Source organism: Eubalaena glacialis, chromosome 1 (genome assembly GCF_028564815.1).
Source record: "Eubalaena glacialis isolate mEubGla1 chromosome 1, mEubGla1.1.hap2.+ XY, whole genome shotgun sequence".
Taxonomy (NCBI): domain Eukaryota; kingdom Metazoa; phylum Chordata; class Mammalia; order Artiodactyla; family Balaenidae; genus Eubalaena; species Eubalaena glacialis.
Window position 1 is genome coordinate 8,439,099 of NC_083716.1, and position 72,089 is coordinate 8,511,187.

General features: G+C 47.6%; 1 protein-coding gene across 1 annotated transcript; it reads right to left on the reverse strand.

The window, feature by feature from the left end:
- Positions 1 to 8,685: 8,685 nt before the first annotated feature.
- Positions 8,686 to 28,666, reverse strand: GPR26 (G protein-coupled receptor 26). The gene is made up of 3 exons (XM_061192423.1): positions 27,999 to 28,666; positions 18,696 to 18,809; positions 8,686 to 8,917 (listed from the first exon to the last, which is right to left on the reverse strand). Exons 1-3 carry the CDS (start codon positions 28,664 to 28,666, stop codon positions 8,686 to 8,688), a joined length of 1,014 nt encoding a protein of 337 aa, XP_061048406.1.
- Positions 28,667 to 72,089: the final 43,423 nt, after the last annotated feature.

Genomic DNA, 72,089 nt, shown 5'->3' on the forward strand with positions numbered 1-72,089 from the left:
CTTGGATTCATCAGTCCTGAGTCCCACTGCAATAGTAAACAGCTGTTGGCAAGTGTATCACATGAAAGGTAACAGTGTCACATGGGCAGGGCTTCTGGTAATGTGTGTGTGTGTGTGTGTGTTTTAATAGAGCTGTACTTCTGTTTAATAAATTAGGAGAAAATAAAGTAAAACCTACGATGTAAACAAGCACTAGAGGATGGTAACATTTTGCTTCATTTGTTTTATGCTTCGTATGCAGCTGTTGGTGAACATTCGCCCATAAGGGCACACAGAGGGAAGCAGAGTCACGGGGGCACACGGTGACAGGTGCATTTGCTCCAACATAAAGTCACAGATGTCCCACCCATTTTCCTGTAGGTCTGACTTTAGGAACAGAACATTGTACGGGAGCCAGGCATTTGCAGATCCCTCTGTCCCCTGGGAATGAAATATCTTTAGTTTTTCTAAATCCCAGCTTCCAAAAGTATTTTTGAAGTATCCAAATATAAAGTACATTTCCATGTGGAATGCTGAACTAGCTGGCACATGCCTTAGGTTTCCTTAGTGCAGACTCCTTTCTATTCTCTGGATGTCCAAGCTATGGACAGTGTAAGTCCCCGCAGCCCACTTTGCACAAACCCCCCAAATAATGAAATCTGTGAAAACTGAAAGAATGCAAAGAATTAAACTTGGGTGCGCTCATTACTTGGAGCTTCTGGGGTTCAAAGGGTAGCATCTAACTGGTCTCACTTCAGGGAGGTGGTGGTTCTTCCATTGGACACAGGGCTGGATGAAGCTCTGTGTGGGAGATGGCCGTGCTCCATTAGGGAGGATGGATAAGGGTGGCTGAAATTGTCTGCTGGCATCCGCTCAACACAACACCATAGCAGAGGGACAGATTTATGTCTTCCGAGGAGCTGCCTCACTACAATGGACAATGCACATCCAGTTGGCAAAGGTTTGAATTCCTTCTCCCGAGCTAGCCTAAGAAAATAGAGACTAGCCTATCCCTGTGTTTATAAAAATGTCCCATATGGTAAGGAGGGTAAGGCAAGGCACCTCTTTTATTTGTCACTGGACTTTCAAGGTTCCCCCTGGGGAAATCCTGATGGGGTTGGTGAGACACCGTACTCCTTAAATGTCCCTCAAATGTTCCAGAAGAGATTATGTTTACAAACTTGCTATAAAACAGGATTGTTGAGGTTTGGAATGATTTCAACTTGTGAGGGGACTTGGCATTCAAATACAACATGGGGTTTGGTTACTCATAATTCAAGCAAAGATCTGGTATTAAATGGCTTGAATGCCGGGCCATGGTGGACAGAGCCCTTGGGGGCTGGGTGTCTGGTATTTTAGCCAGGCAGGAGCTGTCTCTCTGATCTGGTCATTGGGAAATTGACCGGCTCAGGTCAACCAATCAGTTGTGTGCCATGGCGATGGTGTCTGATGCTCCCCAAACACGTTTCCTATGAGTAGTCTGGGGTATTGCCGAGGCTCTGATGACTCTAATCTGACTCTCAAAATTCAAAGTGGGATTCCTGTCTCCAAATACAGATTTCAGACTCTTCAAAACGTGAACCTTAGGTTCTATTTAACACGTGCAACCACTCTTCCACGCCAGGGAGTAATTAAGATACTGACTATAGAATCACCAGGGCTGCAAGAGAAGGGCCACAGGAAACACCGAGTCAGTGTTCCTAAGAGCACACGCATTCCACAAGGGGCGCACACAGTCTTTGGAGTCAACAACCTAAACTATTTAATAGTCCTTAGATGTGGGTATACGTGAGACACTATCGCACTGCTAAGACAGAGTAGATGCATAAGGTTGGACCCTCAAGGCTCAGCGCATATTCACATGACGCACTGCGTGAGCAAGCCGTACCAGCCCCGGAGATGGGTGTGAAGCGGGGGTGGCTGAATTGTTACTTGGGACAAGGGTAACATTTGCAAACACATGGTTGTTTCTGCTGTGTGTTCTTCCAGTTGTCTCCGGGGTATGGGCCATGCCCACGAGGACCCTGTGTTACTATGGAATGTGTACACTCCCTACTGAAGACATACCTTTATTCCCACTCAGGTGTATTATCAGGGGACATGCCCTGGCCAAATGAGGTTGGTTTCTTAAGAGTGAATCATGCCCCCTTCCCGCTCACTGTATCATGTAGATGCCCCACAAATTAAATGCAGTGCTTTTAGTGCCTCTCTCCCACCCTCCCTCCCTTCCTCTCTTCCTCCCACCCTCCCTCCCTTCCTTCCTCCCTTCCTTCCGTTTTCTTTCTTTTCTTTCTTCCCTCTCTTTGTCAATAGCTAAATATATGTGGATTTCCTCCCATGTTTTCTCTTTCTAAAAGAGCTCTAATTTTGAATCTCCCAAGTTCAAGACCTCGTTGCTCTCCCCAGGACCACAGATCACGTCCACTCTGTCTCAGGACTCATGTCACCTCCTAGGTGCCCAACCTATCCTATTCCCGGACACACGCTAAGCTCCCGCCCCATTAGACTCCTCACTGGGCACCTTGTTCACACCTCCTTCATGTCTCGTCATAGGTGCTTCCCTACTGCAGGTTCAAGCCCAATGCTACCACCTCTAGGAAACCTTCCAGAACGCTCCTCCCCCACCCGCCAAGTGCATCAGCCCTCCTCCTGCACCCCCAACACTGCACACTGCTCCAGGGCAGCCCCGCCCTCCGCATTGTAGAGTAATCTCTGGTCTTCCCCGGAGTCTGACACAGCCCAGGGCGCCGGGCACACAGAAGGCGCTCTGTAAATGTCAGAGGAGTGACAGGTGGGTATTGTGACAGCGCTGGGCTGGAGCCTGCAGCCTGCCATGCCCCGCTGTCCAGCCTCTCCAGGACCCCGCTTCCCCGGATCTCCGCAGACCCTGCTTCCTCACAGTGGTGTCTGGGTCAGGCTGAGGGAAGCCTCGTGTCCTAGCCACTTTCCTCTCCCGATGCAGACTGCCTGGGAAGATGGGCAGTTCCACACCTGGGGCCTCCTCTCTCCTAGACAGCCAGCTCCCAGCAATGTCCATCTCCTGCTCCTTCCACCCGTATTGTGGAAGAAGGCGTGCGGAGGCCTTTGACTTTGTGGCCGCATCTGAACTGGCATTCCTTTGACCAGGCCAGGGCTTTGGCCACCAGCAGAGCCAAGGCAGCTGGCCAGGGGTCAGGCTAGCTCACTGAGGGCTAAAAGGCCACTTGGTCTTGAAAGAAAGTGGGAGCCTGCTGAGAAGGTGGGGGGACTTACAAACCACATTGCTCTCAGCCAGGCTTCTCCTCTGAACCCGCGACGAGCAAACCGTGGTGGCTACCTCTACCCACCCTCTCCCCGCTAGCCACCAGGTCAGCACAGGCTTTTCCATGCTAACCTCTTGGCGTCTGTGTGAAGGGGAAAGGTCAGCTTCAGTGCCAGGCACTGCTGTGTTGTACTAATGCTCGTGAAGGCTACTGGCCCATAGTTTCGGGAAAATTCTTTGGACGATGAGTCCGCAAACACCTACAACGTTTAGTCAGTTAGATTCTCTGTAGGTGAAAAGGACTTGTGGACCTAAATTCTGGGACAGCGGTTGCTGCCGAGCATCTTCCCCTCGAATACCCCGAGAAGCACATGCAGAGAAAGAGAAGACCAGGGGTGGCCGTGATGGGAGGGTCCCGAGGCCCAGCTGGCCGGTGTGGGTGTCCGCTCAGGAGCTGAGAGCACGGGGTTCTCTGCTGATGATGGAAAGTCAGCTGCTCCTCCTTGAACTGCCCGAAGTCGGGTGAAGCTGGGGACTTCCCATCAGTACCAGCCCACCCTTCTGGAGACCTATTGTGTGCTGCCCCTCAAATTTCTCTACATGCTGCCCGAGGACCTACAGATTTCGCCCGATCTGTAAAAAGGAGAGAGTAATAGTACTGACATCTTAGGATTATTATGAGGATTCGTGGAAATGCTACCCCCAAACTCTCAGTGTGGTGTCTGCTGTCTAGTCTTCACTCAGGACACACCGGCTCTTAGGTTGTCATTATTACGAGCTGCTCGTGGGGGACCCAGCAGGGTCAGCCATGCTGGATGAAGCGGGGAACCAACAAAAGACCCACACCCAAGGGTGGGCATCCAGCACTGTCTCTCTCTGGCCCTGCCTCGGCTGGCTCGGCCCCCCGGGTCTGAAGCTGGTCGGAAGGGGGCAGGGGTGAGGGCTCTGGTTAGTAGCAAAGGGGCTAGAAGCCATCAACTCTCCCAGCCAGGCTGCCCGGACAGAGTCTGTGTCGGGACCCAAGCAAGCATCCCTCCGGGGCCCTCTGAGCGCCAGGCTCCCTTTTCTCTAACACAGTGTCTGAGTCAGTGAGTGCTGCCACCCTGCCAACACCCAACACATCTCGTGCCTACCAGCCGGGAGCCCCACGGAGAGGAAGGAGGCTGTTTTGCAAAGGCCTTCAGAGGTAGGCTGGGCAGCTTCTCCTGTTCCACCAGAGTCTCGTGAAAAAAGGTTTTAAAAATTTCATGGCGTGATCAATTTTGTCCCTCTGAGAACAAAATGACTCAGCCCTTGAGTAAGCTGGAGATTGAACTATTTGGCATGTTAGGGAACCACAGAAGACAACTGAAACCTAGATATTTAGAAAGACCCAGTTTTCCATAGAGTTTATCCAGGTGTCTAAGATCATTTTTCCTCAGGGAGGACTTTGAAGTCCACCTGCAACAGTCACCTGGGCCCGGATGTTTGAAAATGCAGAATCCTAGGCCTTACCAGACCTCCTTAAACGGATCTCCGGGGAAGGGGCTCAGGAACCTGAATTTTAAACAACGTCTCTTGGTGATTCTTGTGGATAGTAAAGTTCAGGAGCCAATGGCTTCATTGCAGATGCTGTTGACCTTCCAGAAAGGTAGTGGGAGCCTCAAATATATCCAGGACTTCGCTCTCCCCTGTGGTGCCAGTGCTCCAAAGGATATAAGCAGATGTGAGGAATTTCTGGCACCTGATAAAATATCCTCATTGAAATCATAGGCAAATTGGTTGATGCTGAATTTGGGTAAATTCTAAAAATGCACAGCCTGCGGTCCCCCCGAGGGTCACACTGCAGCCCTGCAAAGGCATCATCTACCTGCACCAAAGTATGTAAAAGGACAGCAGCCAGGACCTGGACTTGGCCTGTTCTTTCCATCTTCTCTCAGAAAGAAGGGCATCATGAAAAAGACAACTAGCTTCACAAACATGAGAGAGGTTTATTGCTCATGGTGGCAGAAGTCCGAGCTGAGTCCTAGAAGGAATGTACAGTTGGTGTGAGATGAGTCAAGGCAACTTCCCCTCCCCCACCAGCCGACTTCGTGGTAGAAATAGGCAGGCTCTTAGGGAAGCATCTTTGGGAGGTCAGCGGACCATGAGACACACAAACCCCAAATGCCACAACACTTCTCCCTCAGTGGCTCCCAGGGCCCTGAAACCCCCTCTAAGAAGCAGCATAAAGAAAAGCTAGGGGCTTCCCTGGTGGCGCAGTGGTTGAGAATCTGCCTGCCAACGCAGGGGACACGGGTTCGAGCCCTGGTCTGGGAAGATCCCATGTGCCGCGGAGCAACTAGGCCCGTGAGCCACAATTGCTGAGCCTGCGCGTCTGGAGCCTGTGCTCCGCAACAAGAGAGGCCGCGATAGTGAGAGGCCCACGCACCACGATGAAGAGTGGCCCCCACTTGCCGCAACTAGAGAAAGCCCTCGCACAGAGACTAAGACCCAACACAGCCATAAGTAAATAAATAAATAAATAAAATTTAAAAAATCTCAAGCTAAAAATTTGTAAAAAAAAAAAGAAAAGCTAGAGTTGCAGAGTGACCGAAAAAGCCATCACAGATGGGGTTTAAACCTACAAGTTCAGATCAGGTAGGGCTAGAAACCGAGCCCCGGATGTGGGTTTAGGAATTTGAGAGCCTCTCCATTGAGGCTTTATTCTCCATCTTCTTAAATTGCTCTCACACCGAGCCCAACTGTCTACCCAAGTTCGGGCCTTCAATATCAAGCCTTATTCTAGACTGACGTCCAGGAAGTTATCCCAGGCCCTTGACGTAGATGCTGATCTGGACATTTCTAAGTGTTCTACCTGAGAAATCCACATTACCATGTTACGTTGGATAAATTACCAAATGAGGTAGATAATTCTCTTGGGAATAAAGAAGCTGGGGAGAATTTTATGGACTGTATATAAACATTTAGCTAAAGGTAATTCTAGCAGAGTTGGTTGACGCTGATCGCCAACGCAGCGATTTTCTTCTCACTTCTCCTAGGGTTTTGATGCCTGTGTTCAAATAATAATGAAAATACCCAGCCGACTGGCATATCTGGGGGGTTGTCACCATGATGCCAATACAGTGGTTTTATTGGTTTTTTGGCAGTCCTAAGGTTCAGTGTAATTTATGAAATGCATCTTTTCAAGACATGTGGCATTGTAGGTGACAGATCTTATTTTTTCACTAAAGAAGAGGTGAAAGGGATAGAGTTGCTTCCGGGAGTATAACTTGTTGCCTCCACAAAACGAGCAGGAAGAGGAGATGACAGTTATTCCTCCAACCTGACATTGATGAAAACGTATTTGTTTGCTTGAACTTGACTGTCTATTGACCTCATCCACTGGACCACTGCGCCTCTGCTGCCCAAGGAGTATTTGTGGGAAGGGGAGATGGTCAGACTCAATTGTGCATATTTTCCTGGCTCTGTGCTTGTCCTCGACCTCATTGGTTCTTTTGATGTTGGGACAATGAAGGGTGAACAGCTGCCTGACGCTAGGAAAGAGCCACAAAAAAGAAAGTCTGTTGTGATTCAAACTTGGGTGGCCAAATGCGCTCTGAATCAGAGCAGTTTTGTTTCAGTAACACACAAAGTCCTGTCTGGGCAGTGATGTGCTGGTAGATGTTTAGCAATGAGCTCTCAGTGGAGAAGAAGGCCCGATTTGTAGCCTTTACTGGCTTTCTTGGTATAAATATGCCCATCACAGCTGATTTCAAGCTACTGAGCTTATGTCCCAGAACACAGAATTGGGAAGGGGTGTGTGCCATTGGCTCCTCCAAGCAGATGTGAGCACGCCTCCAGCTGCAGCGGGAAGGTGGCAAGGCTTCAAAGGCTATGTCTGTCTCCATGGAAACTTAGACACTAGACAAGAGTAGGCCAGGCTCAGTGATTTGTTTTCTAAATGAGGAGCTAAAGTTAATAAGACGCCATCTTTTCAAACATGCACACACTTCTCCGTTTTTCAATACTGGGGCCACTGGCAGTGAAAAGCTTCAGGCTCTTCCTGGTTGGTCCCTATTGAAATGGGTCCTCCCTTCTATGTTTCCAAAGTTAAGCTTTGCAGAGCAGGAAGGAGAGAATGAGCCCTCTAAGTCTTGTGCGCCCATCCCTTCCACCCTGGAGGAATCACGTAGAGTGGAGGATGGAGAAATAACTGCTCTCAGCATCCACACAATATTTGAAATGGTAAAAAAAAAAAAAAAAATGATGGATGGGCAGAAAGCATTTAATTTAATTCAAGGTCCACTCACCTTGGTTTTTATTCAATCAAGATGGGGGCTGCTAGTGAATTGGCATATGTTTTAGAGTTACGGTTTTCAATAAAAATTTCCCTCTCCCATCATGGGCACAGGGCACTTTCTGGATCACCTTGGGAAGCCTCTACTGTCTGTTGATGACTTACAGAAACTAGGATATTGAACCCTTAGGATAATGGAACCCAGTGCCTTAAAATCAAGGCTAAAACCCTGCTCAGGTCAGTTCATGTCCAATCACCTAAGAGAACACGCTGGACAAGATGTGTGAGACAAGGTGAAACGCTTCCTGCAAATTCAGGTCACAGACCGGCGTGGGGGACCTGCCAGCCATTGTCCTCCTGCCTCTCCTTTGCTCCAACAGTTATGACATGTGAATCAGAAGAAGGCGACTTCGGGTCAAACTTCAAAGAACATTATTACATGTAGTAATAACTGCTTATTTAAACCAGCTTCATGCTAAGATTGTCCACACACACAAATGTTAGCTGTGGGGCGGAGGGGGAGGGAAGAGAGGGATAAAAGTTGAATCCAATATAGCCACTTCTAAGACAACTGGTCAGCAACGGTTGGGCAACACTAGTCGGCAAACGTTTTCCCCTTGGACGTGGGGGCCCCAGGGTCCCAGCTGAGCGCAATTCACTTAGTTCCAGCTGAATAATATTTGGGCTAAAGCAGCCACCACTACATGTGGAGAAGGGTGACCACGCCAGATGTGGGGCTAAATGGCCACTGCCAGCCCCACTCTCAGCGCGACTGATGCCCCATGGAGGTCATCACTTTTCTTCAGCATGGAGCCCAGCGTCCAGGGGTTAGTGAGCAGTGGACGCCATGCTTCCCCACCTGCCACCAGCACTGTGTGTCCTTGACCATGACCGGACGGGGTGTGACTCCCGGAGAGTCTCTGGTGAGTCTAGGAGCTCAAAGGAGCTTCTCAAAAAGAAAAGCCAGAGCACAGCATGTCCCTCGGTCATCCTTTGGTGATACACAGGGACGGTTCAACATCTGCCCTCGAGGAACCAGGAAGCAGGCTTCAGAGTCCCCCCCCCCCCCCCCGAAGCCAGGGAACCGGAATCCCTGGGCTTGGCAGATGGTGGCGGCTGGTGGAGTCCGCCCAGGCGCCCCAAGCCCTCCCGCCCCTTCTTCTCACCAGCCATCTCATTCCAAGCCCTCCAGCAGGAGCAGCGTCCTTCACTCAGAGACCGGCAGAATGTTCTGGCTGTGGGAGTCGCCGGTGAGGCCGGAGGAGCGGAGGGGACGCCTGTGAAGGACCCTGCTCAGGATGTCCTTGCAGCTCTCGCGGTACTGGTGTCGCAGCAAGGAGTACACGAACGGGTCAGATGCGGCCTTGCTGTAGGCCAAGCACTTGGACAGCACGCCCCAGTGGGAGCTGATGGGCACCGCGGAGGACAGCTCCAGCAGCCTGCGGACAGAGACGGGACGGCGTTCGTTACGAGGGCGCAGCTGCGCGCGTCCCAGGCTCCCGCCTGAGCCCCTGACCCCAGCTTCCCGGCCACGCTTCAGTTTCTCTGAGCCTTCCTCCTCCCGCGACAATGACAACAGTAATTTACAGCCATAACTATGGTGGCCATTCTCCAGGCACTTCTTTTGGTCCAGGTACTGGGCTAAGGACGCACTTTACACGTGATTTCGTGGAACCCTGGGAGACGAGACATCTCCATTTTACATGTGAGGAAATAGACGTCCAAGGAGGTTAAGTACTGATAGTTTGCCAGTCACCTGTAAAGGCAGGGATTTGAACCCAGGCACCCAAGCTGATCTAAGAATTGCACTAATAGCTAATTGCGCCCTGGCCATTTGCTCCGGCTGTGCTGCTGACCTGCTGTGTGACCCTGGGCACGTTGTTTCCCTTCTTGGGGCCTGGGAGTTTTCTATGAAAAAGGGGGAGTTGAATAAGATCAACTCTATGATCACTGTAACTAGAACAGACTGATTCTTGGCTTCAAATCCTAGCTCTGCCTTCCAAGGGAGCTTGCCTGGGAGGAAGGGTTGAGATTAATTTTGCAAATATTCAGCAAAGCTCAAAGTATGGCTTGCATCAGGAAAGAATCTGCTGGTGGGAAAAGCTTCTTCCCAGGGTTGGGGTTCTGGTGGCCCCTGGCTATAGCAGCAGTCAGGGTTCCCTAAAGTGACCCTCATTCTTTGGGAGAAGGTGAGGGAAGAGGCAGCTCCTGTGTCACAGGGGCACAGTCCTGAGAGTCCTCCGGGTATCCATCGAACAGCTCCATTCAATGGTGCTAAGGCCAGGCTGTGAGGTAGTAAAAGCCCTCCTCTGTGTAAACGGAATTCTCCCAAATCAAGCCATTTATTCTTTTCCCCCAAGTGTATCCAGCACCCCTGGCCATATTTGGACATTACCCAGCATGAATATAAGGTAGAAAAGGCCACAGAGCTGAGAGAGAACTTAGAGATTATAAATTACCCTCTCCCCACCCACTGTCAAATGAGGAAATCGAGGCCCGGACAGGGGAGGGGGTTGCCCAACATCACACAGCAAGTCAGTGGTAGAGGAAAATCCAGCATCTGTGCTCAGACTGGGATCTGGCACCTGTATTCTACCTGGCGGGGGGAGGGCATGGAGGTCGGCAAGATGGAAGGCAGCGGTGGCTCTCAGCTTGGAGGGCTGCCCAGGTGAGAACCCAGGTACAGAGAGGACTGAGCTGGGGCTGTGACTCTGGGCTGCCAACTTCAGTGATTTTCCTGAAGGCTTCTTTGGGCTGAGGCTGTGAGGATGAGCCCAGGAAAGGAAGGAGGAGGAAGCTGGTGGGGTGAGATCCCCCACTGCGATGACCCCCTTTTCGAATAGATCCTTAATGAATCCATTCCGAGGCCCTTCTATTAGGCATCCCATTTCCAGCACCGCTATCCACCCTTGCCCTCCGACTCCAAGGGAGTATGCCGCCATGGTTTTGCTCCTCTCCTTGGGAGCCCGAATGGGGAAATGGAGCTGTTGGCATTTGAGAAATCTGTACTTTTAAGAAATCTATTTTGGGAAGTGATGAATTTAAGGGAACAAAAACCTCCGAGTTTAGAATTCACACCTAATAATAACAATGAAACAGCTGAATACCAACACATTGTTGCTATGGGATGCCAAATTACTTTTCCAGAATGTCTAGTCTTCTATACATTGCTAAATTCAGTCTGAGCATTTTGGTTCTCCCAGGAGGATTTATTAAGAGTCAAATATCATCAAACCATCCAGCAAGATCAAAATGATTATTTGCAGGTTCTGTAGATTTCACAGAGTAAAACTATTTGGGACAATTTAAAATTTCACCATTTAGATAATTAAGAGGTAAAATCTGTTGCATTTGCTTCTCAGAAATTTTATGTAAAATCTGAACTTGCCTGGCTCAGTAATAATAATTCCCAGTTAAGTATCTCCTTTGGGCCAAATACGTGATGTGCACAATCTCTAACCTTGCAATTATTCTCTGCAGAATGGGCATCGCTAGTCCCATTTTACAGACGAAGAAATCAAGGCTCAGAGAGATTGAGCAGCAAGCCGGCATCTCCTCCACGGGGAAACCCAGTTCCATCTAACTGCAGCCCATGTCTTGTCTAGGTGCCATGATGGGATTCAAATCTCCACATTGCAGATGGGACGGGATGCGTTCTGGGGTCCTCTCCAGCCCCGAGAATCCCTTTTCCATGAAGTGGTTATGGGCTATCCAGCACTTCTGTCACTTGCCCCGTCCACAGTGTACACGACTTCTGCTTTGAAAAGCCCTCATCTGGCCTCCATCAAGGCCTCCAGGCAAAGAGATGCTTTGGATCAGTCTGGGCCTGGGCACTGCTCCCGTGTGGCCCCCGGGCCAGGCTGAAGCTAGCATGCTCCCTTCCGTGACCGGATGTGGCTGGCTGACCCGCCTTTTTATTTTCCTGGGCACGTGGACCCCTCTGCCATGTGCCTGCTGTGGCCGGCATTGTTCTGTTCCAGCTCTGACAGTTCCAAGTCCCCACTTGTTTAAGGGGACTGGGCAGGGGCAGGGACTTCCGTATTGCTACAACTGCTTCTTTCTAATGCTAGATCTGGGCAGGGGATGATCACGTGGTCCCCTCCAGATGACCTTTTAGAAAGGGAACACTCCAGCCCATCTTCTCATGCCAGGTCCAGCTCTGCTCACCTCCTCCAAACACCCTCCCCTCCAAGAAAGGGCCATTATTTTTCTGATCAGTCACAGTTTCCACAGGAGCAGGGTCACTGCGTGCTACTAGGTGCCTTCCACGCCCTGCCTCTTCTCTCTCTGCTACGAATCATGGTGGATTATTGAACTCCCCTCTCCTACCCCTGCCTCCAGCTCTGCCCCATTCAATGGTGCAGTGGTGAGGGGTTATTGGGCTCAGGTGTTAATTAAGTGGGACTTTGTTTCCTTTCGCTATAGCTCCCTGTTGTAGGTTGAACTACGTCTCCCCAAATTCATGTGTTGAGGTCCTAACCCCCAGCACCTCCGAATGTGATCTTATTTGGAAATAGGGTAGTTGCAGATGTAATTAGTTAAGGTGAGGTCCTCATGGAGAAGGGTGGGCCCCTAATCCAATGTGACCGTGCCCTTATAAAAGGGGGGAGTTTGGACACAGATGCACGCCAAGAGAATGCCACAAAAGGATGAAGGCAGAGATGGGGTGATGCTTCTAGAAGCCAAGGAACACTAAAGATTGCAAGTTCACCATCAGAAACTCAGGGGGAGGCCTGGAACAGACTCTCCCTCACAGCCTCAGAAGGAACCACCCTGCCAACACCTTGATCTTGGACTTCCAGCCTCCAGAACTGAGGCCATACATTTCTATTGTTTAAGCCACTTAGCGGAAGCTAGTTATGGTGGCAGTGCTGGGAAACAGATCCACATCCGCTAAGGAACCCCGTGGGGAGGCAGGGGGGTGTTAGGCAGGATTTGGTTGTTTGCAGGTCCCTGGTCATAACACCAACATGGCACCAAGCCCCACGGAGTTCCTGGAGCCCGTGAGCACTACGGGTCGACCCTGGGGTCTGCAGAGGTAGCAGCCCCTGGAGCAGGGCACTGCCCCCTCCCCGCCCTCTGGGAAGCAGAGTTTTTCCCACAGCCAGCGCTCCCTGCCCCCTGCCCTCACCTTCCATTAAGCACCAAGGTGACTTTCCATGCACCGCCCGACGTATGTGCCGGAAAAACCTCGGCCATCAGGCTCCGTTCAGGGGGAAACGCTTATGCTTCCGTGCTCACAATGCACATGTGCCTGCCCCAGACAGCCTGGCACGGCTCCCCCGAGGATCCCCTGGGCTGAGAGGTCAGGCGGAGGGTTGATGGGGGGAGGACAAGGGGAGGGGAAGCCAGGGCAGGAGTCTGCTTTCTCAAGCATCTCAGGTGACCCTGAGGCAGGTGGTTCACCTGGGGACGTCTGGTCAGAGCCTGGCTGGGGTGGGAGGTGTGAAATGCTGCCGGCTGTGGCCTGGGACCATATCGGAAGCCGAGCACAGAGATGGGTATTTTTCTGACTCAGGGTGGCACAGAACAGATACCCATCCTCTCCCCCCACCCCAAGTCCTATGTGTCTGGCCCACCTCTGCACCCCGTAGCTCTGTATTTGTTCGGGGGGACTCCTCCAGGGAGCCACGTCCTTTCTCTTAGCACAGGGTCACGGGAAGTCTCTGTGCTGGCTGTCACAGCAGAGGGCTGACAGGCCAGGAAGCCGGCCCCCTGGCCCCTCACCCACAGGGACCTCTCACCCGCCCCTGCCAGCCTGGCCCTCCTGGTCCCGGGAGGAAGATGGAGTACACTTGCCAGAACTCTCGGGCATTCTCTGAACCCCCAGAGAAACCAATGTCTCAATTCTGCTCGACAGTGGACTCTCCAAAGAAACTAAATTCTGGGGATGAGAACAAGACCCGTAATACCAGTAGCCCCTGACCCAGCTCCTCCTCTGTGTCCCCAGAGGCTCAGTGCTTTGGCAGCTGCTTGACAAACATTATCTCAAGCACCTCCCACCCGCCCCCTTCGACAGTGTTGCTTGTTCTTCACACTACAGAGGAGGAACCCAGGCAAAGTGACGGGCCAAGGCCACATGGCCTGGCCGTGGAAGAGCCAGGATTTGAACCCTGGACTGTGGGCACCAGAGACCACAGGCCTTCCTGGTGCCAGGCTGCCCCTCCCAGCTCCTTGACTCGGTGCCAGGGGGCAGTCAAGGCCTTTACTGTCAACCCTTGAATCTAAAGTGGTAAATCCACACCCCCTCTTTACACCCCCTGTGTGTCCATCATCTCTCCCCGCTGCCACACACACACACACACACACACACACACACACACACACGCTGTGCACCAAATGCAACGTGGGCCATAGAATATCTTTTGGGAAGCAAGCCCAATGTCCTCCCAAGAAGACTTCTGGAGAATCCAGTCTGCATATTTGAAGACCTGTAAGTAATAAGCTGGAGCTTTAAATGTTCATGAGACATTAGCAGGGAAAAGGCATTTTATTAATAGAATATTAACTCCGGACAGCCACCTGCATATTAAACCCATCTGACATAATTCCGTGACTCTGAAAAGCCACAATAATGGTGCTGTCTGATCCACAAATGCCTCAAAGCCCCACTCCGATGATCTGGGACAACCATAATTATTTGTAAGCCTGTACTGCTGCAGAGATAATAGCCTCACACATGCTTCTAGACGTGTACGTTTTAATTCAGAAAAATGTAATTAGAGCTTTTGGATGCGAATCTCTTGCAAATCCTCAGACCATACTCAAACACTCTGGAAAGATGCAGATGTGACCCACTAGGGCTTTGAGGACCTGGGAACCGGTGTGAGTGTGTGAATAGAAGGTAGTGACTCCTATTAAGAGTGAGGGTGGAGGTTTCCAAAGTGTCCCTCTGTCATCTGACAGGCCACAAAGTGCAGGTGCAAGGGGCTCTTTGGCTGGTTGGTGCAGCTGGGGGAACTGTCTTTCTGAGAGGTGCTGGCTTCATGGTCAGCGTTAGGCCACCGAGTCTGACGATGGCTCCAGCTGCCAGCATTGATGGCCTCTGAGTCCCGCTCCAGGTCCACACAAGTTGCTGTCAGCCAGGTGGGAGGTCAGAGGTGACTCCATGTGAACCCACCGCTGCTTCTGGTGAAAGAATTCACTCACCTACCTGCCTTTACCCACAGCAGTCTGGATACCATGTCTGGGTTCATGCTAAGATGCCTGGGCATGGGAAGTTGGATCAAAAGCCTGCGGATAAGCATTTCTACATTTTCAGTGCCCGGTCCCCAGGCTTTGGAGATGTAACATGCCCACAGGGCTAAATTATTGCCAATAGGCCTGGCACTGACCTTTAACCCTTGGTTCTGCCAGTCACTACTCCTATGGCCTTGGGCCACTCATCTCACCTCGCTGACCCTCAGTAAGATGAGGGCTCTAGCACTCACCTTGCAGGACAGCTGTACTAGGTGCAATCAGGTATGTACTGGTACCTCCTGGGTGCATTACAAGGTCGAATAAGTGATAGGTATGGTTATAAAGACTCCACGTTCTCCAGTAAGGGAAGCCTGAGAATCTACTGGAAGACTTGAATGGTTCTTGACCCAAGAATGATGCTTCCCAGTCTGAGAAGGTTATCAGGCAGATGTGAATAGACTGGGAATAAAGAGAAGGGACCTCCTCCCTGCCAGCCGGACCTTCCTGATCAACTTAGAGGGAGGGCGGGTGTCACAGCACAAGCCCCTTCTCTCTTGACGTTCCGATTCTGCCAGCTCCCAGCATTCCCCACGGTTGGTCTGACATGAACCCACGTGCTTGTGCACGTCTCCACCTATAAGGCTCCAACGGGGGGAGTAGCAAGGCGGGCTGCTTGGATAGAGGTTGTCACTGTGGAGCCTCGGGAAATAGCGGTTTCTGCCCTGACAGCTCAGTGAAGGGTTTAAGTGACACTTGAACACCTTGACCTTATCATCGCAGAAGCTGCAGCTTCCTGGTTCTGAGGGGGTCATGGCACACAGTGCCCTCCTATATCCTCTGGGGGGGGAACCCCCATGCCCTCAGAGAAGCAGAACAGTGCAGGGCAAGGGGCCCCATGCGTGGGCTTTGGCTCCAGGCAGACCCGGGCTGGAACCCTGGCTGAGTCACTCACTGGATTGGTTTCAGAATCCCTATCAACACTGCACTGGCTTGCCCCATGCAGTGGATCCCAGGTGGCCTGCAATCAACTCGCCCTCCCTGGATGAGACACTGCTAAGGAAACTTCCACTTCCATAACCCACAGCTCTAGGTTCTCCATAAGGAATCAATTCCTGCAAGAAGTTAAATTCTCAACTGCATTTCCAGAGCAGAGTCTGACTTCAGCTTCTTCTGAGACTGGGGTGGTTGTGTCTACACTCGGAAACCAGCTTGAGAAGAACAGCAGGAGAACCAATTGCCGCCCAAAGTGTGCATGGTCCCGATTCCAGTGCCGGTGATAGTAGGAGATACCAGGGTGAATGCCCTGCATGGGTTATTTTATGGATTGCTTACTAGATGTTGATTTCTCCCCACAATCAATGTGTGGTTCTCAGCCCGGACTCAGCGTAAGATGTGAGAGTTTGGGTCAGGCTCCTTGGAGGTGGGTGTCAGAGCAAATCCTGCCTCACCCCCACCCCAGCCCACCCTGTTTGGCAGTTTCGCTGCCCTGGTGGTGGAAGTGTAGCTCTGGTGTGATCCTGGCCGTGCCCAGCACACACCTGGAGCCCAGAGGGCTCCCCTGCATGCGAAGAGCAAGTTCATAGGTGTCCATCTCCCTGGGGTGTGCCTGGGGGCCCAGCTACCACAGAGACTAGGCACCTCATCAGAATCTCTTCTACCCCCGGTCACGGAAGTGGGGGTACGGGGGTGTGGTTCTCAGAGGGGCGTGATTTCAAGAGGATTAACCACAAGGATCTGTCCGCCGCAACACTGTCACCCAGTGTTGGGACCTGATGTCCCCTCATTCAGACCCTCCGAGGAGTCCTGCCTCAATGCACCTGACCCCGCAGAGGAAGACACTGATTTGGCCACTGCTTATAAACTCCAACATCGAGCAGGGCGTGGACAGGGGAGGAGGGAGGGAGGGACTTCTGAGCACTCTCGCAGCACGGCCGGAAGGGCGATCCTGGGAACCAATGGGTTCCTGGTCAGAAAAGGATGATACGGGCAGCTAGAGGTCAAGGGAAAGAAGGAGCTGGGAGCAAGGGCATCGGCACACCTAGACCCCAGACTCCCTGACTACAGGCCAGTCCTGTCCAACAGAAAGAGAAGGTGAGCCACAGGTGGGAAAGGAAACCGGTGAAATTAATTTTAATTACAAATCTTATTTAACCCAATATATCCAAGATTTCACCATTTCACTATGGAATCAATATAAAAAGTTTTAATTATATATATATATATATACACACAGTCATGCTAAGCCTGGGAAACCCAGTGTGCATGTCACACCTACAGCACATGTCAGTTTGGACAAGCCATGTTCAAGTGCTTCAAAGGGACCCGTGGCTGGTGGCTCCCGTGCAGAGCTCTAGACCTGGCTTATGCTGTCCCTTCTGCTGGGATTGCCCCCCTGCAGAGCCAAGCCCACTTCACTCGCTCCTGCCTCAGAAGGCTGGGATGCTTCCCTATCAGACGCTATGACATGGTATTCAGCGTCCTGGCTGGACGTGGCGGGCCTAGACCAGGGGCTCTCACCCGGGGGTGATTCTGGTCCCCAGGTTGCCTAGATTTTCTAGTTGTCAAAACTGGGGAGCAGGAGGGAAGAGGTGCTGCTGGCGGGTAGTGGGTAGATGACAGAGATGCTGCTAACATCCTACGACGCACAGGACGGTCTCCCATAGAGAATGTCAGGAGCACTGAGGTCTAGCGGGCAGTTCTAGAAGGAAGAATTGATGGCTCTGCTCTGCCTGGGGCAGACCCATGAAGAGACCTGCAGACAGTCCTACGTCCTATGTTTAAAGTGAAATGCAGGCCCCCTGGCTTTCCTCCGGAGGGAGTGGCGTGCACAGAAAAGACAGTGACAGACACTCTGGGGTTGTGGTGTCTGGAGAATAGGGGCTGCTCTGGGGAACCCCAGCTCACTGTCTGCAAATTGGCAGGGCCTCTGTTAGTAGAGGACAGACATTCTCCTGGGCTGCAGAAAGCAGGATGGGGGGCATAGGTGGAGCTCTGGGGGGCCAGGCTTCAGCTCAGTATGAGTAGGGCCAGGGAAAGACGGGGCGACCTAGGCACATTGAGCTCCTCCTCTCCGAAGCGCGACTCTGGGGGACGGTGAGGCAGGGCGTCCCTTCCATGTCCCTGCCAACTGAGGATACTGGGGGACGCAGGGGGATGGGCTGCGCGCTCTCTCTTTCCCACAGAGGCGCGCGCATGCACACAAAACCCTGCACAGACCCTACGTCCCAGGCTCCGCATCCACCTCCTAATAGAACATCAAAGTTCTTTTTATTATCACCTTCCCAAACAGCTAAGCCATTTTGGATACAAATTTGTGTGGGTATTTTCCCCTCCAGTGAGCAAAACTGAGTGGGTGATGCTTTTTTTTTTTTTTTGCTGGCTTCAACGTGTGAGGAAAATTCTGTAGCTGCAGCAGGTTGGCTTCTGGAACGTACAGCCGTGAGGCCAGTGCACTGCAACCTTGGCTGGCAGGGGGGGTTGGGATTGGGAGAGAACGTGACAAGCTCACAACGCCTGGACTAACCGTGGCAGATCCCTGGAGCCGTGGCACAGGCGGGCCCCCCTGGCCGGGCATGCAGCACGCTCCCTGGTCCCTGTGCAGGTGGCATGTGGCACTGGCTCTGCAGGGTGTCCGGGCTGAGGATGCCGAGCTGGGCTTTCCTGCACTCAGTGGGCAGTAAGAACCCAATCCCTGCAGGGTGCTATCCCCTGTCTTTTCTCTCCTGTCCTCTCCTTTCGGGTCTCCTGGGGTTGGGGGCTGAGGGTTAGAATGATGTGATTTGGAGATCAAGTGGGAGAGATTCTCACTGTCTTTCGGTCCGGAGTCTAATCCAAAAGAATTTGAGGCTGAAGAGAAAAAGCGTGTGCCCTTCTCACTAAACCTGTCAAGTTCACTCTCATGCCCTGATCCAGCCTCTGGAAGACATGTGGCCAAGCAAGGCTGGCCATGGCTAAAGGCCACGCAGGCCCTGCTTCACTCTCCAGAGCCCCGTGCCCGCCCCACTTGTCCCAAGCCCGTGTCCCGCTCGCCAGGCTCACCTGGTGATCACGTAGGGTGCGAAGCACACGAGGAAGGTGCCTATGAAGGTGCTGATCTTCTTGGTGGCGCGTTGCCGCCGCCTCTTCTGCTCCTCTAGACAGCGTTCCCGCACACTGCGCGTGAGAGAGGGAGAAGTGGAGTCGCGGCCAGGTGAGTCATGGGGGGGCCTGCCAGGTCACAGCGAGTTACTATTTGTACACGCAGGCTGTGGCCGCGAGTGTAGGAACTTGGCCATGGAGCCAGAAAGACCTGAGCTCAAGTCTGAGCTGTAGGCACGTGACCTTGGGCACCTTGTGTGACATCACTAAGCCTCAGGGTCATCATCTGTAAAACGTGGATAGTAATATAGTAAGATGCCGCAAAGGGCTGCTTTGAGAATTAAATGCATGAAGCACATGAAGCAATTAGCACAGTACCCAAAGCAAGTGTGAATATAAACTCATTATTAGTACTCGTATCCTTCACTGATCACGTGCTATGGGCCAGCCCGAGTCCACACTCCGTAAGTAATATCTCTAATTCTTATCTTCACCACAATTGAACCTGCCAGGTGGATTTCACCTGCCCTGTTTTACAATGAAGACCATGAGTACGGTGAGGCCCAATGATTTGCTCAGCTGGTAAGTGGAGGCGGGATTTGAACCCGTGTCCATGTGACTGAAAGCTGGTCCTCTCCAGCTGGGGTGGCCTGGGCTCTGTGTGCAGTGTGGCCCAGGGCTTCCTTTCCTCCACACCTTCAGCCCTGTTTCTTCCATCCCAAAGCCTCAGCCCTGCCCGGAGCTACAGGTAACGCATTATGAGGTGATTGAAGGAGAAGTCACTTGATTTGTTCAGAGACGAAGCTCGGTGAAGCTATGGGACCGCCAGGTCCCTGGAGAATCGGGGCCACAGCTCCGCGGATGGCCACCTAAGCCTCTAACCACACCCTGCTCCTGACTCCGCTCTGCTCCTGGCCTTTCGAGAACTGACACCTCACGCCACCTGGGAGCAGTGGTTCTTGCAGCCCTTTTCCTGCAGCCATGGGGAAATGCGCAAGCAACCGCCAGTCTGTCCATTTCCACAGCCAAGGCGCATGCACGTAAAGGCGAGCCCAGCCGTAAGGATTCACGTGCTCCAGACCATGGGGCCCAACGTGGGCATGTGTTTCTACTGTTTACTTTTAAAATAAATCATATGATTCCAAAACTGGACGGGGAGGAAGACTGTGGACAGAGTTGCCCAGGAGTGAAGGTAACTTGGCAGAGATAGGCTTGGGCTGCAGTGACCTGGCGCCGCAGTTAGGTCAGTCTTTTCAGCAGAAGCGAGGAGTGGAGAGAATATTCCTGAGCCAGGTTCGCGGGCAGCATGAACGCCAGGGCAGCCTCCCCTTCCCTCCACAAGAACTGTCATTTTAATACTTAATCGAGACTCTTCTTTATCCGTTTCCTGATCACAGAGGGACAATGCTATGTTAGTTTGGACTGAAGGCCCCTGAAATTCTTGCAGGATGTTTTTTTCCCTTGACTTGTGCCTTTCCAGGAATTTAGAGAGTTGGGAAATGGAGTCTAGCCCAGTAAAGACAGATTTCATACTGGCTGAAATTGTCTTACTCATGACTAACATTATGAATTAATTTCTAATAGCTAATATTAATAACTCACATTTCTTGAGTCTTGAATATGTGCCATCTTAGATACTGTGATGGGGGTTCATATGCATTTGTTGCTTGATACTCACATCTCTGTCAGCAAAGGACTGATACAATTGTAATCTTCATGTTTTCAGATAAGGAGGGAGATTGAGGCACAGAGGAGTTAAGGAACTTGCTCAAGATCACACAGCGATCTGGTAAGCGGTGGCAGTAGGGTGACCAACTTGTCCCGGATAACCAGCACTGTCCCAGTTTTAGCACTAAAAGTCCTGCAGCCTGGATGGTTTACACAGGACCGTCCCGGTTTTAAAAACAGAAGGTCCTGCGTCTGAGGATTCCCCCTCCATCTCGGGCAACCCAGGATGGCTGGTCTCCCTAAGCGATGGCAGTAGCTGAACCCAGGCCATCCGACTCTGGAGCCTTGAGTGTCATCTGTCAATTCACTGGGGTCATTACACATCCCTGGGGAGGCACTGGGGCATCACCTCATTCAGAAAATCTGAAAAATACAAGCCGAGGGGGCAGGGACAGAAGGGCGACTTTGCCTAAAGCCACACAGCAAGAATAAGTCTTAAGTCTCCTCCCTTTCCATTTACATTGGGTGTCTGCAGTGTCCTCTCCCAAAGTCCTGTGGCTCTTGTGACATATGCAGAATACAGGTGGCATGGAGAGAAGGCATAGGTCCCCACCCTGGAGGTCTGGGTTCAGTGAGGTGACCAACTCATCTTGGTTTGCCTGAGACTGTTTTGGTTTTCAAACTCAAAGTCCCACATCCTGGGAGCCCTTGCAGTCCCAGGCAAATCAGGACAATGGTCAACCTAGCAGCGTGTTTGGCACATTCTCCATGACACAGGACTGCTTGTTTAATATTAAAATACTTCCCCCAAAACTCTCAGTGCAATCGACGTAGGAATTGCTGGAGATTTGGGGCATGAGCTGGGTGTCCTGAGCCATCACAGTACACTCACCCCACGAGAGGAGTACAGCATTCTGGGCATCTCCTCGGAAATGAGCACCAAAGTCATCGTAAATGGATCAAGGGGACACCAGAGAAACTGGTGGTGCACTGGGGCCGGGCCCTCCTCCAGTTTGTGACCCTGACCATGTTATCCATTTCTCAGACATTTAGAATAACCCTGAGGAGTGGACAAGTGCTGGCTATGTGTCCTAGTCCCAGCTGTGCCCTCATAGCTGTGTGGCCTCAAGAAAGTCGCTCAACCTCTCTGAATTTGGTTCCTCACTTATCTGTGGAAGATTTCATAGTTATGGCTATAACGAGAGCTACCATTTTTCAGGGACTGAAGTGACTCACCAGCTACCAAGCTCTTAAGGAGTGAGGAGCTTCCTCTGCCCTCCCCAGCCCCTGCCCTCGAGGAGGGACTTGGGTTCCTGCTGAGGGTCTGAGGACTCAGCTGTCTCCCCAGGAGAAGCAGCCCCCCACCCTGCCACACCAGACAATTCTGCCCCAAAGCCCCGAGGAATATTTAAAGACAGATGTTGGTTAAAGCTTTGAAGGTCTTCAGAAGGATAAACGGAAACATTTCAGTGACTCTACAGGAATAAAACGGACACTGTAGAGGCTAGAATAATCAATGTCACTCTTCTACACTGTAAAATCCTATAAGGAATTAATTTTATCTGTTCCTGCAAAGCTTTGCACAGGAGAGAAGGATTCAATAGCAAACACTCTGCACACACATCCCTTCTTTGGGTGCCCACAGTACAAAGCTCAGCATCTTACACCCAGAAAACACCTAATGAGTGTATGTCTTTGAATTAATGAACAGCCCTTAAAAACATCTTAGGAAAATTAAGACTCAATCATTTTTAAGTGACCTTCTCAAAAGAGATGATAGTAGAAATCTGCCCTAGAATAGATTTTTTAAAGTGAGACTTAAAAATCTTGAGCTTTTCAGGCAAAGCAAGACTCGTCAGTGGATGTCAGGCCATGCACACTTCCACGGCCTGGAGTTCTGTCTGGTTGACAGTGAAGTGGTTGGTAAGCATGCGAGCAGTGCCAGAGCCAGACCTCTGGGTTCAAATCCAGGCTTCCCCACTTACTTGCTGTGTGGCCTTAGGCAAGTTACCCGGCCTCTCTGTGCCTCAGCTTCCTCATCTCTAAAATGAGGATAATACGAGTGCCTATCTGGTAGGGTTCTGTTGAGATTAACTGAGTTAACACCCAGAAAGTACCTAGGAGAATGCCTGACTCAGAGTAAGCACTTAAGTGCGGATCCTAATTATTATTCACTCGGCAGATATTTATAAAACAACAACTATGTTCCAGCACTACCTTGAACCCCCAAACCACCGGGATCCCTCCCACGGCAAAAATTCTCTTGCTGCATTTACAAGGGGAGCTGGGAGAGAGAAAGAGAGAGAGAGAGAGAGAGAGAGGGAGGAAGAGAGAGAGAGCGCTGCGACCAGGGACTGTGCCAGACAAGGTCTGAGCTTGAGTCTGGGCTCTCGTGCTGGTTCTGTGACCCTCTCTGGGTCTCCAGGGCGCGACGGATGCTATTCCCTAATTTCGATGGCGCCTGGCATGCTGTGGGAGCACAGCGGGTGTGTGGGATGGGTGCTGTGCCTGGCTAACATCCACATGGGCCTGGCCATGTGTCTGCTCTGGGGCGGGCTGGCTAGGCTCTACAGTCCTGTGTAGTACGAAAGATGCTCTCACCCACCCAACCCAGCTCACAGATGGGGAAACTGAGGCTCAAAGAAGACAGGGACTTGCCCACCTGGAGAGTGGGCTGCAGGCAGGGCTAGCACCAGTTCCTGACACCCAGTCTGGAACCGTGTGGCTGCATCCCTGAACTCCTGCAAAGGAAGAGAATGGACCCAACTTCTGTGCTCAGTGCCCCCCACCCCCGTTTCCAGGTGAGACCAGGGAGGAGGCAGCAAGAGGACAGCAGGGCAGTCTCCCAGGCTCCGAGGGGAGCAGTGCAGCTCTCTGGCTTATCATTAGTATTGTTTAAGCCCAGTATGACAGCAGCTCACCAGCTCCGAAAACAACAACATAATAAAATCACTTTGCACTTGCTGTCATTTATTTCCCGCCATAGCTTGCAAAATTGAGCTCCTTAAACTCTTGCAGCCCTATAAGCAGTCATTGTATGTATTTGCAGAAGAGGACACAGAGGGCCAAAAAGGTTTATGCTATGCCCAGGGTTGCAAAGTAAGTTCAAGACAGACCAGGACTCATTCCAGGTCTCCTGACGCCAAAATCTGGGGTGTCCCCCCATTGGGTCACTGAGCCATGGGCACGCTGCGTCTAGCTACACTAACGCCCAGATATTCCCGGGCCTGGTGGTGGCAGCTGGAGTCCTTGGACTCCCCAGCAGAATCCGCAGTGCAGAGGGTGAGAGGCCCAAAGCTCTCCTGCCCGGGTTCGTTTGCCCAGAGTACAAGCACTGTACCAGTGTGGGGCGACCCCAGGGCCGTGACAAGACACGGAGTTTCCTTGAGCCAAAAGGAGATGAGCCCTCCAGCGCTGGGACATGTAGGGCCAAAGACATGTTCCCCAGGAGGCTTCCGTAATAGAGCAGAGGGATGGATGATGCTGGGAATGTCTGAAAAGTCAGTAAATGAGGCGATTGTGGCTACAAGACGGCGGGTCTGGGTCCTGACTGATCCCCAGAGGATGGTAGCCAGTCCAGAGCCGCGCTCAGAGCACTCACAGAGACATCCAGATCTGCTTTCTGGCGTTTTGGAGAATGAAACAAAAAGCAAAGGAACGAGCTGACCGATTGGTGGCGAAGAGCCTTGAGTTTGGGGTTAGGACTGATGTGAGCAGTCTTGCCCTGCGACCTGGCCAGAGGGGCCCTGTCCTGGGCCCTGGATACTGAGGGACCCACACCTCCCCACGAAATGAAGACTTCATAGGGCCAAGGGGATGTGCCCACCCAGAACCCACATCCTCCATTCTAGACCAAGCTCTAGGTACATGGGACACGGAATTCTTTGCCCAGATGCCCTGATCCTGCTTCCAGAAAGTGCGCAGGCATCTTCCCTGGGCCCGTCCTCCTGAGGATGGGCTGTGCCACCTGTGTGCTTGGCTTGAGACCGGAGGGGAGACATCTGTGAGCAACATGTGGAGGCATAGCCTGCAGTGTCCACTTTGTGTGAGGAGGCCCCTTTCCATGCTGGGGTGTCGGGGCGGGGGGGGAGGTCGGCTGTGGCATGGGGCCAGCTCAGCTCCCCCTGCCATGTACAAGGCTGAACTCCAAGGAGCCCGAGAACTCTAAATTTGAACCCAGCCTTGCCAAGTGTTATAAATGTATATTTCTCAAGGTAGGAGGATAGAACATATTTCATTTAACAGTTTGTAAGCTGAATTTAGAAATCCTAACTATTCACGTGGATGGTTTGTGAAACTCCATTTGCACTATCGCCCCATCCGTAAACCTTAGGAGCAGACATAGGTGTGAGTCTTGGGTGAAGCCACAGTCCAGATCTGTTAAATACGGCAAGCGTCCCCCTTCCTTGGGGCTCCCAACTTCCTCATCTGCAAAGTCAAGGGCACAGTGAGAGCCCTTCCATCTACTATGGCACAATTCTGACACCCTCCAGCTCGGCACTCAGCCAGCCCCCTGTAGCCCTTGATCACAAGAATGAGTATGCTTCGCCAACAGTCTAGTCTGAAGTCATTAACCTGTGCTGGCGAGTGGCGCCCTCAGCTGGACGGGGAGAGAAGGGCTGCAGCACCAATGTCCAGGCTCCCCTTCTACGTCTCTGGTGGCACCAGGGAGAGGATCTGGTTATAATTGGTCTGGAGTTGTGGTTTGGGAGAACTGAACCAAGCACACTAGCGGTTGGAGATCAGGTGGGTGATAAATATTAGGAATTCCCAGTTCCTTTATGATTGTAGTAACTCGAGAAACCACCCCAGAAAGGCAGCAGTCGGGGACGTCTCTCAGGGTCCCTGATTTAATTTAGAGCAGAGAGTCCCTGACCTTTTGGGGGTGGTAAAGCAGAGGAGTCCAGCCTGTCACTCACTGCGTTTAACCCTCTGCAGGAGGAGCTGGCATCACTAGGGAGCTTCCCAACAAATGCCACCCTGGGTCTCAGGGAACTCAAAATTAAGTCCCAGGAGGCCATCAGTGTGGCGGCTGTTAAGTGAATCTTCCAGTGAGCAAAGTCACCTCCACCTGCCACCCTGGCTGCCTGGATAAGGAAGCCTGGCTTCTGCTGATCTGGGACTGGACCCCCCCACCCCCACCCCAGCTCCCAGCACCAACTGGCCAGGAAATTTCCTGAAGCCTTAGTGCCTAAGGCTTGGGGGACCTAGGGGCAGCGCCCCCGAGTTAGCTCTACAGTTTCTCATTTGTGGGAAGGAAGAGTTTGGAGACGCCAAGAAAGAAGCCTGTGAATCCGCTGTCAGGGAGCTGGTGCCCTCTCGTGTGGCCCACCACCCATGCTTTCACTCTGGGAACCGACCCCACAGAGAAAGGCAAGTTGTGGTCACTGACGGGGCAGTGCTGTCCCATCTGCCCACTATTCCATAACCTCAGGCCAGCCCTCAGCCAGCGGGGCCTGTCTGAACTAGCCGAGGGCAATCCTCCCACCGGAAGCCCTTCCTTTCCCCAGCGTAGGCCGGCATTGCTCCTTGGCCCTGCAGGGCCCTGTCCGTGGCTCTGGGAAGAGGGTCTCCTCAGAGCATCCTGGGCTCAGAAGCAGTCAAATTTCCCCGGAGGGAAGTGGAGGAGAGAAGAGAGGACCGGAGGGCAGCCGAGCAACTGCCTCTTTTCCTGACACCCCTGGGAGCTCTCTCTGTAGTGTCTGGCCTGGAGTCCGTGAGAGACCGGCAAGATTGGAGCCGACCCTACATCCTAAATGGGCTGAAAAGGAGCCACCGCCCTCCTGTTCTGGAAGTTGGAGGGAGAGCGGAGACGGGGTTTATACTGGTCTAGATAAGAACTGATTCCTTTCCCAGCTCATTCCCTCCTCCACTATTAGACTCATGGCAAGTGGGCTTACTGTAGAAATTGTCCAAGTTCCAAGAGTTAAACAACATTGCCTACAGCTTCTAGAGCAGTCTCTGTGCAGGTCCTAGGGATGATGCACCTTCTAAAGTGAGGTCCTCTCGCCCCAAGGTGATAGGAAGGGGAAGAGTTCTGCGATCCTTGAATGACATTGAACCATGCACGGCCACATGCAGTGAGTCAGTGCATGCCTTTGCGTCAGCGTGCAGGAGTGCCCACCTGTGACATGGAGTGATCTGTTACCCATGCAGTTGATATATGAACACATAGGACTGTGTGTGTGAGGCTCACACAATTTCATACATGGTTCATATGCCCTGGTGTCATTTACATGTACATATCGTACATGATTCTGGGAGGAAGATTCTGTGACTAGAAGCTTTGGTCCAGCATGTAATCTGGAAGGGCCATCCTGAGGGGAACAACGGACACACGCATACATGTCCTGTGTTCAGACGCAGTGAAGTTCAAGGTCTTCTCTTTGCATTGCCCGTGGGCAGAAAAAACCCAGAACTGAAGGAGCTCTTGGTCACACTGACCCTCTGGTCTGTCCCCCTCAGCCACAAGCTTCTCCCTGGCTGGGGAGGCATCCTCACGACAGGGGCCGAGCTCCCTCCCTGCCGCTGACCTCTCCCACACTGGTACTTTCTGCCTGCCTCACTTTTCATGCCATCTTGACACCAAAACCCCCCTTCTAGCGTCTGGGGCACCAGGAGATAAAACAGCAGAGTCTACTGCAGGGGCACCAGCAGCCATTCCCCTTGTTGCACTCCTCTTCTCTGGGGGAAAGCCAAGGTGAGCTCAGGACACCTCAGCTAAGAGTTTTCCCCTTCTCTCCCCAGAGGCTCCGAAGGATGGCAGGACTTCCCAGGGGCAGGGGCAGGGGCAGGGGCAGGGGGGCTACGTGAACCTGACCTGCCCGCCCTGAGCTGCCTTCCTGAGAAACAGAGGCCAGGTGAATATGGAAGGGTGGGCAGGTTTTGTCACCGGAGCCTCAGGATGACGCTCTCCCTCTGCAGGGGTTCCCAGGCTTCAAGTCCAGGAGACACGGGGCAGGGCTGTCTGGGAAGGGTAGGAAGAGCACCCCCGTCCCCTCAGAGCCCTTCAGATGCTCCTTTGAGGACCCACAGAGGCAGGCGCAGCCCGAGGACTCTCACACACACAGGAGCAGGAGACAGAGGCAGTGCCAGACGCCAGAGGATGGAAAGACCCAGCAGAGCAGCATGTTCCTATCTGAAGAGCTCTTCAGGAGCGCCCTAAGCATCCAGGCCACGCTCTCAGGGCCTGATTAGAACCATTCAAAGCAGTGAACAGAGATGACTGCCTTTCCCTATGCTACTTAAAGTGAAAACTACAAACATGAAATAAGTATAAGAAGTCCAGCAAAGCTCGGCTCCTCTGTGGTTTCTACCCCGATGCTTCAAAAATGTGTCTATTTGTTTCACCCACCTTTTTTGGTGGTCCTGCTTTGCTGATGCTCTAAGCACCTGTCTTGAGACAGGCAATGGTGGCCCTTCCCCCCGACCTCAGTTTTCCAAAAAGGAAATGGAGGCTCGGTGTTAAAGGGGCTTGCCCAAAGCCACACAGCAGAGCCTGGGGGAGACAAGGAGCCCCTTCCTCCCACAAAGACACCCCTCCCCCACCGAGTCCCCGCAGCCCTTCCCAGAGCCCTCACCTGGGGCTGCCCTCACCTGGGGTGGATGTCCACGAGCAGCACGAGCGTCTGCATGGTGATCACGTCGATGCGTTTGCAGTGGAAGCGGGCCACCTTGAGCACCTTGAAGTATGTGCAGCAGAGCACGACGAAGGAAAGCAGGAAGCTGAGCGCATGGAAGGCACCCGTGAAGACGGCGAAGCGCAGCCGCTCGTCCGGCCTCCGGCTGCACAGCGTGCAGGACGCGTACAGCTGGTGGAAGCCGAGCCAGGACAGGACGACCGCGGCGGCGGGGAAGGCGAGCGCGTGCAGCCACGTGTAGGCCACCATGAGCGCGGCGTCGCGGAGGCGCATCTTGGCGCGGTAGCTCAGCGGGAAGACCACGGCCACCCAGCGGTCGATGCTGAGCGCGGCCATGCTGAGCATAGAGTTGGCAGCCAGGAAGGTGTCGAGGAAGGCGGCCAGGCGGCACAGGCGGTCACCGGCCGGCTGCCGCTGCGCCACGACGCCGGCCAGCGTGAGCGGCATGTTGACCACGGTGCACAGCAGGTTGCCGCACGTGAGGTTCAGGGTGAAGAGCGCCGGCGCCTGGCGGCGGATGTCGGCGCTGTGCAGGAGGCAGAGCAGCACCAGCGCGTTGGACAGCAGCGAGACGCCCATCGTGCCCACCAGCAGACCCGCCAGGCCCGCGTCCCACGAGTTCATGGTGCGCGCCCGCCGCCGGCCCTCAGGGCCCGCAACCCGGCGCCGCCATGGCGCACCCGCCGCCCGCTCAGCCCCTCGTCGGCGCCGCCGCCCCGCGCTCCCCAGTCCCCGCCGCCATGGCTCCCCGGAGGGCGCGCGGCCACCCCGGAGCCCCGCGCCACCTCCCGGGCCGGCACCTGCGCGCGCGGCTGAGCCCTGGAGCCCGCGCCACCTCCCGGGCCAGCGCCGGTGCGTCGCCGAACCGAGAGCTTAGAGCGCCCTCGGATCCCGGATTGCGGGCGGGCGCCTGCTGCCCGGCTCTGCCTCGCTCCGCCTGCCCTCACGCCTTCCCTCCGCGCTCCGGCTCCGCTCGGCGCGCTCTCCTACAGCCTTGCTTTCTCTTCCTCCCCTCTCTCTGCTCGCTCCCCCTTTCTGCTCTCCCCTACACTTTCCCTCTCTCTCCCTCCCTCCCTCTCCCCTCTGCTGTGCTTCTCTCTCTCCCACTGCTGTTCTGTCCGTCTGTCTCTCCCACTCCCAATTTTCTCCTCCCCTCTTGTTCTTCCTTCTCCTCTTCTCTCTCTCTCTCTCTCTCCAGAATCTGGCTGCTTCTATCACAGAATTCCCGCTGATGCGCGCGGGTGCGCGCACACACACTCGGAAAGAACCAGCCCTGAAGCCTCCGGTGCAGGGTGATTGGCTCTTTGTAGCTTCCTGTCCCCCACCCCCACCCCCGAATCCTTCCTTACGTGTGTCAAAGACAGGCTGAGTCAAGAAAGTCTGCCTGAGAAAAGGGAGGGATGTCTGGGCACCTTCATGCCTCAGGGCCACCCGTCCCAGCCCAAGCACCAGCCTGGCCAGACCTGGGAGGTCCTACCCCACGTGTCCTGGCTGAGCCTCCCAGGGCTGATGCTTCTCCCTCTCTGGGCTGAGCTGGGGGAGCTCAGGTAAGCTGCATTTGCTGAGAGGGGAAGGAACGCACATCTCTCCAACCTCCGTGGTCAAGGCCCTGGCCCCAGCTATCTCCAAGGCCTCCCCAGCCTGTCCCCAGGGCAGCTGCTACACTCCTGGGGGCGCTTGGTTTACGGTGCCCTCTTCCCATCACCCTTCAGCTGGGGCCTCAGCAGCATCCTCAAGCCAGCTGGGGGGGACGCTGACACACTGTGACACCCCCTAGATGTTCCCTCAGCCAGGAGAGGCCTTATCTGACCCTGAGCGCTCACAGTTGGACAGGCCTGCCTGTGATGGCCAGTCTCAGCAGAGCCCTGGTGTGGCTGATACTCAGCACTTCCAGCCTGGGTTCCACTGTGGCCGTCTGTCAGCCCACACACCACCTGCTCCGGGTCTGGTGAGGCAGCAAGTTCCAGTTTGTGAGGGACCTAAATGATATACCATGCAGGAACTCTTTGGAAAAAGGGGAGGAGGGTGGCTTGGTGAAGACCCCAGGAACTCTGGGCAGGCAGGGTCCCAGCTCCCCCTCAGGAGATGGCGCAGGGACTGTGGCCCTTCTGTCCTTCTATCAAGATCCCACAGGGAAGGTGTGTGGATCAGGGCTCCCCTTCCCACCCTGCGATTGAACATTTACCGACACACCAGTGACTTCACAGGATCCCGGCAAGTTACTGAACCATGAGGAGCCTCAGTGTCCTTCTGTACCTTTCAGAGTTCTGGGGAGAAATAGCTAAGGTACTGTGTGTGGAGCTTTGCCCACCAGAGGAGGAAACGGAACAGAAAGCCAGCAATCTCCTCAGCTCTTGGCCTGTCATGTGGCCTACAGACTTCAGGGTTGGATATATCTTCATTAGATACTTGGCGTTGCATCAGAGTGAGATATTCACCTGCACGTCTCCCCTGCTCCCAAAGACTTTGTCCCCACAAATAGCCCCTGGCGAGAGGCTGGTGACCAGGTAACTGTTTGTGGAATAAATGACTGAGTTAACACGTTTCTATGAGCCTCATTGGATCCACGATTCTCATACTTCAGTATTTATCAGGATCACCTGATAAATTGGGGTCCTGGCTAAAGAGTTAGATTCTTGGGCCATACTTCCAGGGTCTGGGACTCTGCATTCTTAGTGAGTTCTTTAGGCAATTCTGATGAGGGTGGTCCATGACCACGCCCCGAAGAGCAAACTCTATGAGAAGCGGTCAGGTGGAGCGGCTGGAGGCCAGCTCATCACGTGGGTATATCCTCCAACCATGGCCTGCTGCTCTGGCCTGGAGACTCTTGCTGGAGGGTCATCAGTGTGTGTAGGAAGCACAGTGTGAAGTGTTAACTAATCTCTACAGCACATTAGAGTTTCTAAAACACGTCCAAACATTATTGCACTTCATTTCATCCCTGTCACAATGACAAGAAAAAAAGCTTCTCATCCACATTTTCGATATGAGGCTACTGAGGGTCAAAGAGGTTAAGTGACGGAATTGGTTAGGGATGAAGCCAGCACCTCTAGCACCATCGATTGGCCCCTTCTGCATACTCCAGAGGTCCTCAGTCACTTTCTCAAGCAGGTATCTTTGGTCTGGAACTTGAAGGTATCTCAACTTTGCAACATCAGAATGATGTTGGTGACCAGGTAACCAGGTTTAACAGTAATAAATCAGTGAACACACACACACATGCATACACACACACACTCACATCATTTTGAAGATCATTTGCTTTCTGATTCCTTAAAGGCAGCACTGAAAGGTTAACATGGCAGAAAGACAGAATATTTTAACTCCGTTTCCTAAAGAATAGAAACTCATTTTCTTCTGGTTGTGAGCAATATTTCCTGCTCCCAGTGGGGGTCTGGGAGGGCTGACCTCCTTAGGACCAGGTCCTCAGCCCCGAGGCTGGGCCTCACTGAGCACAGGTTCTGACACATCTCCAGACAAGCAATGAGGTCACACTCACCAAAGAAGCAAGATGCCTGTCCCTGTCCAGACCTTGACACAGGGTTCCCATTGCTCCTTGTAAAATGAGGCCCCCATGACCGGGGAGCTGAGTGTCCAGGGCCTGGAATGTGCCCACCAGGGGACCACACTGTGGCCAGATCTGCATGTCATGCTTCTCTGAGCTGGAGAGAAGTGATGGGATATTCATGACAGTGTTAACGTGAGTCATGAAGTGCTGTAACTGGGCCCTGAGGGAGGGCTCAAAAACAGGACTGAGTCTCATCCCTTTAGATGGTTTAATACAGTTCCACATAGAGGCAGGCACACACACACGTCATTGGGAATTCTTGCCTCAACCCTTCAATGTAGACATCATGATTCCATCTTGATGAGTGAAGGAGCTGAGACCCAGAAAGTTCCTTAATTTGCTCCAAGTCACTCCAAGTTGGCATCAATAAATAGGGTAGCATGAGCTGATTAAGAAGGTAGAGTCATCATGTGAATTGGAATCCACATCTATTGGACATGAAAACTCATGTTCTTTCCACTGTATTTATCACACACATGTGCTTGAACACACACACACACGCATGACTCATAACCTACCAATGAGACGTTGGAGATGGAAGTGGTCCTTTCCACAGCTATCTTTAGAAAGAGATGAAAGATTTATATAAACTGAACAGAAACCAAAATGTCACCAATGCCCCAAGAGAGTTCCCACTGAAGTAGGCACAGAGAACACATCCCTTTGGGGATGTAGACACAGAGAACACATCCCTTTGGAGAATGGAGGATTCAGGATTTCTGCAAGTGGAGGGGGAGCCTGGGAACCGGTGTTCCAGGGGAGGGAGGTGCCTGAGCAAACACCCAGAGGCCGGAGCCTAGTGTGTATTTGTGGCTCTGGAGCAAAGGTGGGCCTGCAGAAAGGCTGGAAAGAAAGGTGGTGGCAAATCCTGGATGCCAGCCCAATGCCAGACTGAAGGACAGAAAGGTCAGTCCCTTTCAGATGATGACTTCCAGGACCTGGAACCTCTAACTGTTTTAGGGATACATCCCTGCCAGCCTCTCCACCTGAGCCTGCCAGCAGGTCTCTATTTTCAAAGCGCTTACACACCTGCTGTTTCATGTGACCCTATGGAACACTGGGAGGTCTAGGAGTGACGCAGAGATGCTCTCATTGCGCGGGGCCCTGACTCACTGGCCAGTGCTCTCTCTGCTGCCAGCTGCTGCCCACCCCCGGGCTGGTGGTTCCTTTCCAGGCAGGCTGTTTTTGCATACATCCTGGTCCAGCCCTCAAGCTGGGCAAGCAGCATCAACTGAACAGAATCTTTCCAACAGGATCGGGCCTCTGGCTCACTTGCTTGTTATCAGTGAGGAGAGGAATTGGATCTCTGAACAGGGCCTTTGTCACTCCTGAGTCTCCATGGCTGTCCCAGACCCCATAGGACAGGTGTAGCAGGAAGTGGGCCAAGGGAAGAGAAGAAGAAGCTTACTACCTGGCAGTCTCTGCTGGTGATCTCCTGGGAGGAGCTAAGCCACCTCTGTCTGATGGGACTCAGGATGTCACTTGTCGAAGGCTGGGTGTGACCCAGACACTCTCCTTACCTAATCTCATTTAATTTTCACAGCAGCCCTATTCGAGAGAGACTGTAGTTACCCCCATCATACAGATAAGGAAATTGAGGTTGAAAAGGTTAAGCGGCTGCTCAGGGCGTCAGAACTGCTGGGGGCTTCCCGTCTGACTCAGCGCCTATGCGTGTAATCACCGTGACTCTGTTCTGATTCCCAGATTGGGCGCCCCTCCCCCACTTCCTTCTCTCTCGGTGATGCCCAATCAACCATCACTCCCACTCTTCCCTCCTCTACCTCCTTTTCTAAACTGGATCCTTGGGCTGCATGCCACCTGGGTGGTGTAGGAAGTCAGTGTGTGATATGTGTAACCTTGTCTGAGAGCTCCCTGTGAGCCAGGCCTCACGGTTCATAGGAGAGGGACTGCCATCCCACTTGCGGATGGGGTGCCAGAGGCTTGCAGCTAAGCTGCTTGCTTGCCCAAGATCTCGTCGCCTGTGGCAGAGCTGGGATTGGAATACCGATGTCCCCCACTCCCCGCCCCAGACCAGGGCTCCACCACCTACACCACAATTGCCCCCACCAGCTGGGAAAACAGAAGGACTTGCAGTCCGGCTAGAGTCTGCCTGGCCCAGATATGGAGCTTTTCCACTGGGCTTACCACGTCCACACAGCCAGCCAGTGAGGTTTGCACTCTGCCTTGAAAATCCACTAACCCTGCCCGTGGCAGCAGAAGCTTTTTTATTTGCAACCTGTACCAGCTCCAAAAAGACAAAAGTGTGTGATTGATCTTCCTGAGTGTTAGACTGTGAGGCATTGAACCAGTCCGTGAACAATGGCTTCTCGGAGTTTGGACTGACTTCTGAGGATGACTAGCCTCTGTTCATTTCCTGTCTCTGAGCTGCAGTGGAGCAGAGGAGCTTGGTGTGTATCCCCAGGAATAGAATCTTCGGGAAGAGCTGCTTCTCTCAGTTCCTTGTCCCACTCCCGTCCCTACTCTCCCACACTGCTGCCTGGATCCGGGGTCCTGAGCAGCTGGAAGCCACGAGGCTCCTGCCTGCGATTGAGTTCCAGGAACGTCAGCACTGAGACACTGGACAGCTCCTCTCTCGCCAATCTCTCTGCTGTCCTCTGATCACTTTTAAGAAACACTGGCTGCGGAGGCGCAGAGCTGGCCTCCAAGTGTCTACTGAGTTCTGAAACCACGTCTTCAAAACTGAGCCAGCTCCAGCTGCCGTTTATTGAGCAGATTCTGGGCCATTTCCTCCCATTTAGCATACTCAGAAACTGAGGCTCAGTTCCAGTGAGCCTCACATCTAGTGAGGGGAAACATCCAGGTCTGTCGGACTCCAGCACGCATGCTTGTATGCACTGAATTGTATTGCCCAATCATTTTGGGATGCGGAATGTTTTGAAACCATTTTACTTCCTCCGTCCATCTCACAGTTCCTGTAACATGTAGTATATAGGGCATATACAGCACAGAGCACATGCCAGCCTGCTCCCTATCCTATGTGTGGCCTGACTTGGCTTCCACTGGGCTTCCTGGAGGCTGTTTCCAGGGTCTTCACCTTTGTGTGTATGTTCCCAGGGGTCTGAAAGGGAGACACCCTTTACTGGTGATTCTGAAGTCACCCTAATTGTGTCCCCACCCCAGGACTGGTGCAGGAGTCACATGATGCCCTCAGCATGGGAGGAGCCCCTGACCTGAGTACCACTTTCCAATACTGTCTAATAGGAATGAGCCCACTTCTCTGATGGGAAAGAGACCTAGGACCGGCAGCATCATGCAGCAGACAACACCCTGGATTGGAAGGCAGGAGTTCAGGATTCTGGTCTAGGCACTGCCCCTAACTGACTCTATGCATATGGGCAGTTCTTTCCTCTCTCGTTACTCAGACTCCCCATCCGTGAAATGAACTGGGTAGATGAGGCAATCTCACACGTGAATCTAGGCTGCTTGAGGATGGATGTCACCAGGGACTTGATAAGGGGAGAGGGAGCAGCAAAAGGAGGGCAGAGACAAGTATCATGGGGCCTTCCTTCCCCATTCGGCTGGAATTCAATCCCTTCTGCTGCGGTGGCAGCTGAAGCCCATGTACCACTTCAGCTTCGGAGGTCTGTGAGGATATGGCGGGGGAGGGGGGCAGGATTCACTCCTCCTGACTGTGCCCTGGTCAGAACAATCACGGGGCTCAGCTCGCCACACCTAAGGGGTCTGTGTGTGCTTATCAGGCCCTGCTCTGTATATGCAATCAGGGACAGAGGCAGTGTGTGTGCATGTGTGTGTGTGTGTGTGTGTGTGTGTGTGTGTGAGAGAGAGAGACAGAGACAGAGAGAGAAAGATTTGCTAGAGACATCAAGGCGATATTTTCTTATGGAAATTGGTTTGGGAACAGAGGGAAACTGAGGCAGACATAAATCTCTTTTACTAAATGACAACTCTTTTTGAGGCTTAGCAAGATTTAAAAAGCATGAAAACTCAATTCTTTATTTTGCATGAATACTAAGGGGCACTTTATGGAAAACCAAACTATTGGCTCATGGCAGAGAGGTAAGGGCGGGGCTGTTACAGGAAAGGAATTGCCTCTCTCAGACCCAAGGCTGACCACACGTTCTCAAACACCACTTGTCAGCATCAGGAGTTATTCTCTCAACCAGATATTGTAGCTTTAGCTCCTGAGGATCCTGCCAAGGGTGTCACACTAGCCTGACCCAGGCAGATGGGAGTGGATTACTGGGCCTTCCCTCTACCCCGCTCCTCCACCGGTGAGGCGGTCCAGCAGCCAGTCAGATCGCCTGAGTCATTCTGTTCCGTACGCTGTGGCTCCAGTACCAGAAGCAGCTCTTTCTCCTGTGCAGATCCACTTTAAAAATTTTTTATTATAAGAATTCCTTTTCTTACTGAGGTTTGCTTTACATAGTGAGAAGTACAAATCCGAACGGTACCACCGATGAGTTTTGATAAACGCATCGTCTGTAATCCACACACTTAGTAAGGCACCTAATGTTTCTATCACCCAAGAAAGTTTCTTCAGGCCCATTTCCAGTCAATCCACCTCCTAGCTAACTACTGTTCTGCTTTCTATCATCATAGATTAATTTTGCAAGTTCTAGAACCTCATATGAATGGAACCATATGGTGTGTGCTCTTTTATATCAAGCTTCTTTCACTCGGCATAATATTTTTAAGGTTTAGCCATGCTAAACATGTTCTGTGTTTTGCTAGTTCATTCCTTTCTGTTGTTGAGTGGAAATCTATTGCATGAATATGTCACATTTCGTTTAGCCATTTTCCTATCAATGAACAACTGTTTTATATACAATTTGGGGATATTCTGAATAAAACTGCTGTGGACATTTTTGTACTATTTTTTTAAAGTATACATATGTTTTAGTTCTCTTCAGTAAACACCTACGTTTATATTTAACTTTATAAGAAACTGCCAAACAGTTTTCCAAAGTATCTGTACAATTTTACAATGCAACTAACATTGAAGTAGGCTGTTTGTCTTTTTCTTATTGAATGTAGGAGTTTTAAAATATATTTTGGATATAAGACATTTATTTTATTTATATGTGCAACTACACTCCTAATCCATGGCTTGTCTATTCCTTTTCTTAACAGTGTCCTTTGATGGCATATAAACTTCAGAATTGGCTTGCCAATTTAGTTTTTTAAAAAACATGCTGGAAAGTGGGTATTTTAGTGGGATGGTTTATGGAGGGAGATGAGGGGACAATTGATATTTGCATACATTATAATTTTTTGTTTGCATTAGAAATGCCTATATAAGTTCATACAGTTTGGACAATTTGTTTTCTTATTATTTAATGGGAAATGTATCTTCACAAGTGAATAAGAAATTAAATCGCTTACCGTGTTTCAAAAAAAATCTGCTATTCCTCTATTCTTTAGAGTTCCTAGTAGCCTAACTGTAGTTAATAATTCTTTATATTAAACTTACCATGTTCAAAAAACGAAAACTAAAACAAACAAAAAACATGCTGGACTTTTGACTAGGGTGACATTAAATCCATAGATTAACTTGGGGCAAGTGTCATTCTTTGTATTTTCTCCTCTATAATGTTAGCCTAGGGCAATACATTAATTAAACTTTCTAATGCTATACCAACTCTGCATTCCTAGTTAGCCATTCTTTTTCACTAAGATTTTAAGGTTTTTCTGAATCTGTGTTTTTGAGAAATACCAGCCCGTGTTTTTGTTTTCCTCTACTGGCTTTGTCTGGTTCTGATATTAGGGTCATGCTGCCTCATAGAAAGACTTGTGAAACATTCCCTTTATAAAACACTGCCACACTGTTTTTCAAAATGGTTGTGACGTTTTCACATTACTATCAGAAATGTACAAGAGTTCAAGTTTCTCTGCATGCTCACTGGCGCTTGGTATTGTCAGTGATTTAAAAATATCCATTGTAATAGTGGATAGAGGTATCTCAGTGCAGTTTTAATTTGCATTTTTATATTGAATAATTATATTGACTATCTTTTTACTCCTTATTTATCTACTAAATATATCCACTTTGGATGTGATGCTGTCCTGGCTGAGATAGTCCCGAGTCCTGAGAGGCGCTCCCCTCGCCGCAGGCCAGACAGATAAGCCTGGAGACGAGTTCCTGGCTTCTTGTGGATGCCCCCGCTCCTTCTGTTCCCGCAAGACCCCCCCCCTTCCAACCTCCTCCACGCCCAGCCCTCAGAGCCCTCCCCTGCTTTGTTCAGGAAACTGCGGTCCTCTCAGGAGAGCACACTCAGCTCCCCCTTCTTCTCATCAGTATAAAGTCGGAACAGAGGAAAGGGCTGGGGGAGCACCTCCTAGGTGCCGGCAGCACACTGGGTGTCTTCATGCTAGTTCATCCTTCCACTTCACAGCACATTATTATCCCCATTTTACAGAGGGATCTTAGAAATCAAGCAACTGGCCCAGGTTCTACAATAAGAAGTGGCAGGTCTAGCATTAGGACCAGAGTCTGTTTAGTTCTAAAGCTCACATTCTTTGCCACCCAAGTGGTCCCCAGGCCATCTCTCTGGTCAATTAAAAGAGGGACAGAAGGGTCAGCATGTGAATTAGGGAGAGCAGGTTGACTGCTGCTGGCCGCTTCCGGGAGTTTTCACTCACTCTGTCCAGGTTCCGGTGAGTTGCGTCCACGTGGACTTGAAGGCAGTTTCAGACATTATATCCTCTCCGTCAGTGGGCACGGTGCCCACAATAGAAAAACAAGCAAAGGGCCAATGAACTTCAACCCCATGGTCCTGAAATCCTGGACTGGCCCCACCCCATCACTGCAGCTTCCAACGATTGGAACCCAAAGCCCTCACATTGAGTCACATGATGCTGAGACAAGACCCAGGCTCTTGGTTCCCTTGGGCTGTGCTGTTTTTTGGTGAGGCTCGCTGTATAAATCCAAAGGGGAATCAAGAGGATTTTTTCTTGTGGAAAGATCTGAGCTCCTATGGAGAGGCCCATGTGGGCTGGGGTGGGTTCCTCAGGGCATGGGGCTTTGGTATCGACCCTGGAGAATCTGTGAAAGGCTTGCTTGTAAGAGTCTGTGTTTGTCACTTGAGAAGCTCGCAGTTAGTTTTCACTGATTTTTTAGGACATCAGTTCTGTGTCCATAAGCTAATTCTAAGAAGCCGTCTTAAAGCAGTCACATTCACTTTCCCACATGGCATCCATCCATCCATCCATCCTTTCATTCAATAAAGTACAGAGGGCCTCTGGACCTCGCTGAAAGCACAGAGACAAAGATGCTACAGGCCTGCCCTTCAAGGCACTTGCTAAGGTTGTATCAGCTGTCTAAGAAACAGGTAACGTCTGGGCTGAGTCCTGAACCTTTCCTACAAGGAAAGGCATCTCCCGCAGAAGGAATGTTTTACGCAAATGCACAGAGAGAGAACACCTGAGGGCTTTGAGGAACGGCCGGCACTCCAGGTGGAAGGAGCCACACTCGTTTCTCTTTAGCCTTGCTTCAGATTTGAGCTGAGACCTGCCACTAACCACACACAAATGGCACAAACAGATGCTTTCTGTTCCTGTTGGACTGCAGACCGTCTGCCGGGACATGGTTCAGCTGCCTGGGCACCGTGACACGTGGCAGTGCCCCCAGGAATGAGCCGCTCCAGTCAGCAGGTGACACACCCCCCCACGCCATCTGGCCCGGGAGAGGTTCCACTCCATCACCAGTCTTTTCCCTGTGAAATACGGTCAGCAACACCTTGAAGAGTTGACAAGACAGCTGGACTTAGAGAACACCTGTCACCCACCAACACCTGAGAAATAAAACCCTGGACGACTTAGCACATTGTTGTTTTTGAAGATTCTTTGTCTATTTCTGAATATTCAACTGGGGCAGACAGGATGCTGTTTTTGTGTTTAATCTCTCTCTCTCTCACACACACACACACACACACACACTTCCTTCTTTGTTTTCTTTCCTCTAGAAACAAAAGAGTATATTAAGACCACTCCCTCCCATCAGGAAACGTCCACAAGCCTCTTAGATAGCCTCACCCATGAGAGGGCAGACAGCAGAAGCAAGAAGTGCAATCCTGCAGCCTTTGGAACAAAAACCACATTCACAGAAAGATAGACAAGATGAAAAGGCAGAGGGCTATGTACCAGATGAAGGAACAAGATAAAACCCCAGAAAAACAACTAAATGAAGTGGAGATAGGCAACCTTCCAGAAAAAAATTCAGAATAATGATAGTGAAGATGATCTAGGACCTCGGAAAAAGAATGGAGGCAAAGACCGAGAAGATGCAAGAAATGTTTAACAAAGATCTAGAAGAACTAAAGAACAAACAAACAGAGATGAACAATACAATATCTGAAATGAAAAATACACTAGAAGGAATCAATAGCAGAATAACTGAGGCAGAAGAACGGATAACTGACCTGGAAGACAGAATGGTGGAATTCACTGCTGAAGAACAGAATAAAGAAAAAAGAATGAAAAGAAATGAAGACAGCCTAAGAGACCTCTGGGAAGACATTAAACACAACAACATTCGCATTATAGGGGTCCCAGAAGGAGAAGAGAGAGAGAAAGGACCCAAGAAAATATTTGAAGAGATTATAGTCGAAAACTTCCCTAACATGGAAAGGAAATAGCCACCAAAGTCCAGGAAGTGCAGAGAGTCCCATACAGGATAAACCCAAGGAGAAACACGCCGAGACACAGAGTAATCAAATTGGCAACAATTAAAGACAAAGAAAAATTATTGAAAGCAACAAGGGAAAAACGACAAATAACATACAAGGGAACTCCCATAAGGTTAACAGCTGATTTCTCAGCAGAAACTCTACAAGCCAGAAGGGAGTGGCATGATATACTTAAAGTGATGAAAGGGAAGAACCTACAACCAAGATTACTCTACCCAGCAGGGATCTCATTCAGATTCGATAGAGAAATCAAAAGCTTTACAGACAAGCAAAAGCTAAGAGAATTCAGCACCACCAAACCAGCTCTACAACAAATGCTGAAGGAACTTCTCTAAGTGGGAAACACAAGAGAAGAAAAGGACTTACAAAACAAATCCCAAACAATTAAGAAAATGGTCATAGGAACATACATATCGATAAATACCTTAAACGGGAATGGATTAAATGCTGCAACCAAAAGACACAGGCTTGCTGAATGGATACAAAAACAAGACCCATATATATGCTGTCTACAAGAGGTCCACTTCAGACCTAGGGACACATACAGACTGAAAGTGAGGGGATGGAAAAAGATATTCCATGCAAATGGAAATCAAAAGAAAGCTGGAGTAGCAATACTCATATCAGATAAAATAGACTTTAAAATAAAGAGTGTTACAAGAGACAAGGAAGGACACTACATAATGCCCAAAGGATCAATCCAAGAAGAAGGTATAACAATTATAAATATATATGCACCCAACATAGGAGCACCTCAATACATAAGGCAACTGCTAACAGCTCTAAAAGAGGAAATCGACAGTAACACAATAATAGTGGGGGACTTTAACATCTCACTTACACCAATGGACAGATCATCCAAGCAGAAAATTAATAAGGAAACATAAGCTTTCAATGACACAATAGACCAGATAGATTTAATTGATATTTATAGGACATTCCATCCCAAAACAGCAGATTATACTTTCTTCTCAAGTGCACATGGAACATTTTCCAGGATAGATCACATCTTGGGTTACAAATCAAGCCTCAGTAATTTAAGAAAATTGAAATCATATCAAGCATCTTTTCTGACCACAACGCTATGAGATTAGAAATCAATTACAGGGGAAAAAAAGTAAAAAACACAAACACATGGAGGCTAAACAATACGTTACTAAATAACCAAGAGATCACTGAAGAAATCAAAGAGGAAATCAAAAACTACCTAGAGACAAATGACAATGAAAACACGATGATCCAAAACCTATGGGATGCAGCAAAAACAATTCTAAGAGGGAAGTTTATAGCTATACCAACCTACCTCAAGAAACAAGAAAAGTCTCAAATAAACAATCTAACGTTACACCTAAAGGAACTAGAGAAAGAAGAATAAACAAAACCCAAAGTTAGCAGAAGGAAAGAAATCATAAAGATTAGAGCAGAAATAAATGAAATAGAAACAAAGAAAACAATAGCAAAGATCAATAAAACTAAAAGCTGGTTCTTTGAGAAGATAAACAAAATTGATAAACCATTAGCCAGACTCATCAAGAAAAAGAGGGAGAGGACTCAAATCAATAAAATTAGAAATGAAAAAGGAGAAGTTACAACAGACACCGCAGAAATACAAAGCATCCTAAGAGACTATTACAAGCAACTCTATGCCAATAAAATGGACAACCTGTAAGAAATGGACAAATTCTTAGAAAGGTATAACCTTCCAAGACTGAACCAGGAAGAAACAGAAAATATGAACAGACCAATCACAAGTAATGAAATTGAAACTTCCAACAAACAGAAGTCCAGGACCAGATGGCTTCACAGGTGAATTCTATCAAACATTTAGAGAAGAGCTACCACCCATCCTTCTCAAACTCTTACAGAAAATTGCAGAGGAAGGAAAACTCCCAAACTCATTCTATGAGGCCACCATCACCCTGATACCAAAACCAGACAAAGATACTACAAAAAAAGAAAATTACAGGCCAATATCACTGATGAACATAGATGCAAAAATCCTCAACAAAATACTAGCAAACAGAATCCAACAACACCTTAAAAGGATCATATACCATGATCAAGCAGGATTTATCCCAGAGACGCAAGAATTCTTCAATATATGCAAATCAATCAATGTGATATACCATATTAACAAATTGAAGAAGAAAAATATGATCATCTCAATAGATGCAGAAAAATCTTTTGACAAAATTCAACACCGATTTATGATAAAAGCTCTCCAGAAAGTGGGCATAGAGGGAACCTACTTCAACATAATAAAGGCCATATACGACAAACCCACAGCAAACATCATTCTCAATGGTGAAAAACTGAAAGCATTTCCTCTAAGATCAGGAACAAGACAAAAATGTCCACTCTCGCCACTATTATTCAACATAGTTTTGGAAGTCCTAGCCATGGCAATCAGAGAAGAAAAAGAAAAAAAAGAAAATACAAATTGGAAAAGAAGAAGTAAGACTGTCACTGTTTGCAGATGACATGATACTATACATAGAGAATCCTAAAGATATCACTAGAAAACTACAGAGCTAATCAATGAATTTGGTAAAGTTGCAGGATACAAAATTAATGCACAGAAATCTCTTGCATTCCTATACATTAATGAAAAAAATCTGAAAGAGAAATTAAGGAAACACTCCCATTTACCATTGCAACAAAAAGAATAAAATACCTAGGAATAAACCTACCTAAGGAGACAAAAGACCTGTATGCAGAAAAGTATAAGACACTGATGAAAGAAATCAAAGATGATACCAACAGATGGAGAGATATACCATGTTCTTGGATTGGAAGAATCAATATTGTGAAAATGACTATACTACCCAAAGCAATCTACAGATTCAGTGCAATCCCTATCAAATTACCAAGGGCATTTTTTACAGAATTAGAACAAAAAATCTTAAAATTTGTATGGAGACACAAAAGACCCCGAATAGCCAAAGCAGTCTTGAGGGAAAAAACAGGAGCTGGAGGAATCAGACTCCCTGACTTCAGACTATACTACAAAGCTGCAGTAATCAAGACAGTATGGTACTGGCACAAAAACAGAAATATAGATCAATGGAACAAGATAGAAAGCCCAGAGATAAACCCACGCACCTGTGGTCAACTAATCTATGACAAAGGAGGCAAGGATATACAGTGGAGAAAAGACAGTCTCTTCAATAAGTGGTGCTGGGAAAACTGGACAGATACATGTAAAAGAATGAAATTAGAACACTCCCTAACACCATACACAAAAATAAACTCAAAATGGATTAGAGACCTAAATGTAAGACCGGACACTATAAAACTCTTAGAGGAAAACATAGGAGAACACTTTTTGACATAAATCACAGCAAGATATTTTTTGATCCACCTCCTAGAGTTATGGAAATAATAACAAAAATAAACAAATGGGACCTAATGAAACTTAAAAGCTTTTGCACAGCAAAGGAAACCATAAACAAGACGAAAAGACAACCCTCAGAATGGGAGAAAATATTTGCAAACGAATCATCAGACAAGGGATTAATCTCCAAAATATATAAACAGCTCATGCAGCTCAACATTAAAAAAACAAACAGCCCAATACAAAAATGGGCAGAAGACCTAAATAGACATTTCTCCAAAGAAGACATACAGATGGCCAAGAAGCACATGAAAAGCTGCTCAACATCACTAATTATTAGAGAAATACAAATCAAAACTACAGTGAGGTATCACCACACAGCAGTTAGAATGGGCATCATCAGAAAATCTACAAACAATAAATGCTGAAGAGGATGTGGAGAAAAGGGAACCTTCTTGCACTGTTGGTGGGAATGTAAAATGATACAGCCACTATGGAGAACAGTATGGAGGTTCCTTAGAAAACTAAAAATAGAATGACCATATGACCCAGCAATCCCACTATTGGGCATATACCCAGAGAAAACCATAATTCAAAAAGACACATGGACCCAATGTTCATTGCAGCACTATTTACAATAGCCAGGACATGGAAGCAACCTAAATGTCCATTGACAGACAAATGGATAAAGAAGATGTTGTACATATATACAATGGAATATTACTCAGCCATAAAAAGGAACGAAATTGGGTCATTTGTAGAGACGTGGATGCATCTAGAGACTGTCACACAGAGTGAAGTAAGTCAGAAAGAGAAAAACAAATATCTTATATTAATGCATATACGATGAACCGGTTTGCAGGGCAGAAATTGAGACACAGAAGTAGAGAAAAAACATATGGACACCAAGGGGGGAAAGCAGCGGGGGGTGGGGGTGGTGGTGTGATGAATTGCGAGATTGGGATTGACATGTATACACTGATGTGTATAAAATGGATGACTAATAAGAAGCCGCTGTATAAAAAAAAAAAAAAAGGAGTATATTAAAACCCAAGCATCAGACCTCATTGTCCCCGATGTTTCTCTTTTTCATAACTCTGGTCAACGAATATTTGTTCAATCTTCTCCTTCCCCCCCACCCCAAATCTGTCCCGAGAGGACAGGGAGTACCCTCAACTCCCAAGCATATAGCCAGTTATTTTAGGAAAGGCATCATGTTTGCAATGGGCAGCATCCCAGTCTGAACTAGTCTGGCAAAAGCGGAGATTTATTGGCAGGAAACTGGGTGTCACATCACCTTGAGTCAGGGAGCAGCTGAGCCTCACAGATTCCTAGAGACGGACACGGAGCGCTGCCCTCTCCTTACACCTTCTCTGCCCACCTCTCGCCCTGCTGCTTTCTCTGTCTCAGCTTCGTGCATATTTGGTGGACAAAACAACAAATGGGAGCTCTTAAGGGCTGAGAGGAGATTCCAGAGTGTAAAGTATATTTGCCCCTAATTTAGCTAAAAGTCAGAGGTGATTTTTCTAACTGGATCACCTACAGTCCACAGGGTGTGGCAATGGCCGGGATGAAGAGGACAGCTATAATTTCCTTTCAAGGCCCTGATTTTTTGTGAAGACCCAGTGCAGCTGAGCTCCTTGGGACTTGAGCCAGCTGCACTGGCAAAGGGTGGATGCCAATAGGAAGTGACAGCTTTGTAAGAGGCTAGCAGGATGGCCCGAGATGCTGGGCCGCATCACCCATAGGGGTGAGGGAGGCCAAATACAGGCCCAGGGACCAAAGAGGCTCCCTGGTGGCCATCGTCACCCCATCCTGCTCCCCACCTCCCATTTCTCCACTTCCTGCTTGTAGGGGCTCAAGCTATCATGGAGCATGGGGCACAATCCAAAAAGGAAGGAAAACATCAATAGCAGTAAAATTGGGGGAATGTTTATGACTGGACTATTTGTTCTGCAGCTTTGAATATCTGCTTATGTGTGGGGAAAGTTCCAGAAGGCAGCTTCAGATTCCAGCTGAAGGGAAATCATCATCATCACTTAGATGCTGCTTTCCATATGTCAGGCATGGTTCTAAGTGCCTTATATACAATAACTCAATTAAAGCTCAAACAACTGCATCAGGTAGGTGATTAGTTTCACCACTTGTATGGGGTTGAATGATGTCCCCCCCAAATTCGTGTCCACACTGAACCTCAGAATGTGACCTTATTTGGAAATAGGTTCTTAGCAGATGTAATTAGTTAAGATGAGGTCATACTGCATTAGGGTGGGCCCTAATCCAACGTCTGGTGTCCTCGTAAGTAGAAGGAAATTTGGACACAGAGACACAGACACAGGAAAGACGGATGTGGAGACGAAGCAGAGACTGGAGTGATGCTGCCACAAGCTAAGGAACACCAGGGATGGCCTGCCACTTCCAGAAGCCAGGAAGATGCACAGGGTATTCTCTTCCTTTCCAGTGCTTATTAATTCGATGGGGAGAAAGCTGGTTCCTTGTTCTAATTTGCATTTCCTTGATTACTAATGAGGCTGAACATTTTCAAATGTACTAGTCACTTACATTTCCTTCTTTGTGAATTTTCTATTTGCATCCTGGGCCCATTCCTCCATTCTTTCCTTGATGTTTTCTTATGGCTATAAGAATGCTTTCCTTGGGGTTATTAACCCTGCGTCTGCCATGCTAACTTAGTAATGTCGCCCAAATTGTTTCATTTTTAAATTCATCTTTCATTGTTTCAGAAGCTCTGCAGGACCACTCAGAGCATATTGATATGTTCCTAGGTCCCCGGTAGCTCAGCAGAGTGACACAGACTTATTGAAGAGGCCAGATCCGTCTCCCTGTATGTGCGTTGCAGAAAATGGAAAATATAGTTAAGCAAAAGTAAAAATGAAAGGTATTACATTCCTACCACCCAGAGCTTTCCACCATTAACACCTCAGTACATATTCTTCCTTTTTTACTTCACTCAAATGAGATCATTCTGCACAAAATGTTTCATAATCTGATTTTTTTTTCCAGTAAACAATCTCCACTTTGCTGCTGGTTTTGGAACATTTTTATGCCATGTAATACCCAGACCATTTTCTAATTTCCCTGATTGACCCAACAATGTTCTCTAGAGCTGACTTGTCCAAAGCAGCCTTTGATGCAGGACCACTCAGGGCATCTTACTAGGTCCCTAGGTCTCTGTTAACTCAGCAAAGTCCCAATTAAGTGACACAGACTTGTTGAGGAAACCAGGCCAGGCTCCCCGCAGACAAACCCGCCAGCTGGATTCCAGCTGCCTCCACATGATGTCATTAACTTATTCTCCTCTCTCCTGGCTTTCTTATAACCATATTTTCCCCCTTTAATATTGGTTATTGTTTCTTGACAAATATAGTCATTTTCTTCTCTGATTTTCTCCCTCTCCCCTCTGAGATGTGACGGTCTTTCTCTGCCTTCTTCTTTCTTCCTATATAGGTTGGACACCGCCATCCAGCCCCTCCTGGAATATGGAGGGATCTTTGCATGACCCTAACGTTTGAACCACTTATGAAGGACGGGCATTCACTACCCTGAAACTCACTGAAGATCCCCTGGTGAGATGCTGAGCTGGGCTGCCAGCTGAGGGACTTGGAGATGCACTGTTCTCTGGGCAGGAAGTCTTCCTCCAAGAAGAGTCTAACGCATACATTTTACACATTACTCTAAATTTAGGGATTACCCTGCCTCAGCCACCTGCCTCAAAATCAAAAATATCCCAGTCCCCGAGCTTTCGATCTGCTTTAGCTGCACGGACCCTTCCACGAGGGCAGCGGGTCTTCTCCTGGGGACTCCTGTTCCTAGGAACACTTACTCATGGATTCTGTTCCGAAGAAGGAGCTTGCATAGAGTGTGGCAGAGGAAAGAGGAGGCTGGATGAGAGGGGAGGAGAAGGGAAGTGGAGACGGCATCTCCGGCTCTGTCTGCACTCTCCGTTGACTCTGAGGACCCAGCGGCAATGCCAGGAGACAGAGACCGCCTGAGCCTGTGGGCGTGTGGCTCATCTCTCCAAGTTCCAGCCTCCATTGTTTAGTTATACAGTGGATAATGATAACCACCTCTCAGGAATACATTACTGCAGAAATAGTGTTAAACACATGTACCGAGGGTGCTGGGACAACACGTGTGTGGATAGCAAGCCCTCCAACGGTCCTGTTGGTGCTGATGTTTATAGAACCACCAGCATCAGGTAGATGGGCCAGTGACATCAGAAGGTCGGATCTCCCGGGTCTTTGCAGGTGGAGATGCTCCAGGGGGCTTGTCCTCTCCGTATCTAGGCTTCAGGGAGGTTCTCATCGTGTGACCACACTTCCCTCCCTGTGAGGGAGGGGGCGTCCTGCAGCACCACCATGACCCCACCCATTTCGAATATTCCCTGCTTCATGGCCCCCAAACACAATCCGTCTTCAAGTATGCAATATTCACAACCACTGAGGTGCCAGTGCCTGGAGACATCTTCAGTGGTGACCCTTCCTGACATCTCTGTGCCTCTTCCTTGGCCTCCTTCCTTTCTCTCTCCCGCCCTTATTGAGGGAAACCCTGATCCTCTGGCCACTCAAGCAGCAGAAAGAAAACCAACTGAAGTGGCCTAATTCTGTGTATGCGCGACTGTCCTGAGACACTGGGAGTGGCCTGACATGGGAGGGTCAGTGTTCCGGAGTATCTGATGTCTCCCCAGCTTCTGAGGGTACCAGGCGGGGAGCAGGGTGTGACTCTGGCATGGATGCATGTGTCCATTCATTGGTTCTACAAACCCATAGTCATCATCAGGCTGACACCACTCCTAGGGATGTACCAGTAAACACATGGCAGGAGCATCTGTTCTCTCGTGTGGCTCTCGGTCTGGTGTGAGATAGGCAGGCAAGCAGAGAGTTGCAGTTCCAGGATGGTAAACTCTGTGAAGGATACCAGGAGGTTTCTTGGGGGAGGTTACAGATCAAGGTGACCTGAGAGCTGAGGGGTGCTGACTAAGTAAACAGTGGCAAAGAAAAGGAAGTTCAAGGACAGTGGCCACACAGTGGCATGGGAGAGCCCTAGGGAAAGTGGAGGAGGACGGGCTGCTTCCCAGGGGATGAAACGTTGGGGAAGCACTGGAGGGGCGGAGGGTCACACAGGTGTCCAGTCCAGGCTGAGAGGCGTGGACCCTGTGTGGAAGACAGTGGGGACCATCAGCAAAATTAAGCAGGCAAGGCTGTGGTCAGAGCTGCATCTTTGAAACTCACTCTGATTGCTGAAAGGGGGATGATTCTAGGAGGAAGGACATGTGATCAGAATGCCTTGTGACAATGAGACTTGCTCCCTTTGTGGAAGCCCTAGAATTCTCTCCTCTGTGCTCCGAAGACCAGAACATTGATGGAAGATTATGGACACCAATGTTTTGGTCCCAGCAAATCCTTTCACCTCATCCTGCCTCATTTTCTACATCTGTAAAATGGGTATAATGCAGACATTTTTTATACATATGCACTTAGACCAACGTCTAGAATGATCATTACAACATTATTCAAAATACAAACAAGCAAACAAAAAATGGAAACAATCTAAATGTCTGCCATGGGGGAACTGGGAAAATAGAGATCAGCCATATACACTGGATCACTCTACAGGTTAAAAATGAGGCAGTGGATTTAGAAGGCTCCACAAGACACGTTCTTGAGGTCAATTCTCAGAATAATATATATCATACAGCAACATTCATGTTAAAATATATGTACACATGAGTATGCATGTAAATGCTTAGCAAAAGGGGCTGGAAGGATGTCCTAAAACTTTCAAGGAGGCAGCCTGGGCGGGGGAGGCATTAGGTTAGGAGCAGATGAGAGAACTTTCACTCATGTATCTTTGCCCCTTTTACAACAAGCTATGTTGATGTTATCTCTGGAAAATGCTGAATGCATGACACTGGGAGGCATAAATTCCGGAGGTGGGTGGCGGGTTGGACAGCGGGTTCTCAACAGCCAAGTAGGGACTACAGGGCTAATGGAGGGTGGGGTGCAATGCAGGACGGCGGCTCCCTTCCCTGCACTTCCACCGGGGGGCGGCAGAGGGCAGGAACGCTGACTTGGAATCCTCGACCCGGGGCTGTGGGACTCAGCGCTGTGACCTGTGCCAAGTGACCTAGCCTCTCCACGTCTCATTTTCCTCACCAGTTACACAGAAATAATAAACCGTCCGCCCCCAGTTTGGGAGAGGATCCAGAGAGGTAATGTGTATGCAAATGCACAAGCAAGGAATTCGTATTACATTGCCATAATGTAGAAAGATACCTTTAACAAAATGAGCAGGTGGTGGGGAGACTGCTTATCTGGGGACAGGGGGTAGAGGCAGGGAAAAGAAGGTGTGACCATTTATTGTCATTGAGCAGCTCATTATTTACTGTCACCAGCTTATTATTAGGAATTGTTGTCTTCATTTACAAATGAAACTGAGGTCGGTAACTTCCCCAGGATTGTGGTCATGTAGCTTGTAAGCTGCAGAATGTGACCTGAGTCGGCAGGCTGGACCCCTCCTCTCTATGCATCCATGGCAAATGTCTTACCTGTTTGCAGGTTAGCGGGTGACAAGTGCCTGGATGCCAGGATCCTGGGGCCCCCTCAAGTGGGTGCTTAGTAGAAGGGGTATCCTCATCCCTCAGGCATGCCGGCCCCCTCCTACTGCCTCCCAGGTCCGGGGGCACAGAAAACTGACTCGCCGGGATAGAAAACTCTCCCCGCTGCCTCCTGTCCCCTCTTGCCAAACCCCGACCCTAACTCCCGCCTGAGTTTCCCATCCCACAGCATCTACTGTCAGCACCTGCCTTTTGAAAGTACGACATGTGCCCTCACATGTGCTAAATACAAGAGCATTCTGGCTCCCTGGGTGCCTGTTGGCAGGGAGTTTGCGCTTAGCAAAGAGGATCTGTGTTTTAACTGGAAGGCACGGAAAGGACCGGGAGGGGTCTGTGTATTGGATGTTGGCTTCACAAGTGAAGACACGACCCCTCATTTAGGTTGCTGAGGAGAGGGAGTGAGTTCTCGGTCCTTTTTATCCAGAATGTTAATTAGTGGCCTGGCCTTCAGTTCATTGCGTCGGTTTCTCTCCTTTTCACTCCCTGGAACCAAAGAAGGTGTGGAAAGGCAGCAGGCCAAGGCCTTAGCCACAGGCCAGCCCCTCTGGCTGCTCTTTGGAATAATTCTTTCTCTGGGCCACCAGGCCATGGGCTGCAGCTTCCAAAGGTTCTTCATGTCTGTGGTTTCCTTCTTTTTACCTGAAAATGACTGGAAATCTCTGTGGGGAGGAGCAAAAAGGCCCAAGGGCAGCCTCCAGAGTCTGTTAAGGGAGAGTTAATGGGAGCAGAAGGGATGGGTGACATTGTAACATTGAAACTCTCCTCTTCAAGTACTTCTGGCTTTTATTCAAGTCTGGCCTTTCCCACCTGCATCACCTCCCTCTAGCCTGTCACCCTCCAAATGCTTATTTCATTGTCCAGGGCCCTGGACCAACCCCAAGCCTCATCTCCCCAGAAGCACAGGTATCCATTCTCTCCCATGAAGATTTGCTGTTTTTCATTGTCTGCCCTCCAAACTCCTGGCTGTGTAACCTCTTGATCTGTTTCTTTAATCAGGTCTGAGATTTCTCTACAATAATTGTGCATGTGTATGTGCATGACAACCACACATACACACACACACACACACAATTTCTAGGATGGCCTTCGATAACCTATTCCTACCCTAGAATTTCAGTGTCATCATTTGTATTTACAATCAAATTTGGGCCAAGCTGACGTCGAAGGATGCCAGTGTACCCTGGTAGAAAAAAGGTGGAGCGTCACATGGTTGAGATTGCCTTTAACTGAAAAGAACTGGACTCTTTCCAGCCCTGGATGAGAGGTGAGAGATGAGGATGAGAGGTGAGAGGTGAGAGGGCATTGCCAGGAAACCACATACAGGCTGAGGGTTCATCTCCACGTGCACCAGCTCCAACTCCAATTGTAAATAAACCACGTGAAAATGTTTCGTTCCCAATTCCGACAATAATTAGATGAGGTGCAGTTTAAGACAAATAATTCCCCAATGCTATCTTCAATACCTTAAGTGAGATTTTTAGAGTTATCAAGGGAGACCTCCTTAAAAGTGGCATTTGTAGATAGTTCGTGGAAAATTCCAGTTCCATACAAGGTCTCAATATCCAGCCCTAGAAAACAGTACCTTGGGATAACTAATACCATGGTTACCACACCTTTATTTTTTCAGGAATCCTCAGCTTGTGTTTTCTTTTCCTTTTTTAACAGTTGTATTGAGATACAATTAACATACCATATAATTCATCCATTTAAAGTGTATAATTTAATTTTTTTAGTATGGTTATACAACCATCACATCTAATTTTAGAAGCTTCTGGTCCCTGCCCCCCACCACAGGTAAGAAACCCCATATTCATTAACAATTATTCCCATCCCCCAATCCATCCCATATGGGTTTGCCTATTCTGGAAGTTTCATATAAATGAAATCAGACAATATGTGGTCTTTTGTGACTAACTTCTTTCACTTTATAGCATAATGTTTTTCAGGTCCACTCGTGTTGTAGCATGCATCAGTATTTTCATTCCTTTTTATTGACAAATAATATTCCATTGTAGAGATATACCATTGTATCCATACAATCCATATAATCCATATATTGTATGGATAAACACGTTTTGTTTATTCATTCATCAATTGATGGACATTTGGACATTTTCATTTTTTGACCATTATGAATAGTGCTGCTGTGTGTGACAAATTTTTGTGTGGACCTGTGCTTTCGGTTTTATGGTTGTATAACTCAGAGTGGAATTGCTGGTCCATATAGTAAACTCTATGTTTCACATTTTTAGGAAATGCCAAATTTTGCCTGTTTGCAAATTTGCCCACACCATTTTGAATTCCCACCAGCAATGTGTGAGAGTTCCAATTTCTCCACATTTTTGCCAAAACTTGTTATTATCTGACTTTTTGATTATAGCCATCCCAGTGGATGTGAAGTGATACCTCATTGTGGTGTTGATTTGCTTTTGCCTGATGGCTAATGATGTTGAGCATCTTTGAAAGTGCTTCTTGGTCATTTGTACATCTTCTTTGGAGAAATGTCTGTGCAAACTCTTTGCCTGTTTTTTTTTTAAATGGATTATTTGGTTTTTTAAGTATTGAGTTGTATGAGTTCTTTACATATTTTGGGTACAAATCCCTTATCAGATATATGATTTGCAAATATCTTCTTCCATTCTGTGGGTACATTCATTAAAGTTAAATTTTAGATTAAATATAGAACTAGAAATGAGGCAACAGCTTTCTGTTTTTAAATCCCAAATTGGACATTCAGTTTCAGCAAAATGGCATCATCTGTCCCATCAAATGGTGATAATTTAAGTGTTATTCATTTTATTATCTTATCTATATTTTATTCGTAAATTTGTTTTACTTCCCTAGTTGTTTAAAAGTTACCTACAAAATTAAGGAATTGATATGTAGTTTTATATTTGAATACATTTAAATAACATTATAATAAGAGTAACTTAAATCAGTGCTTTCCTTTTAGAGGTGACCCTTTATTTTTTCAAACATGCCTTAGCCTGTAAATCCCATGAGGCTGGTCATCATCTGTCTTACTCACCAGTGCATTCCCTGAGCTACCATTGTAGTTGGCACATAAAAAGTGCTCATTAAATAACAGTTGAGTGAATAGATGAGTGCCCCTAATCTCAGGGCATGACCCAAGGCCTCTGGAGCAGCTCTCCTCCATTGGGTGGCTGTCACCAGTCTTGGAGGATATTGGTTTGACCTGCAACCTCTATCCCCAGCATTTGGGACACCATGTTCCAACCCCATGGAGCTGGCCCCCAGTTCTGACCCAGGCTTTGCCAGGGAGGAGCAGAAACTAACCTTACTTGAGCTCTTCCTAGATTCCATGGCTTCCACATCATCCTCTCTACAACTCTGCCAGAGAGGTATTAGCATCTCATTTTGCTGATGAGGAAAGTATGGTTGGGAGAGGTAGTCTCTTGCCCAAGGTCACTTCCACTGAGGAATGGAGTGAGGAATGGAGCTGGGATTCCATCTCAGGCAAAATGACTCAAAAACCCCACTCTTGCCTCTTTGTCCTGCTGCTCCCAGACAACGATGAGGTCTGTCCATTCATTTGAGTTATTTGTAAGTTTGCTTTGAGTGAGAGAGACTGGAATTGATCACAAAAGCCCATCAGCCTTGACCCCAGCAGAGAGTCTGTAGCCTACAGTCTGTTTCCTGCTCTTTTTAGAGAAGAACTGACTTTCCAATAAGATCTGAGGGGCATGGGGCCTTTACGATGTCACCAATTCCATGGCTTGGGTCTACCATGTGTCCAGTTGCTTGAGCACGGCACAGACACACACTGAGAGCTGTCTTCGTGTGGCTCTTGTTTCCTTCTTTATACTGGAGGCTTGCTGGTGAATTGCAATGCCCCTATTTCTTCCTTTGCTTCTGCAAGTTTTGGATGCCACATGGAGCCACCTAAAAGGCCCTTCTACGTTCCCCAAGAGAGCTTTCCCCGGGATTGGAAGTCATCTGATCCAGCAGTTACACTTAAGGAAGGGTTAGTAGCAGAGCCTCATGTCAGACTAGAGATGGGAGGAATCCAGAGAGAACCTCCTAATATTTAATGCCAGCCCATCCTGCGTGCCCAGCAATCTGAGGGCATAAATTAGATGGACAGCTTGGCCAACCCAATTAAATTTGCAGAGATTGGCTGTTAAAGCAGCTGAAACTTCCCTCATTAGGGGTAAAAAAGTCCAACAACTTGATCCCTGAGGTTTGTGTGGGCCAAATCTCTTTTAAAAGGACAGGAGCTCGGCACTCATTTCTGAGAGGAACCTGTCAGGAGCAACGAGGGAGGGATCGTCTTAGATTCTGTAAATGGCAGTCTCTCTCCCTCCTGGCAGGCAAAGGGACAGAAGCTCAAACCACAGTGCCAAAGCCCGGTGCAAGGACCCTGGCCTCTTCCCTGGCTGGTAACAGCATCCCCCCTCGGGCCTGCGTGGACAGCAAGAAGAGAGCTCAGGGCTGGGGCTCTCAAACTTCACCAAGAACAACAACAGCTGGGGAGCTGATGACACCCGTCAGTTCCAGCCCCACCTCAGAGCACCAGACCTGCGGCCCCAGAGATGGTGCTGGTGTGGTTGCTTCTCACACCTCCTGGGGAGGCACCCAAGCTTCCAGTCTGAGAAGAAGCAAGTAAACCTGGAGAGAAGACTTTGGATTCGTAGGCAAAGATGATGAGGAAGCTATTGCAAACATCCTTCCTATTCCATTTTTCTGTGGCCGGATGAACTACTTGATTCTATTCTTTGCCCAGTGCAGGCAAATGCTTCTTTTTGCTTTCTGGTTTTCAATCATTTTCCATTTTTAATGCCAGGGAAAAATACCAACTTTGTGCACCGTTTGGCATCCTCAAATATTCTATGTTTTTGTGTGTGTGTGCCCAATATTGCTATGGCTCTTGGGACAGAAAACATTTGGTTAGACCTGTAAAAATTTAGCCAATTATATTTTCAAATACTTAGGCAAATTCTCAAAGTGCAGACAATTGACAGACTGTTTCCATTTTCATTAGGCTGTTTGTTTTTGTCATTAGAGGCAAAAGGCCTGGAGCACGTGGGCTGAAGTTTATGCAGAACTAGCGCCAGCCCAGAGGTGTTTGCAAAGACATTTCTGCCATATTTATTTCCCTTGAGTGCATATCATCTTTAAATAGATTTTTCATAACATGAAAGGAAAAATGAATTTTTCATAAACTTGAAAGGACACTCATTTTGATAGTATTTTTGAAGGAATTTTAAAGTCCATGCCTGTAAATAAAGAATGCAGTCTGTTCATGACCATATTGGTAAACCCACTGCAGCTTTGGAGGGAGCTGTGCCCACGTAAAGTATGTCCTTTGACATAGAATGCTCTGGTCTCCAGAGGGATCAGAGGCATGCCATAATCCTTAATGAAGTATCTACCATATACTCAGCACCATGCTTGGAGCTAGAGATAGCAGTTTGGATAAGATTCTGTTTATTACCCCAAGGAACTTGTGATTTAGATATGGGACATGTATTGGGATCATTGTAATACGGGCAGAGCAGCTTCATTGCATCATTATAGGTAGAACATGTTATAAGAGCCTCAAAGAAAGTTTCATTTCAACTGAGGATTAGGAAAAGGCTTCTTGGAAGAGGTAGCATTCCACCTGCACTTCGAAGGAAGGGCAGAGCTCAACAGTATGAAATGGGGACAGGACTGATGGCTCAGCGTAAAGAAAGACAAAAACATGAAGGTCTGGGTGTCTTAGGCAAAAAAGAGACAAACTCCAAGTAACCAAATTTTTGTGAAATTGACAGCCAAGGAAGCCGAGTCACAGAGGCTAGGAAGTGCTGGGGGTGTGAGTGGAACAGCAACGGCCCCATTGGATGGGAGCAGCAGTCCTATGAAAGGAATAACAGAAAGGAGACCCGGCAAGCTGTAGAGTGTGGCAAGCACGGCAGATGCCCTGAGATGCTGAGACAGCCCTGCCCACTCTACTTGGAGTATGACAATCACTGGCCTGTCAGATCATCTGAGGATGGAGGCAAATGTCAAGCTCCCTCAGTGCCCTTGGGAGTTGGGGGATAGTTGTCCTTGCATTGACCCCCCAGATGTGAACCCAAAAGCCAGGGTGAGAGTTTTGAGAATCATCTGAGAAAATTATGACAATTCTGCTCTATCCTGGGTCACACTGTTGAGGCCAGAATACGTGGAACGTCAGACAAGCCAACCTTGCCTCCAGTGGGGAGGGAATCTTGATTCTTCTCCATTTGGCTTCCAAGTAATTTCTACTCAGATGACACAAGGCCTCTTTCCTATGTGTAGAAGCATCATCCAAGTTATCCAGGGGAACAGTCCTGCCCCACATCAAGCTGGTGATGCTTCCAGACTCCTCAAGCCCCACCGGGACTTTCTTCCTCATTTTAGAAATGAATGACACTTAGGGGATGCTGACAAAGGCAAGGATATGTCAAAAGTGGCACAGAGAAAACTGAAGCTGTTCTCAACAGACTCTCCCCTGCCTAGTTTCTCCTTCTGGGCAGTGAACTGTGTGTCTCATCCTTGAGTTGCCGTGGCTTAGAAAGATATTTCAATAACATGAGTCACCAGCAACACTGGTTTCCACTTGGAAGCTTTTCATGAACAGTCATATCATACAGATAAAATTTTATTGGAAACTCAACTTCGCACTGTAGCCACAAGTTAAAGCCTTTAGGACATGAGCCCATCAGGGGCAGGGTTTTTCTACCATCTATCTGGACAATAGAATCACAGAATTTTCGGCTTTAGAGCTTTGAAGTCGATCCAATTTAGCATCACCCAGTGGAAAAAGCTCTCAAGTGTTCCTCAAATTTCTGGCCATCATTTTTGCTCAAAAACTTCCAGCAAAGAGTAACTTAATTAATCACCCATTATGGGGTCAACCTGATGCAAAGTCAACCCATAATTCTAGAGTATGTGTTTCCAAAGCTACCCCATCTGAGTAAATGACTGCAATTTTCATCTTTTAAGTTAATACATCCTGGGGTCAAGCTGACCCAGCCTAAGTTTGTAGCTGAAGAGGCCAAGGGAGTTAAAGAGATGAGTCATCCTTCAGTGTGGTCGCTTGATGGCCACAGCCGACCAGATCACCTTTTCCTTTTCTGGCCAAGCGTCACTGCTCTGAACTTCATCGTCTCAAGACTGAACGTGTGCAGTGGTCTCCTGATTTCCCTCCTCTACCCTTGTCCCTCCTATTCCTGACCACTGCCCACGCCATCATTGGATTGTGTCCCTCCTCCTCTATAACCATAAATCTTTACGGCCCCCATTGTCCATGTGATATGTAAATGTAAAAGTAGTAGACATTTTTGCTTTCCTAATACACATCTTTTCCATATCTCAGGAAAGCAAGAGTATCAACATCTCTGGAAAAGCAATAAAAACAAAATAAACAAAACAACACTGCAGCATATACATGGAAAGGTAAGCATTTTCCTATATACACATTTTCAACTTTTATTTACCTTAATTTTTTCTATTCTTACTTACAACATACAACTCCATACAAATGGAAAAATATGAAGTAAATGTCCCAAACTTATAGGGAAGCACTTAATATTATTTAGACATTCCCCATGCTGAGGGCAATGCTTAAATAAGTCCTCCACAAATAGTGATTATTGTAATGAAATATATCTGAACCATAAAATGCAAAACAGGTATCACAGTCCTCTGAAAATTGTAGTTATTCAGTATTATTACAAAATAATTATGACCACTTTTTTTGTAGAAAATGTTTTGCCAAGCAATATTGCTCCATTATGGATTATAGGAGACACGAAGCTACAGTAAAAGCATCTACAATCCATTCAAAATTGTCATTGTACAGCTCATGTAGAAATAACGTATATTCAGTCTCCATTTCTGTTGCCTTTAATTCCTTCCAGCTGTATCATACTTCCATCTGAGCTCACTTTCTTTGTTGAAGAACTCCCATTAGCATTTCTTGAATCCTTGAATTCTCTCAGCTATTGCTTTGTCTGAAAAAGTCCTTATTCCCACTTTATTTGAAGGATTTCTCAGTGGGCATAAAATTCTAGATTGTTAGTTGATATTTTGTCCCCATTCAGCACTATAAAGATGTCATTCCATTGTCCTCTGGCTTCCTGTTTACTGCTGAGGACCCAGTCATTGTTGTTATTTTTTTCATTCTTCGAAGGTAATGGATCTTTTTCCTCTAGGTGCTTTTAATATTTTCTCTTTGTCTTCATTTGTCAGCAGTTTTATCATGATGTGCTTAAGAGAGGTTTTCTTTGAATTTATTCTGCTTGGGGTTTGTCAAGCTTCTTGGACCTGTAGGCTAATGTCTTCCATCAATTTTGGACTGGTCTTAGACATCATCTTTTTAGATGTTGCTCTCCCCTCCTTTCCTCTTAATCTTCTTGGAGTCTATGTTGTATGTTGTGTTATTCTATGTTGTAAGAATCTTGTTGGATTCTTAGATGTATGTTAGCTCATGTCTCTCATGCTCTGTTTTTTATCATTATTTTCTTTATTATTACATTTAATATTATTTTATTATATTTCCTATTGCAAATATTTGTAAATTAAACAACACATTTCTAAACAAACTATGGGTTGAAGAATAAATAAAAAGGGAAATTCATAAATATTTTGATCATGATGAAGATTAAAAATATCAAAATTGTGGGATTTAACTAAAGCAGTGTTTATCGGGAAACTTATAACATTAAATTATATAGTAACAGAAAAGAAGAAATATCTCAAATCCATAATCTAAGGTTCTACCTTAAGAATCTAGGGGAAAAAAAACACCACAAAGTAAACCCAAGGTAAGTCAGAGGAAGGAAACAATAAAGTTAAGAAGACAAATCAACTTAAAAAACTAGCAATAACAAAAATGAACAAAACTCAAGATAGTCTTTTTTTAAAAATTTAAAGATTGATAACCTCTAGTTAGACTCATCAGAAAGAAAAGAGAGAAGACCAAATTTCCAATGTCAGAAAGTAAACATTGGACATCACCAAGATGTTACAGACATTATCAGCTACTAAAGGAATTTTTAAAATAACCTAATGGCAATATATTGACAATGTAGATGAAATGGATACACTCCTTGAGAGACAAAAATTACTAAAATAGATTCAAGAAGAAATAAAAAATCTGAGTAAGTCAATATCTTTCAAGAAATTAAATTCATAATTTAATATCTTTCCACAAAGGAAATTTCTATCACAGATGTCTTATGAATTTTTTTAAACAGTTCAGGAAGAAACAATGCCATCGCTACACAAACTTTTCAGAAAATAGAGTGGAGGGGGACACTTCCTAGCTCAATTGATAAAGGCGAGCATTACCCTGATGCCAAAGCAGAGACAAAGATATTACAAGGATACTACAGATCAACATCTCTCATGCATCTCTCAGATACAAAAATCTTTGACAAATATTAGCAAATCAAATCCAGCAATATATTGAAAAAGATAGTACATAATGACTAAGTGGAGTTTATTCAAGGAAGCAAGGTTAGTTTAACATTTAGAAAGCAATGTAATTTATCATATTAACAAACTAAAAAAGGAAAACAATATGATTATCTCAATAGGTGCTCAAAAATAATTTGTGAGAATCTAACATCTGTTTGTAAAAAAAAGAAAAAACAAATAAACCAAAAAAAAAAAAAAAAACTCTCAGCAAACTAGGGAAAGAAGGAAAGTTCCTTAATCTGATAAATTCTTCTTAAAAATTCGATTGGGACTTCCCTGGTGGCGCAGTGGTTGGGGGTCTGCCTGCCGATGCAGGGGACACGGGTTCGAGCCCTGGTCTGGGAAGATCCCACATGCCGCAGAGCAACTGGGCCCGTGAGCCACAGCTGCTGAGCCTGCGCGTCTGGAGCCTGTGCTCCGCAACAAGAGGGGCCACGATAGTGAGAGGCCCGCGCACCACGATGAAGAGTGGCCCCCGCTTGCCACAGCTGGAGAGAGCCCTTGCACAGAAACGAGGACCCAGCACAGGCAAAAATAAATTTAAAAAAATAATAATTTTTAAAAATAATCCAATAAACGTCACATCTAATGGTGGAGGACTGAATGCTTTCCCTCTAAGACTGGGAACAAGGCAAGAATGTCTGTTCTCCTACCTTTTATTCAACATTGTCCTAGTGGCCCTAGTGCAATAAGGCAAGGAAAAAAAGTCCTAAAGATTGAAAGTAAGAAGTAAAATTATCTTTATTTGTCAATAATACAGTTGTGTTTATAAAGAGTTCTGTATATCATAGCTATAGAGAAAGTTACTATAACCCATAAATGAGTTTAGAATAGTCACAGAATAGAAGGCCAATATTTTAAAAATTGATTCTATTTCTAAGTATGAGAAACAAACATTTGGAAATACCATTTACATGGGATTAACCTCAAAAGATATAAAATACTTTGTGATAAATTTATGAAAATATGTGCATGACCTGTACACTGAAAACTATAAAACATTACTGAGGCAAAATAAATAACCTAAATAAATGAAGAAATATATTATGGTTATGGATCAGATGACTCAAAATTGTTACTATGTCAATTCTCCAAAAGTTAATCTTTAGATGCAACACAATCCAAACATCATTTTTGTAGAAATCAGCAGTATAGATCAGTTTCTATTAAAGAAATTGAATTAATAATTTAAAATATCTTCACAAAGGGAATTCCAGTTCCAGATGTCTTTACTGATGATGTTCTTAAACATTTAAGGAATTCCAATTTATCTGGTAAAGTAAAGGACCTAGAATAGCCCAAACAATTTTGGAAAAGTTAGAGAATTTGCACTACCTGATTTCAAGGCTCACTATAAAGCTACAGTAATAAAATAATTAAGATACTATGATATTGACATAAGCATAGATACATAGATAAATAGAATAGAGATTCCAGAAATATATCTACATATATGTGGTCAATTAAAGTTTGGCATAGCTTCCAAGGTTGTTTGATGGGGCAAGGATGGTCTTTTCAATATATTGTGTAGAAAAAAACTAGATATACATATGGAGAAAAGTGAATTTTGATTTTTACCTCATGCCAAGCATAAAGATTAAACTTGAAGTAGATCATTGACCTAGATTTAAAAGCAAACACTATACACCTTTCACAAAAAAAACCATAAGATAAAATATTCACCACTTTGGAGTAGGCAGAAGTTTCTTAAACAGAACACAGAAGCACAGACTATTTTAAAAAATAGTTGAGGTGAACTTCATCAAAATTAAAAACTCTTTTCTAAAGACAGCTTTAAGAAAAATTTTAAAAAGCAAGCCACATACTGAGAGAAAATTTATAAAATTATATTTCTGACAAAATTTTTGTGTCCAGACACTTTTAACTCAATAATAACACAGCCCCACATTTTTTAAATGGGCATAAGATTTAAAAAGATATTTCACAAGAAAATATATATGGCTAATAAATGATAAAAGGATGGCCAATTGATTATCAGGGAAATAGAAATTAAACCACACTGAAATACCACTTTACACTTACTAGAATAGAAAAAATTTAAAAGACTGCCAATATCAAGTGTTGACAAGGATGGGGCGCAACTAGAACTCTCACATATTGCTGGTGGGAATGTAAAATGATACACCCGCTTTGGGACACAATTTAGCTGTTTCTTTAAAAAGTTAAAAAATATATGACCCCAGCCATTCCACTGCTAGGTATTCACCTAAAAGAAATGAAAGCCTAAGTCCACATGGATTTTTATACAATATTCTTGGCAGCTTTACTCATAATAGCCCCAAACCAGAAACATTGCAAATGTTCATCAACAAGTAGATGTATAAGCAAATTGTGATATATTCATTCAATGGAATATGACAAAGAAATTAAAAGGAATTTATTACTGATATACAACAGCATGGATGAATCTCAGATACATTTTGCCAAATAAAAGAAGCCAAAGAGCTCAACTCTATAACTCTCTTTATATAAAACTCTAGGAAAAAAATCAAAAATGTAGTGACAGAAAGCACATCAATGGTTGGCTATGGCTGGGGTTTGGAATAAAATTGATTGAGGAGGGTCACAAGGAACATTTTTGAGGATGGAAATGTTCTTTATATTGATTGTGGTGGTGGTTACCTGGGTATAAACATTTGTCAAAAATCATCAAACTTGACACTAAGGTGGATGCATTTGTTGTACGTAATCTTTACTTCAGGAAAATTGATTTTAAAATATGCAATATGAATCCTATGCTATTAAAAATAAATTTGCTCAATTTTACCAATGAGAAACTGATATACAGAGAGGTTGCTTAAATGCACAAGGTCACAGAACTAATAAATGGTGAAGCTGGCACTGAAAGTGACATCTGTGAGACAATACATTTCTGTTGTTTAAGCCATCTAGTCTATGGTATTTTGGTATGGCACCATGAGCAGACTAAGACAGACTCAACGATGCAAGATGCTTTTGAGAGAGGATCGAATTCTATCAAAGTAGTTTTAGACAAGGAACAACCCTAGCCTAGCAAGAAGGTGGTCCTGTCTAGTGCCGTCCAGAAGTTGGTCTAAGTGAGTGGAGCTGGGCTAGGTGTGACCCCTGCTTCTTACGACCCCAGAGCTGATTGAACTAGGAGCTATCTCCACTCTTTCTGGGGTGGAAGAACATCCATGGCCCCTCATCTCCTCCATCATCCTGTCAAGATATGGTCCAGGTTCTGGAGCATCTTCCTCCAGGCCTGCTGAGCTACCCCACTTGCCTTGTATTCTCTTATCCAACCATGCTGAGCTCCCTGCCCTCCCAGGCAGGTCACGGACTTTTCCTTCTGACCTGTGCCTGGAATTCCCTTCCTTCTCCTCCTCATGTCCTCCATGAACTTACCCTGGTCCTTTGAAACCAGAACAAATTATTCTCAGTGATGGCTAACATCACAACATGGGAGAAAACCAACATTATGTGCTTTCTGGTGGAAGAACACAGAAAGTGTTCTTTGTATTCTCGGCACATTGAACATTGCTGCCGAGTTGTGGGATGTGGTGGTGATGCTATCCTAGCTTTCCTTGTTTGTCAATCCCAGGTACTGAAGCAGTTGGGTTTAGGGTTCAAGCCACAGGGGCCAGCTGTGAATCCCATTGGGTGGGCTCCTCTCCTGTCTGCTCTGAGTTTTCTGATATCTGCCAGGCATTGGCTCCAGGTTCGCAGGAAGAAACCCAGGCAGAAGTTTTGTCTGTTCCTCTCACTTTACTCATAGCTGTTCTGATCCTCTACCGTGTACATTTGTTAGTCAACATGGATGACATTTCTCAGCAGCACTGGCTTCCCAGGCAGAACTCGGTGGGAGGAAATCCTGATTGCTTCCTTCTGTATTTTACCTTTCGGTTAAAAATAATATACAAATGCCCCAGGGAACTTCTGTGACATTTTACAAAGGCTCAGCCTTCACTTGGATTTGGTAATTTGACATTTGCATTTTCTTTTGCTGCTTCATCTTAAATTGATGAGCCGGATGAAACTCAAGATCGCCAGTCCTGTTTCAATATTTAATCATTTGGCTCAGTCTGGAATGTCATTAAGCTAAAATAAGAAACTTGTTTTCAAAGAGCACTTTGCAGAGGACCTGCTACTTTGCTAAGGCTGTCTGTCTCGAAGCATAAAAATAGACATTTTCCCCTCTCTCTCTCTCTCTTTATTTTTTAACTGTTCTTAACCTTTATAGCTTACAGGTTAGCTAGAAGCTGTGATTTCTGGGATGTGATTTCCTCACATCACTAAGCTGTCCAGTTCAGTAAAAATGTCTCAGAGATGTAGGAACGGGCTTACTGATGTCTGCATCCAGCTGGTGAGGCTGGGACAGGCCAGATACATAGAACTGCCAACTACAGCTGCAATAATAATAATAACCACTCCACCAGCAGCAGAATGTATTATTAACTTTGTGTCAGATGCTGGAATAAGTGCTATACGCACGTCATCTTTTCTCGTGGGTATTGAGTATTTATTGATAAGGAGACTGTCAGTTTATGTGCCCGAGTCAGAACGATGTGGGGTGGAAGAAGCCCACGGGCAGCTTGAGCAGGAGTGCGTGAACCGGTGAGTTCCCGGCTGCATCTGAGAGACAGCACTGGGGTCAGAGAGGAGTAGGGGTTGCAGGTGGTAGAGACAAGCTGAGCACTGAGCTGGGGGTAGGGAAGTGGATTAGGGAGAAAGAGCGTGAGCTTTGGAGGCAGCCACACCCCGATCAAATTTTTGCTCAGCCACTTACTCTCTGCGTGACTCCTGGCGTGTCCTGTGTCTCTTGTGACTATCAGTTTCTTGATCTTTAAAATACCTGACCCACAGGTGGTCCTGAGGCTTAGGTGATCCGATGAGCTTAAAATGCCTGTCCTGAGAATGACCAGGTGATAGGGCTGGGAGAGCCAGTGTCCCGACTCTTCCACAGCTACAGGCATACCCACCCCAGAGGATAGCCCTGAGGATTCATACGATAAATCCAGGAAAGGGCTTAGCACCAAGTCTGAGAAATAACCCCTTGTAAGAAATGTAAGGGACTTCCCTGGTGGCACGGTGGTTAAGATTCTGCCTGCCAGTACAGGGGACACAGTTTCGAGCCCTGGTCTGGGAAGATCCCACATGCCGCGGAGCCACTAAGCCCGTGCGCCGCAACTACTGAGCCTGCACTCTAGACCCCGAGAGCCACAACTACTGAGTCCACGCTCCTAGAGCCCGTGCTCTGCAACAAGAGAAGCCACCACAATGAGAAGCTCATGCGCTGCAAGGAAGAGTAGCCCCCGCTCAATGCAACTAGAAAAAGCCCGTGCGCAGCAATGAAGACCCAATGCAGCCAAAAATAAATAAATAAAAATAAATAAAAAATTAAAAAAAAAAAAGAAATGTAAGAAGCCCCTCTGCTGTCGTTAAAGTGCAGAGGAAACCCTGACTGCACCTGAGGTCCCTCTCTGGTTCCCAACTCTAGTGACCCCGGCTGGGTCGCCAGAGCTGCAAGGACCCCCTCTGCTGGTCCTAAGCAGCTTGAACAGCATCTCTTTTCCTCCATGTGACAGCCAGTCCCTTCCTGTCTTTCTAAGGAAGAGATAAGCATCTGCTCCCAAACCAAAGGAAGCATTGGAAGCAAAGGAGCAATCCAGAAGCAGACGATTCTAAGAGAGAAAGTGCTTCCAGGAGTGAGTACCAGGTGAGGGTACCAGGAAAGGGTACAATAAGAGAGGTTCAAATGCCTTCATCTTGATTCTGTAACCTCCTGTTGGACAGGACCATGTCCAACAGGCCTCTTGCCCTTGACCAAATGACTTTGACTTTCCTCAATGGAGGATGGGGGTGGAGGCCAGGGAGAGGAAGGAGAGTTCCAAGAGAGGTGGGGAAAGATCTCTCCTTTCCTAACTTTAGCAGGCTTTCTCTGAGGTCTACTACCACCAAGGATGGGCAGAATGCATTTGTCTATTTTTTCCTAGTGGGATAAGCCATTTTTAATAAATTTATCCAGACTGCCAACGATTTGAGAGCTCCCACACCTCTCTGCATCCTTCATTTGTTCAGAACACAGTTTACTAATTACTCCCCAGTAAGTACTAGTTACTGACATGATGGATGTGCCATGATGCAAAAAGCCTGGCTGCCACCCAAACACCACATGCTGCTTTTGCTGTTATGAGATGTCATTGGAGGCCACAACTCCTATGGATCAGCCGACAGGTGAGGAGCAGGGAAGGCAGCTTTAACACATTCCCAGGCCCCCAGCCTCCTGCTACCCTCCTCCATTCTCTCTCCTTCTCTCCTAAGGGTAGCCCGCCCACATCGGCAGCCTAGGAGCCATCTCTGAAGCCATTTGAAAACACTAGAATTTACATTACAATTTCTTTAAAAATGTTTTAATTTTTTATGGGAGTAGAGTTGATTAACAATGTTGTGTTAGTTTATTACAGTTTGTGATGTGCTACCTGAGAAGGCGGCAAGGATGGCCTCTGTTGCAAATGACCACTCTCACGGCATCACATCCGGGTCCCGGGAAGGGCAGCTCCAGGGTGTCCTGGCCTTTCCAAGGGGACCCTGTTGGGGGCACATCGTGCACCTTGATTTTTGTCTATGTAAATATCTGCAAGGAATGTCTTCCCCAATCTCTTCCTTCAGGGAGCTCAAAGAGCTGGTTGATGCAGTGGAAAAATCCCCACATCTGGTAGTCGCAGTTATTTAAGTCTGTCTGGAAATGCTTGGCCTCAGGAATTAATTCCAGCCAACTTTAATATGCACACTCCAAGCACCTGTCAATGTACAACTCAGACAACAAGAGAAATTATGGGGCAGATGACATCGCTTCCAGCTGGAGCTCTGGCTAAACACTGAGTAGTAAATTAGCTTGCTAGCTAAAGATTTTAACTTGAACTAACTGGCTCTGTAATAATCGTAAGTGAGGCCATGACCTAAATGTAGTCTCTAAAGTCCCCTCCTCGCTTTGTTTGTGGTATGTGTGATGCGTGTGATGTGTGGAGTGTGTATGGGAGGTGTATGTATAATGTGTGTGTATGGTTTGTGTGTAGAGTATAGGGGTGTGTCTGATGCAGGGGTGTGTGTGTGATGTGTGTGTATGTGTGGTTTGTGTATGGCGGGGGTTGTGAGGTGTGGCAACTGTCAGCGGTTTGCTTTTCCATTAGGCAAAGCCTGGCTGGGCTTTGCTATCTGAGCTCCATCTGCCTTAGATTTTAGCCTCAGTCACATATCATCAATCTTAGTTTTCAATGCTATTGTGACTGGTTGTCTTCGTCTAAATTTCGTGGGTTTTTTAAGGGAGAGGTTTGGGAATGCTGTTTAAGGAGCTGTAGCCAGATGCCACTTTTCAGTCTGGGAATTTAAAGGTTCTTTTGTTACTCATCCCACCTTTTCAATCAGTTTGACACTTCCCAGGAGCTCCTGACACTCTATGTGACAAGATCTTGGCTAAGTAGCTTTTGGTTGGGACCCCTGCCTGGACCAAGAGTGGTCTGGGCCCTGGAGGAAGTGGAAGCCAGTGCGGGAGAGTGCAGGGGTCTGTGTGTGAAAATCTCCACCAGCCTGCCGGCTTCCAAGTAGCTCAGCCAAGCCCTTCACCCACCATCAGCTCTGAAGTACAGACATCACCAGTCTTCAGTGATATTTGATTGATTCACTCCCCCAGGAAGCCTGGAGCTGGGTTTCCACTAGTCTGTTTAATTGGAGCCCACTCAGGACAGTTATTTGGAGGGGATGGAGCCGGCCAGGATCCCCCCACAGTCCCGCCGTAGAAAGCGCTGGGGAGCTGTTCGCGGTACTGACCACACCTCCTCCCGTTACTGTTTCCCTGTTTCTGCTGGATCCCCACCACTCACCAGGCTTGCTGCCTGCTGGTTTAAACAACTCTTGGCCCTCATTCCTGGTACAAGCTTTGTCCTCTTTCAACCTCTGCCTGGACCACCTCTGCTCTGAACTGTGGGTTAGCTAATCAGGCGGCCAATGCTGACCCTATCACTGACATGGAGCCCCACACTGAAGGTAGAGTAAGGTTTTGGGAGTCACCTCGATGGTTATCAAATGCTACTCTGCCACTTCCTATCTGTGTGACCTTAAATAAGTTGCTTAGCTTTCTGACGCTCTAGTTTCTTTATCTGAAAAATGGGAATAATAACACTGTTTTAAAGATTGAAATGAATAACAAACGTGAAAGAAATTGACATACAGTGCTCAAAACAGAGTAGAAAATCATTCAATATGCATTTTCTTCCTCTTTCCTGATCTTTTCCGAATTCTCAGAATGACCTTGGGCCAGTGTGCAAGTACTTCCCAGGGAAAAGGTGGAGGAGAAGCCCCGAGAGCTTCTCTTTTTGAGTATCAGGAACCAGATGTGCTTGCAGCTAAAGTACAGAGTTTAGGATCAGCCATGGAATTTCTGGGGAGAAGACATACTTGCTGTGTGGAAGAGCAGTTGAGGGCATTGTTTCATTATTAATTGATAACTCACTCTTTGATGTAGCAAACTGTCACTGAATGTCTGCTAAGAGCAAGGCACATTGATAGGCATTGCATTATGGTGTGGAAGCCCAGTTAATAAGCTGTGGTCTGTGCTTTAAGGAGATCACAACCTGACAGTGATGACCAGAATGCATTGGGCATCTACTATATGCCCTTCTGACTTCTAAGTCTTCACAAGCATACTTATATCATTTGGCCTCATAGAATCCCTAGGAAGTCAGTACTCTTATTATCCCCCTGTATTAGTCAGCTCTGGCTACTATAACAAAATACCACAGACTTCATGGCTTAAACAATAGAAATCCGTTCTCACCGTCCTGGAGGCTGGAGACCCCAAGATAAAAATACCAGCTGATTTGGTTCCTGGTGAGGGCCTGCTGCCTGGCTTGCAGACGGTTGTCTTCTTACTGTGCCTTCACATGGGGGAGAGAGAGTGAGCTAGCTAGCTCTCCTGTCTCTTCTTATAAGGGCACTAATCTTATCATGGGATCCCCCATACTGACAACCTCATCTAAATCTAATTACTTCCTAAAGGTCCCACTTCCTAATAACATCACATTAGTGGTAGAGGCTTCAACATATGAGTTTGGAGGGATATTCAAATATTCAGTCCATAACACTCCATTTCACAGAAAAAGAAACTGAGACATAAAGTAAAAGTATACCCAAAGTCCAACCACTAACTGGTGAAGCCAAGATTTCAACACAGGTCTAACTACAAAGCTACTGAAATGATTTAAATAGTATGTTAATCTATAATTATAGTAGAGAACATATAACCTATATAGAAATAAACTGTGATGGAGTGATCTAAAAATAAAAATAGCAAGAACCCACTTAAATCTGACTTTCAGAGAAAGAGAAGGAGAGAGAGCGAGCGAGCGAGCAATGATTGATCATGGGAGTTCAAAAGAGAAGGATAAAATCTCTTCATAGAGCAATCATAGTAGGTTTCCTGGAAGAAGTCACATCTAAGCTGGCCTGGCAACTTACGTAGTTTGGGAGATAACACTTCCAAAATATTCCAGGCAAAGGAGGCACTCTGAGCCAAGGACAGGCCCTGAGGATGGTGCAGGAAGCAGGAGCAAAGCTCAGAATGGACATGGGAGCCTTGAAGACTTTGATGATGAGGTTGGCTCTACTAAGAGGTGCTACAGAGGGAATTCCCTGGCGGTCCAGTGGTTAGGACTCAGTGCTTTCACTGCAGGGGTTTGGGTTCAATCCCTTGTCGGGGAACTAAGATCCTGCAAGCCTCAAGTTTGGGTGAAAGAAAGAAATAAAAAGAAAGAAAAGAAGGAAGGAAGGAAGAGAGGGAAAGGAAGGACAGAAGGAAAGAAGGGAGGAAGAAAGAAGGAAAGAAAGAAAGAAAGAGAGAGAGAAAGAAAGAAAGAAAGAAAGAAATGAAGGAAGAAAGAAAAGAAAGTAGGTGCTGGGGAGCTAGTGAGGTCGATTCTATACACATTCCCCAAATATTTGGTTTGAGGATTTCTCTCATTGTTTCCCTAAGATCATAGATGACTAGATCAAACTGTCCCCAAATTTCACTTTATTTAATATCCCAACTGCCCCTTTCCAACTCTTCAAGCTGCTGATCACCCAATAGGAGCCAGTTGGGGAAGAGAGAAAGCCTTCTTTCTGTCCCCTGACTCCTATCTCCAACTGATGTGGCCTGGGCTCAGGGAACTATCTCAAGCCACCACTGGCCTGGCCACTTCCCAGCCAGGGCAGGGCCCTGAACTGTGCCCCAGACCTGCCTCTCCTCTGGAGGTCTGTCTTCCAGGACAACCAGCCTGCTGGGGGCAATCAACCACTGTCTCTGCCCGGGTGAGGCATCAGGTGGAGAATGTCCCCTGACCACCTAACAGAATTCAGAGCAAGGGGCAAGTCAGCTGAAGTCAGGCAAACATGTTAATTGGTGCCATCTAATGATATCACTAAACTAGCATTTGCTTACATTGTTAAATCTTCCATCTCAAATAACCTTGTAAAATTATTCAGGCAAAACTCCTGACCTTCCTCAACCTCAGAAGCATGACCTCATTCTGATCGGGAAGATTCTTTCCCCATTTTCACAAACATGAGTTCAGGCAATGACTGGTTTGGGGTTTTACTTGGCTGTTTAAAAATGTATACAACTCAACAGCAAGTAAACAAAACTTTGTAAATGGACTTAAGTGCCTCTCGCCTGTCAAGATTCATCTTCTGATTCAACAGTGCATAACTTGAAATCCTTCTGAGTGGATCCCATTTAAACATTTAATAAAAAGGGGACTTAATGAGGTTATTTTTTCCCACTCTTGTCAAAGGCCTACAGATCATCACAGATAATATTTTGGGTTACTAATAAAACTCTCAGTTGGAAGTAGGTATGAAAGGGCAGTATCTTGACAAAGAAGATGAGAAAAATAGGGCTGATCTCCGTCAAGCACCAGGATGTTAAGGAAGCGGGCCCCTTGCAGGCGTGCTTACTCAGGGCCCCTCCTGAGACCTGTGTCCTGCAGGCCGCAGCCTCCTGCAGCTGAGTCATCCTTCTGATGTTGGGCACCAGGCGGGGGATGCATGGGAGGAAACGCAAGCAGTGACCCGTGAGCATCTCTGGGGATCATTCTTGCCCAAAGTCAGGGAACAAAATCGGGGTGTTGCCAGCTCGCTGTCCTTACTGTTCCACAGGCATGTCCTTGGGACCTTGGGGGACAACCCCAAAGCTTCCTTCCTGAGGTGACAGTGTTGAGAGGAATCTCTTCTGACAAGGTGGCTACGTGGTGTCGGTTGGGTCTCTGGGGACATCCACAGTGTCTGTTTCCCGGGCGGGGGTTGGGGGGTGGTGACTGCATTTTGCATCTGTCAGTTACACCCGTAGCTGTCTATTCTGACCTAGAATCTTTGCTGTGTAATCCTCAAAACCCACAGCCAATGAAGCTGCAAAAGGAACAATCTGCCCATCTCGAGTTTCTCAACATGAATGGGCACAAGAACATCTCAGGAGCTTGTTGAACATGTGTACATCTGGCCAGAGGTTCTAATTCAGAGGGTCCAGACTTGGGATCAGCATGATTAGAAAATGCACCAGGTGACCCTGAGGAGGGAGGTCTTCTCACTAAGTCTGCTCCCCTGACAGGCAGGCCTGGAGGATCAAGCTTTGAAAACTTGAATTTTCTGATTGTGAGGTATGGAGCCAGTCAGCTCAGGTAGTGCCCATTTGGCAAGAGCCCCAGCAGTTAGAAGTCAAGTGAATGGCTTTGCAGAGTCCTAAGAGGGCAGGGACCACTGGCTGCCTCTCAGATGGGTGGGTTTCCTCCCCAGTCCAACGATGGCAACTTTACTTTCCCCAAAATTTTACTTTTAAAAATTAAAGACCTACAGAAAAGTAGGAAGAATAGAACAAAAACAGTACATTAAACAGCTGTAACCTGTATATATACAGGTTGTTCTTCATATTCAAATAACCAATACAATTTTTATATATATCACACATATATATATACACACAGACACATATATATATACACATATATCTTTCATTATATACATGTCATAGGTGTCCATACATATATGTACACTTTTTAAAATAACATATATTTATCTCACTGTTTCATTTGTAATAGCTTTATGGAAACATAACTCACGTACCTCGAAATTCACCCATTTAAAGTGCACAGTTCAGTAGTTTTTGTACACTCAGAGCTGTGCAGCCATCAATACAATCTAATTTTAGGACATTTCATCACCCCAGAAAGAAACCCTGTGCCCATCAGCACTTACTCCCCATTCCCTGCAGGGAGAACATAGCAGGAGTGGACCCGCCTGCCTCCTGCTTCCTGAGTCCAGACTTGCCCCACAGCGGGCTGACTCTTCCGTACTTCCAGAGAGTGTCATCCGGCCCCACAGAAAGCCAT

Excerpts from the sequence above, each read along its gene's own strand:
- GPR26 (XM_061192423.1), bottom strand. The coding sequence starts at position 28,666 with ATGAACTCGTGGGACGCGGGCCTGGCGGGTCTGCTGGTGGGCACGATG. Across the intron at positions 18,810-27,998 it reads CTCGTGGACATCCACCCCAG|TGTGCGGGAACGCTGTCTAG; the intron begins GTGAGGGCAGCC and ends TCTCACGCGCAG. Across the intron at positions 8,918-18,695 it reads GCACCCTACGTGATCACCAG|GCTGCTGGAGCTGTCCTCCG; the intron begins GTGAGCCTGGCG and ends CTCTGTCCGCAG.